Source organism: Suncus etruscus, chromosome X, assembly GCF_024139225.1.
Source record: "Suncus etruscus isolate mSunEtr1 chromosome X, mSunEtr1.pri.cur, whole genome shotgun sequence".
In the NCBI taxonomy this organism is placed as follows: Eukaryota; Metazoa; Chordata; class Mammalia; order Eulipotyphla; family Soricidae; genus Suncus; species Suncus etruscus.
Window position 1 is genome coordinate 71,351,497 of NC_064868.1, and position 72,089 is coordinate 71,423,585.

Below are 72,089 nucleotides of genomic sequence, written 5' to 3' on the forward strand. Positions count from 1 at the left end.
AGAGGATTCCTGTTTAATCCTGAGCACTGCATATGGTTCTTTGAGCATAGCGCTAGAAATAAACCCTAAGCACCACTAGTTACTCACAAATCTAATCAATTAGTCAATCAAATTTTTAGAGGGGGATAGAACTGCTTGTCGGGCACTTTTTATGCATGCTGACCTGTGTTCAAGTCTGACACTCTATATGGTCCTCTGAGCCTAATAGGAGTGATCCCTGAATGAAAAACCAGGAGTAAGCTATGAGCACCATAGGGTTTGACCAAACAAGAAAATTGTTTGTGGGGGGGGGCAACTGGCATGAAACTCTGAATGATACTTATTATCTAGGTCATGTGTTTGCTATCTAACAGTGGATAGTCACAGGAATTTTATATGCATGCATGCTCTGGATCTTGAAAGATCTGTTTCAGAGAAATTTTATGTATAGTGATTTGATGATTTAAAGAAAAAAACGTTATGACGAATGAGAAGATGAGCAAGAATAGAGACAATAGTTTCCAAAACATGATCAAGGAAAAAATAACTGTGGTTACTATGATGTTGAGAATAAAGCTGAGAATAAAAACATTGAACATCCTTTGAAAAAATCTGGTTCATATCTAAAAAAAAGACTGAAGAGCTGAAACTCAAGTGGAAGAAAAGATTTTGGGAGAATTAGCTAAATCCATTTCTTCCTGCTAAGACCCATTTATCTGTCATTAGAACCACCAAAGCCCTGAGATGAAACTAGACCTTTTTTTGGTTTTGTTTTTAATCCACACTTGGTGGCGCTCAGGGGTTACTCCTAGCTCTGTGCTCAGAAATCACTCCTGATAGGCGGGGAACCATAAGGGATGCCAGGGTCCGGGGTCAGTTGCATTTCAAGGCAAACGGCCTACCATTGTGCTATCGCTCCAGCCCAGACTTGCTGATTTCTCTCCTAAAGGACCAAGTCCAGGCAAAAGAAGACACCACTCCAAAAATTGAAAACTGTAGATTAATTCACTATTCATACAATCACCAACTTTCATGTTTGAAATAAAAAATGTTTTTATTTGGATGTACTGAGGAAGTAGAGAGAGAATAAGAAAGTAATGAGTAACTTATGAGAGAATTCAGGTTTCTTCAACTGCAAAATTGAGAACTGAGAACTATTTTCAATTGTGTACTACAAAATGAGAACATAAAAGGAAATTCCCAGCAAAATTCAGTTCATTTGAGACAAAAATCCTCTGATACATATTTTAAACGTTACTAATTCTGCCTAATGTTGCAAAGGCAGTACAATTGATGACTCCTACTTCTTTTTGACCATTCATCATCCAAAGAACTCAAAAGAAAATTATACATTATTGATACAGTGATCTCAATAATATTGACAATTTGAAATGTAGGAAATATTTGACTTCTATTCAGTTTGTAAAATTATAAAGCCATTTTAATTCATTTATTTAATTTTTGTCTTGGTCCACACCTGTCTGTGTTTAGGAACTATTACTGGTTCTGAACTCTTAATGGACTTAGTGAGGAGGCTTATGGGATGTGGGGATCAAACCTGGGTCGGTCATGTGCAAAGTAAGAATGCTACCTGCTGTACAATCTCTTAGATCAAATACAATGAGGTCATTTTCATTGCTGACTCTGACAGTGTATGAGCACAAACACCTTTATAATACTGCAGGTATATTCCAGAAGAAAATAGTTTGGTTATGAATTAAGTAAAAGGGACTATTACTTCAAAATACTTGGTCTTTATAGATAGACCAGATTTAGTTAATATTTATCAATGATATGTATTCTTTCAAGTCTTCATTACAAAAATAACTGGATACTAAACACCTTCCTTCTTTTTTCTTTAAGCTGTATTCAGTGAACATTACTGTATTTTTGTTTTCTGGTATTAGAAAAAATTTGATACTGCCTTCAGTTAATACAACACTATAGTATTACTGATAATTGTGTACAGTAAATATTATGAATTACTGTGATATAAAAGACAAACTGAAAAATGTTGAAAGTCACTGGAGTATATAAGTTGCAGTGTAGTTATGTTCAGTTGAATGGCATATCATTTATGTTTTATAAAAATAAATAAGAGCAAATCAAATATTAATAATTTTAGTAGATTTTTGGACCATTTTGAAATTTAAAATTTATTTTACTTTATTTTTATATTTATTTTAAAGCACCATGATTTACTAAGTTATTTATAGGTGAGTTTTAGACATACAATGTTCCAGAACTGATCCCACCACCAGTGCCAGCTTCCTTTCACAGATGTTCCCATGTGACCTGCCTTCATCCCCAGCTGGCTATCTTGGCAGGAACATTTTAAGATTTGGTTGTTAAATTTTGGTTCTCATTAATTCAGTATGTTGATTATGTGGCTTGGATATTTGTCTCTATTCTTCCTTAACACTACAGATGTACCTAAATACCCTTGACCCCAATTGCTTCTCATCTGTCTCTCTTACTTTACTCTAATCGAGTTGCTTCATTTTTCTCCCCTCTATATTCTCCCCAGAGATGTAATTTAGGCCTACCCCTTTAAAACATTGCATTCTCTCATTCAGGTTATTCTATATGCCAAGGAAGGTGAGGTGAGATCATCATGTGTTTGTCATTCTTCTTTCTTACTTCACTCAACATGATATCTTCTAATTCTATCCATGTTGCAGCAAAATTCATGTTTAAGCATTCCTTATTGTTGCATAGTATTACATTGTGAATATGTGGCATATCTTCATGATCCACTTATCTGTCATTGAACAGATTCCAAATATGTTATTGTACTGAGTGCTGCAATTAATAATGTGCATATGTCCATTTGAATGAATGCTTTTGTCATAGGGATAAATATACAAAATAGCACTGATGAGTTGGTCATATGGCAAATTAATACTGAGCATACTTAAAAACCTCCATGTTGTTTTCCATAGCAGTAGCACATGATAATATGTCCACCAGCATTGAATTAAAATTCATTTTTCATTATATATATACACCATGTATTCTTAATCCACTCATTTGTTCTTGAGAACTTGCATTGTTTCTTATTATTTTGGATTAAGCAGCAATGCAGTCAAAGTCAGGTGCCTTTTCTACACTGTGTTTTTAGGGCCTCTAGGTTAAAATTCCAGGAAACAAAGATTCAGCAGTAGTGGTGAGACCCGGAAGGATGCTGGGAGTGACCCAAAAAGACAGCCCTACCTGCATTTGGTGGAAGGGATTAAGGTGTGTGGTTTTCTATTCCCTCCCCGACACCAACTTGGCTGGCCCCAAAGGGCAAATGAACCGTGATGGCATTGGAATCCAAAAGGAAGCTGAGGGATTGTTGGGAAGGAGGCCCCATTTGAGGTTGGTGGAGGGGATTAGGAGGGAAATCTCCTTGTCTCACCCAGACACAGCCTGACTGTCCACAGAGACCAAAGATTCAGCAATGTCCAAGTTTCTAGTTTTTTGAGGAAAGTCCATATTGTTTTCCAAAGGGATGGACCAGTCTATACTCATACCAGCTGTAAGTAAGAGTCCCCCTTTCCCTGCTTCCAAGTTAGCAATGGCTGTTCTTGTTCTTCTTGAGGTTTGCCAGTCTCTATGGTGTTATGTAATTTTGTTGTTGTCTTCATTTGCATTTCCCTGATGATTAGTGATGTGGAGCATTTTCTCATGACTTTTGACCACTGTATTTTTTCATTTCTTCTTCCAAATTTTTTATGGGGTTAGATATTTTTCTTATTAATCTCTATGAGTGCCTTATATATTTTAGAAAGTAACTCCTTATCAGTCCAGTTTTGTGTGAATAATTTCTTCCATTCTGTGGGTAGTCCTTATATCTTGGTCACTTTTTCCTCTGAGGTACAGAAAATGTTTAAGTTAATGTAGTCCCATTTGCTTATCTTTGCTTCTACTTGCTTGGTCAGTGTGTTTTATCCTTGAAGATACTTTTAAAGATTTCTCCCTCCCATCTTCTTTTCCCAAGAACTTCTTTATCTATTTATTGATATTTATTATCTCATGAATTTCAGGGGGCATTTGATCAATTACTTTGAAAAAATGTCATAGGCTCCATTTTAATGTTGATTTCTCAATCTATCAGCAGGAGATGTGTTTCCATTTGTTATTTATTTTTTATTTAAACACCATGGTTACAAGTTTGTCCACAATTCAATTTATTTCCACAGATAAAGTTGTTCATGTTTGAGTTGCCGTAATAGAATATACAATAACTGTCACCAGTGCACATTTCCTTTCACCAATGTCACTAGTTTCCCTTTCACCTTCCTTGATGCACTCTTCTATCACACCAACCCTCTCCCATTTGCATCCGGAGTAGGAATTTTACTTCACTCCTTCTTTTCTTTTTTGACATTGTGGTTTGCACTACTATTAATGAAGGGGTACCATGTATGTCACTTTATCCCATTTCAGCACACAGATCTTGAACGTTTAAAGCAAATAGTTCTAATTATCACTTTCATAGTAGACCCTTCTCTACCCTAACTGCACTAAACATTCTGTGGCAAGCTTCCTCCTCTGGACTGGTCCTCCTAATCCTTATCTCTATTGTCTCTGAATATCATCTCCCCACACTGTCTTTTATTTTCTTATATCCCAGAGACGAGTGAGATCATTATATGTTTATCCTTATCCTTCAGACTCCTTTCACTCAACATAATAATCTCTAAGATCATCTCTATATGAACAAATTTCATGACTTTATTATTTGTGTTGATATACCATAGTTTCTATAGCTACTATCTGTTGTCCGGCACCTGGGTTGCTTCCTGTGAGATCTAGAACTTGCTCAAGGATCTGACACCACTGGCATTATCTTTTACATCTGGTGTCCAAGTATGGGGCTTGGCTAAAGCAGCACTTCAGACTGGTGAGTTCCCTGCATTTTAGAGGTGAAATAGGCCATGTGTCCATCAACAGAACAGTCTCTCCACAGCTGTTCTATCTAAAGACACTCTCTTCCGGTCGTCCCTGGGTTGCAGCGGAAGTCTCTCCCCAGCTTTAAGGACACTGCCCCTCTACAGTTGTCCTAGGATTTCAACTAATTTCCTATATGAGGGAGTCTCCACAAGCGCCCTTGTCCAGACTGCACAATTGGGTGGTGAGTATTCCTCTGCCCATTTTTAAAACTCATATTCAGAACTATTCCTAAAACCTGTGATCTGCTCTGAGAGAAAATCGTGAGGAATTGAGCAAAGGGGAGCAGCCAATTGAAGTTATCTGGCTGGGGCAACTCTACAATGAAATTGGAAGGGTACCCCGTATGCATTCTTTTCCAGTTACTAAGGACTTTGCAGATTCTCATCCTTTCCTGTCCCCCACCCCCACCCCGCTTAATATCGAAATGGGAGACTCTCCATCTAGGAGGAAACAGGGCTCCATGGTTTATGTGAGGTTCTCAAGTCTAGGTGACTTAAAATTTTATCCATACAAGGGGGCATATTTTGGCAAGCTGCCCAAGAAATTGCTCCCTGGTTGGAGCCAAAAATAGGTCTTTGAGAGAGACATCTGATCACAAATTCAGTTTCTGGCTAAAAGGGACCACATTAAAGATAAAAAGACCCTCCAGTTAAATTTTTTCACCATCATCTCTGTCCCACAACATTGCCTTTCTATTTTGACCCAGTTCATAACCTGTCTCTGAATCAGAGGGTCCCAGCACAAACCCCAATCCAGCCTTCTCCTGGCATCACTCCCAGTGCCCCCTCCTCATACTCTTCTCAGTTATCTCTTGTGGTGCCTCCCCACCCTCAGCAACTCCTTCTTTGCCACCTGGACCACCCTCTCCCTTCTCTGAGCTTCTTTCTTATTGATTTAATTGGAGATCCCCCTTTAATCCAAGCCTTACCTTGCCTCTCTTTACTATACCTGGAAGATTCCCTTAAAGGGCCCTCAACTTGCTGACCTCTCTTCTCACTTGGCTTCCCACAATAACTAGAAGACTTTCATAGCAATAAAATTTCTTCTCTCCAGGTTGTCAGGGCAACCTAAAAGAAAGCCAATCCCACCCTTAAAGCATACTATACACTTATCAGGAAATTCCAACCATCTGAGAACACACTGGTAATAGATTAAAAGAAATAAAGGGTCATTTTAAAACTCAAACTTAGTTAAAAGTTCCCATGAAAGCAGCTACCTATGACTCTAGTACTTTCTAAGAATGAAGACTTGTATAAAAAATACTGCAAATTGCTGGAATTAGCTTTTTCAGACTATATTGTTCATTAGTCTGCCATTTCAGGGAAATGCATGGTATTGTTAAGGAAACTTAATTCTACATCAATTTTGTCACTAGATATCAAACTTAATGGTGCCTTAAGATAGCTAACCCTATAAGTGTGAAATTCTTAGTGGTTCATGGTAATTTTAGTGAATGTTTTCCAAATATAATGACACTTGATTACCAATATACTAAAGGTATTGGAAATCTTATAGATGATTTAATGTAATGTTTTTATTCAAGAAGGTCTTACAGGCCTTTAATACATACTATAGAGTACAATTTTGTCCTGCTAGGTGTAAGAAAGCTTAGCAACTTGTTTTCAAATTTATAGAGGGCGGTTCCAAATCTCCCTTCCAAGACCAGAGGCTCTAGTTTCTAGGTTTCAGACTTGGGATGCTGGTATGTCCTGGGTCGAGGGGGGAATTAGTTAAATAAAGGAGTATAGATGTGTGTTGTATGCAAGAAAGTGAAACCAGTTGGTTGAAATTTGGTTTGTTATAAGTTTGTCTTTACATTATATCTGCTGAAATGTTCTAATGTTTTTTTGTTTAGATAATGGAACTTAGATGCTTAGATGCTGTAGACTCATGTTATAGTGCTATTAGAAAATTGGACCTTTGAAAATTATAGGAAAACAAGGCTTTCTAAATGAAACTAAAAGAATCTAGAAATCATTATCTGTCTAAAATGTACATGGCTTCAAATCACCAGGAAAGTTTCATGATAAAATCCAGATTAATCAACAACCTATTTCTTTTAAAACACAAAGGAAATGGAGAAAAGGACAGGTGAAGGTTTAGCGTAGACAGTATGCTTGTATTTTTACAGGAAAAGATGCCCAACCATACAAATGAGATACAAGAAAGTGATTGAAATGGCATCACTGTTCATCAGAAGACTAATAAAGTAATTTGCCCACAAGTAGGAAAAGAATTGATTCAAAGTAATACTGGTAAAGACAAACCAGTTTATTTCTGTCTGTGATTGTCATTTTGTTGTTATTGTTTTTATTTTATTTTATTGAAGTGATTGTGATTTAAAAGTCTTTCATAGTTGTATTTCAGACATACAATGGATCAGGGCCAATGCCACCATCAGTGTCTACCTCCTTCCAGCAGTGTTCCCCAAAAGCATACCATACTACAACCCTTCCCCTTCCCCCAGTCTGCCAGTATAAGAGGCTCATTTTAAGTTTAGGTTGTCAAAATTTGGGTCTCTTGATTCAGTTGATGTTGCCTTTGTCTTGGATATTCTGTCTATTTTTATCACCACATATGCACCTGAGACCACTTGACTTGGCCCCTGGAACACATCCTTTCTTATTTATTTTTCTCCCCTCCACTAAATTTCTTTCCTTCTCGATATACTCTGGGGCCAAGGGTGTTTAAGACAACTCCCATTTAAACCATTGCATTTATTCATATATTTATTCTAAATACAACTTAAGTGAAATCACTCTGTATGTATTCTTTTTCTTATGTCTTCCTTCATTTAACATAGTATCTTCCAGTTCCATCCATAGTGCAGCAAATTGCATGAATGCATCAAACCTTACAGATGTGTAGTATTTCATTGTAGGTATGTACCACAGCTTCATGATACACTCATCTGCATCTTTTTTTTTTTGGTTTTTTTGGGTCTCATCCGGCAGTGCTCAGGTGTTACTCCTGGCTCCATGCTCAGAAGTCGCTCCTCGCAAGCACGGGGGACCATATGGGACGCCAGGATTCGAACCGATGACCTTCTGCATGAAAGGCAAACGCCTTACCTCCATGCTATCTCTCCAGCACCAGTTTGGCTTTATCTTTTTAAACTAGGATTCTTTGATTTTCTTCTCTTGTCTGATTTCTATTGCTGGGAATTCTACTACTATGTTGACTAAGATTGAAGTCAAAGGATACCCTTGCTTAGTGCCTGACCTTAGTGGAAATGCCTTCAGTTTTTCATCATTAAGGACAATGCTGGCTATGGGCTTTTTTATATATAGCTGTTCCTATCTTGATGGAGGTTCTTTACACACCATTTTTCCCTGTGGGCTGTAATCATGAATGGGTGTTCGTTCTCGTCAAATGATTTCTATGCATTGATTGATATGATCATGTGATTTTTTATCCTTCCTTTTACTGATGTCATGTATGATACTGAATGATTTGAGAATATTGAACCATCCTTGCATCCCTGGGATGAAAACCACATAGTCATAATGTTTTCGATGTGTTGTTGGATTCGGTTTGCAAAGATTTTGTTAAGGATTTTTATATCAGTATTCATTGGTAACATTGGTCTGTAGTTTTCTTTCTTGGTAGTATCTCTGTCAGCTTGGGAATGAGCACACTGTTTTCTTTATAGAAGGTATTAGGGAGTATTCCTGTCTCTTGGATATTTTAAAAGCATCTAAGGATAAGTGGTAATAACTCTTCTCTTAATGTTTGATAAAACTGACCCACAGAGCATCTGGTCCTGTTTTTCTATTCTTGGGGAGATTCTTACTTACTATTTTAATTTATTACTAAAGATTGGCCTGTTTTTGGCTTTCAACTTCCTTCTCATTCAGTTTTGGGAGATTATATGTTTCCAGAAATATGCCCATTTCTTCTAGGTTCTCTAACTTAACAGAGTACAGTGCTCATAATAAGATCTCATGATATCTTGGCTTTCTGGGGGTTCTTAGTCTCTTATTTCTGATCTGATTTTTTTAATCACTTTTTTCTTTTTTCCTGTGAGTCTTGCCAATGGTTTGTTGTTCTTGTTTATTATTTCAAAAAACTGCTCCTGTTTTTTTTATCAATTATTTGTATTGTTTTTCTTGTTTATTTTTAATTTTTGCTGATTTTATGTTTTTTATGTATTTTTTTTCTGCTTGTGATTGGGCTCCTTCTTTCTTGGTTTTCCAGATATTTATGGTGTGCTTTAGATTGGTGATTTTGTCTTTTTTCCCCATGCAGTCCTATGTAGCTATGAGTTCCCCCTAATTACTGCTTTTGCTGTATCCCAAAATTTTTGTAATTTGTATCTTCATTATCATTAGTCTTAAGGAATCTCTTTATTTTTGCCTAATTTTCTATTGGATCGACCTGTTGTTAAGCAGCATTTTGTTTAGTCTTTAAATATTAGATTTTCTTCACATCTTCTTTTACAATCAATCTTGATATTTATGGCATTGTCATCCTATAGGGTTCTTGATATAATTCTTATTTTTGTGAATTTTTGTAAGTTAGATGTGTTCTAAAATGTGGTCTGCCATAATGAATGTTCAGTGTGCACTTGAGAAGAATGTGTATTCACCTTCTGAATATAAAATACATTGAATATATTCATCAGTCCTAGCTCTTATAGTTTCTCATTTCGGGCTTGTTGTCTTTGCTAATGTTCTGACTAGTAGATCTGTCCAGTGGTGAGAGTGGCATTTTTAAATTTCCCATTACTATCACATTTACATGATATTACATATCCACATGTTTCTCTAGGCTAAGCAAAAACCTTACATATTTCTGACTTTACATCTGGTGCAGATATGTTGATTAGAATTATTACTTCTTGGTCTATTGCTTCCTGATCAATAACTAGTGTCCATCCTTGTCTCTGACTACTTTCTTGAGTTTGAATTTAGTTTGATCTTATGGCTATCCAATCCTATTATTTTGTTTTATAGTTGCTTACATAATCATTTTTTCATCCTTTTACTCTGAGCCTTTGTGTATCCTTTTTTTAAAAAAAATTTTATTTAAACACCTTGATTACATACATGATTGTGTTTGGGTTTCACTCATGTAAAGAACACCACCCATCACCAGTGCAACATTCCCATCACCAATGTCCCAAGTCTCCCTCCTCCCCACCCGACCCCCGCCTGTACTCTAAACAGGCTCTCCATTTCCCTCATACATTCTCATTATTAGGACAGTTCAAAATGTAGTTATTTCTCTAACTAAACTCATCACTCTTTATGGTGAGCTTCCTGAGGTGAGCTGGAACTTCCAGCTCTTTTCTCTTTTGTGTCTGAAAATTATTATTGCAAGAATGTCTTTCATTTTTCTTAAAACCCATAGATGAGTGAGACCATTCTGCGTTTTTTTTCTCTCTCTCTCTCTCTCTCTCTGACTTATTTCACTCAGCATAATAGATTCCATGTACATCCATGTATAGGAAAATTTCATGACTTCATCTCTCCTGACAGCTGCATAATATTCCATTGTGGATATGTACCACAGTTTCTTTAGCCGTTCGTCTGTTGAAGGGCATCTTGGTTGTTTCCATAGTCTTGCTATGGTAAATAGTGCTGCAATGAATATAGGTGTAAAGAAGGGGTGCCTTTGTGTATCCTGAGATATTAAGTATGCTTCCTGCAGGCAGCAGATGACTTTTTTCATGATCCAACCTGATATTTTGTGCCTATTGATGGAAAGAGTTTAGTCCATTGACATTTAAGAAAACTACTGACAGAAAGGGTGTTTTTGTGCCATTATATTGCATAGTGTTGTTGCTGTTACAATTGGGTATTTGGTTTATATAACTGATCTTTGAGTAGTTCATTTAGAATTTGTTTAGTGTGAATGCTTTAAGTTGTTTTTTTTTTTTGGTTTGAGAAGGTTTTTACCCAGATATTCAAGTACTGACGTAGCATTTTGGTTGTGAGTTGTATATGTCAAATATAGGCTTGATCACATACCTTCCTCTTTTTTAGTTTATTCATCTTTATTTTTTATAATATATTTTTAAGCACCATGGTTACAAACATGCTTGTAGTTGGGTTTCAGTCATAAAAAGTATACTCCCTTTACCAGTGCAAACTTCCCATATTCAATTCAGTTTGTGCATTTTCTAAGATAAAGATGGGCTAGGTTCACTCTGCCTAGAAATATATGATATAAATTAAAATGTCTTTGTGCAGATGCATTAGTGTATGCATAGTTTGGGAAGAGGAGGGTTGATATGAATGACCAAAAAGTCTCTATTGGAGGTGGAGTGATAGCACAGTGGTTAAGGTACTTGCCTTGCATGTAGAAGACTTATTTTGATCCCCAGCATCCCACATGGTTCTCTGAGCACTGCCAGGAATGATTCCTGAGTGCAGAGCCAGGAATAGCTCCTGACCACATGGTGTGACATCCCTCAAAAAAAAAGTCCTTCTTTCAGAAGAATAACCTGAGATAGGGCAGGAAACAGAATGGATGTCAGGATCGATGGTGGACTGAATAGCTTAGGGGAAGTCTTTGGTGGTGGCACTGGCTGCCATGAGGGTCCTGGTTCACAGGTTGATATGAAGAACCCAAAATTCCCTATCTCAGAAGACACACCCAAGATAGGATGGGAGACAGAATGGATGTCAGAATAGGCTGTGGACTGAGGAAGCAGTTTGGTTAAGACTTTGGTGGTGGCACTGGCTGCCATGAGGGTCCTGATTGATATGAGGGACCCAAAAGTCCCTCTCTCAGAACAAACCTAAGGTGGGGTGGGAGACAGAATGCAATTGTAATTTTGAATGTGTTGTTAAGTTATGCAAACAAGTTAATACAGGTAGTGGAATATACTACTTATGGCATTTATTAATGCAGTTGTATGAACGTCCAATACAAGGAAGCCAAGAGGTCCAGATAAATCATCTAAAACTTGAATGTAAACTCAAATTATGTACCCCAAATACTGGCTTCTAAGAATTGCATTTAAGGGCTGAGGCCAGAAATATAATACTGTTTCATACACAGTCTAAAATGTGTATAGATTAATTTGAAGTGGTAAATTGGTAAATTTAGTATGGAATATATAGTATAAAGAACCATAAGATCTTATATAAAGAAAGATACTAAAACACCAGATAAAATTAAAATGAGAGTTATAAATTTGAGGTGGGAAAGCAGAGTATGGGTCCAGGGTTGTATAGTGGTCAGTATGCTCCCACCCATACTAAACTCCTAGACCCACAATGTCCCAAAAGATCACTGGGTTCTGGCCTGGAAACCTCCAATTGCCACCAGATGAATCTAAAACTGCCCAGAATCTGTGGCAAAGCCAGGGTGTTCTCCAGAACTGTAGGACCCCAAAAGCACTACATCTTTAGGCCCAGGGGTTGAACTCATGCCTGCATGCCTGGGTTAGCATAAAACCCTTTATGGGGCCCCAAACTCCTAAACACATTTTGGGGTCTTCCCCAAAATAAATATTTACATTGGGAATCATATGCTCTTTTTGTGGGCTCCCTGAAAACTGTCATGAACTTACTCTAATCTTTTAGGGGGTCTTGTTTGTTGCCACATACATGTAAAAATCACTTTATTTTTTCCTTTCACCTTTTCTGAGTTAATTAGCACAAGTACCCTTAATTAGGTCTATATAACCAACTACTTTGTAAAATTTGACCCTCTATTTCAGTTATATATTAATAATTTAAATATTAATAGATATGTTAATTTACTTGTTTGAATTCTGTCTGATAATTTACGCTAGATAATATGTATTTTTCTGAGTGTTATTTTCAAAACAAGCTGCAATAAAAATACAAATATAGTTTTTACATATATTTCACAAATAATAGTTTAAATGATACCTCTTCAAATGTGTTTTCTAGCCTTTCACATAGCCTAAAGCCTCGATGGCAAGCCTATGGCACACGGGGCATGAGAAGGCCTTGCAGCTGGCACGTGGAAGGTCTGCAATTAAGATATGTGACACATGTCTCATAGATTTTAGATACTAAAATCTAGTTTTTTGGTTTTTTTTCAGGAAGTATCAGCTTTATTCATACCCTAACACGACATGTGTGGCCTATATAATAACCTTTCAAGCATTCAGCGATTCTTAGCTAGCCCTGCATCTTAACTCCTTTCAGCCATCTTTCATTTGACCTCCATGCTGACCAAAGACAAAAAGGCAAAAGCCTAAAATCTAGTTATTAAGGTTTAATTGACATGCTGGCACTTTTGAAGGAATTATTTGCTTTTGTGCGGTAGTTTGGGCTTGCAGGCTCAAAAAGGTTAGCCATTACTGGGCCCTAAAGCATTATTTAATACTTTTTCTATTAAATTTCATGTTACTATTTTACCACTTAACTCCAAAAATAATGAAACCTGCATATATAATTAAATATTTTGACTTATATACCTTCTTCTAAGTGCTCTAAGACAGAGGTTGGGAGCTAAGAAAAATGTGCCAGTCGTGCTTCCAAATTTCTAACCCTTCTTTCTAAAGGAAGTCATAGATGTAGTCAACACCACATCTTAATTTTCTACTTCTATAAGCACTCTCCATACTACCTAATTTAAATTATTTCAATGCTCAAAATTTGCTTTAAAATAGTGGCAAATTGTGGCCGATAGTGTAGCGGTAGGGCATTTGCCTTGCACGTGGCTGACCCAGGACGGACCTCAATTTGATCCCGGGTGTCCCATATGGTCCCCCAAGCCAGGAGCAATTTCTGAGCCCACAGCCAGGATTAACCCCTGAGAGTCACCAGTGTGGCCCAAAAACAAAACAAAACAAAACAAAACAAAAAAAAACAAACGAAAAAGAGAAGTGGCAATTTTAAGAAAGCTCTGACTGGTCTATTTATTTTGAAAAGTCCATATCAATTTTGTAAATTACTGAGTATTAAAATATACTTTTTAATATACCCAAATTTAAAGACACAATGAACTCTTGGAAAATAAATGATCAACTTTAAAAATGCTTACAGTGCAATTGACCTTGTCTTGCATTTTTTGTTAAAAAAGTTGCAGTTTTTACATGCCCAGAAAAAGAAAATGACCATTTTTTTGCCAGTTGTTATTCTATTTGCTCTTCTTTTTCTGTTCCCTCTGCTTTCACTTTTTTTTTCCAGACAAATGTGTTTAAACAAGAGGAGAAGTGATATTGTAAAATCTAATGCTCTTATACCAAAAGTCTCATGGAAGAAGTTAGAGAATCATTTAATTTCATTTTAGATTACTGATTCAACAGTCAATTAAAATGTACTTCAGCTCATAATTTTAATTTTATTCAAATTACAAAGAAAATCACTAATAAATGCCTTGTCTAATTGCAGATACATAACCATTTACACTGATTGATTGATTGATTGATTGATGGCATTAACACATCAAGAGTGTACTATGACCTACATTTTCTGTTCCTGATTATTCAATGTTGTATTCTGATGGTATGCAGACACATAAGGTCACACAGCAATTTGATGGTACAATTGAGAATACTAGTATTTGTATTCCCAGATTATTATACTCTCTACAATACCTTGTTTATTCCTAAGTGGTGACTTGAGGTACTTAGTGTAAATAATAGAACACCAGAGTAAAAAATAATTAATAAAGATGCTGAAGAAATGAAATTAATAGAGCTTTAAGTGTGATCTCTCCTAATTTGCCAACTATCATCTCTCTCTTTCCATTTCCAATTTAAGTTCTCATTTGATAAAAATGATTTATGTAGACAAAATGAAGAAATTAAAACACTTTAATATAATATTTACATTTCCAGAATATAGAATGATTTGGTATCAGCACTTGAAAACTTTTCCAAAACTATATATCCTCTAAGCGTATAGAATGTTTAATTTCACATCTACAGAAGCAGGAAATACAAAAATATACTGAAAATTAGATTTAACAACAACAAAGGCAATTTTTCTTTCACATTTTCTTGGGAAAAACATAGAACACCCCCCACAAAAATACAACAGAATACAAAAAGAACAATACCTATAAAACTAAACAAATCCAAATAAAAATAGCTTTTGTAATAAATGCTAAACATTAAATTTAAATCAAATCATGTAACAGGAAAGTAGTTCATTACCAAAGCAATTTTATGAATACAATTATGAGAAATTACATCATCTATAGAAAATGTATTTTTTCATTGTTAAAAAGAAAATGAAGAAGAGTAATGAGAAAAATATCGAAAACTTTTAATTCATTTGACTTAGAAGTTATTAAAGTGTCCACTTAGTAAAATTCAAGTAACATGAAATAGAAGAAATTAAAGTCTTCAAAATTTTGATGGAAACAAAAATTTTATGTTCGTATGTTCTCTTTTTTCTTTACTTTTTTATTTTTTCTCAGAGATAAGGCTAAGTCATATTTGCTTCTTCATTCAGTACACTTTCAATTTTCACCAAAAAATTTTCCTGAAATTTCAAGTGGTGTACCTTGCTCTCTCTCCATAAGAAGCTCGTGATTTTGTTTAAATTTATTAATCGATCGCAGATTTATCTGAATAATGCTTTTCTCCAACAGATATTCTTTTCTCATGTTTCTGTGTGTTATTTCTTCAACAAACTCAACCTATCACAGTTATACTTTTCCTCAACAGGTATCCTTTTCTCATGTTTTTGATGTGTTAATTTAGGTTTCTTAGAAGGTACATTTAGGGTTGTTTGTTTCTTCTTTCAATTTAATTTCAATTTTTACACCACCCAGTCTTCACTAAAATAACTTTTCTTTTTTTCATTGATGTTCCTGGTTTTGTCTGATTCCATATTTTATTTCTTCATTTCTTCATCTTTTGAATCTAAAGTTAATCCAAGAATAGATACATCCCAAAGCATCTCCTCTTCTGTCTTTTTCTCAATGGATTTCTTTTTCTCTTTCCTGTGCTTACCTTCCTCTTTTTCAGAGGGTACACTGTGTTTTCTTTTCTTTTTTCGATGCTTAGATTTTCCTGAATGGATTTTATCTCCCTCCTTTTTAATTTTTTCGATGCTCTTGATTTGGTGCTGAACCATATTGTTACCATTATTACTCTTTTTTCTTTTATACTTGGATTGTTCCTTCTCTGACCATTCTTTAACTTCTTCCTCATATTTTCTCTTCTGATATTTCTGTTCATGGCCTGCTTGATAATCACTGGAACTTATTTCTGAGGACATATTCTTGTAAACTTCATTTTCTACAATGTAGGAGCCAGAGTTGTTTCCTGGCTGACAAAGGCTAAGAGGTACCATTCTTTCTGAGAAATGGTTTCTGGTAGGTTGATGGTAACTCAAGTGGTCTAGTCTTCTATGTCTTGGGTCATGAGCTAGTAAGCACTGAGGAGGTAATTGCTTCTCCACTTTTTCTGAACTATTGCATGATCCTGGAAATGACTGTGAAGTCTCAAAAGGGAGCATTTGCTCAACCCTTTGAGTATTATATCTAGAATAAATTTCTCTTTTATTATGGGTTGCAATTGTGCTTTCATTTATCCTTTCGAAACAAGTCTTTGGCTCTAGTTCTCTGGCTTTCTGCACTTGGATATAGTCTTTGTGTTCATCTTGGAAAGAGTCAGATGACTTTTTTAAATGAGTTGGTTGCCAGTATGGTAACTGGCTTTCCACTGGTAAAATATTGTATGGTTGTGGGTGAGTTTGAGAAGTACCAAATGAAGATCTTCGTTCAATTTTTTGTCTTTGACTGGAATCAATTTCTCCATAACTTTGCGTTTCTACAGAGTTCTCTTCTTTCTTTCTGAAGCAAATATTTGGATCTAGTCCTCTGGCTTTCTGCACTTTGATGTAATCTTCAAGTTCATCTTGAAAAGAGTCATATTTCTTCTTTGAATTTTCTGGTAAGTAATTAGATGATTTGTTTTCCACTATTTGTGAAGTAGTGTATGGTCTTGTATACGTGTGAAAAGCCTGAGATGGAAAACTTTGTCCATACATTCTATATCTGGATCTGAAATCAACCCCTTCTCTGTATCTATGGGTTTCCAAAGAATTTTCTTCCATGCTTCTAAAAATCCTGCGCTTTAGTCTTCTGGCTTCCTGCATTTTGATGTAATTTGAACGGTTATCCTGGTAATTGTTTTGCATCTTCTTGCAATTCTTAACTAGATTGATAGCAATAGATTCTCTGTATAGAACAAAGCAGAAAGTTATAGTAAATAGGTTGTTTTATTCTAAATATTTTCTTTGCTTTAAAAAGGATTAATAAAAGTTATGATACTTCAAAATAACCCAGTAATCATTATTTTTGTGCTTAAAATCAACAGAAGGGATAGTCAGATACTTCCTCGGCACAACATTACTTGTTACATGCACATAAAATTTTCAGGCTTGGATGAACTGGAAGAAAAGTATAAAGAGGAAAAAGAAAACATATACAATACAGAGGTTATACTTTAATTGTAACATTTGTTAGGATGTTTGGTAAAGAAATTATGATATTTAATGTGAGGAAATGGTCTGAATGGAAGGTCACATTGTTTTGAAGTTTGATCAGTCAATTCCTTATGACAATATCTCTTTCTATATACAACTATTAATTCTGTGATCACATGATTTTCTAAAATCTCAAAAATGATTAAATTTGGTAAATCACCTTAGTTCCTCAACTCTGAATACTCAACTCTGAATAATGACTTTTATTAGCATAAAATACCAAACAGAAATACCATCCATTTATTTTTAAAAGCACAAAACAAATATATAATAGTTAAATGCCTCTCTATCTTGTTGCCTGACTTATCTAGTACCCAGTTTTCCTCACAATTATTGTCTTCAAATAATAGAATGCAGGGGATTGAGTGATAGCATAGTGGTAGGGCATTTGCCTTGCAGGCAGCAGATCCAAGACAGACCTGGTTTGATCCCCAGCATCCAATATGGTCCCCCTAGCCAGGAGCAATTTCTGAGCACGTAGCCAGGAGTAACCCCTGAGCATCACCAGGTGTAGCTCAAAAAAAATAGAATGCAATAGATCTAACATTTATTAAGTTACCAGACCAGAGACTTTACAAATAATATAGTTTATTATAACTACTTTATATTAAAGTTGTCCAAGTTATATATTCTGTTTGAAAGATGGATCTGGTATTCTAATTCAAGTTTGCTCAACAGTAAAATCTTTATTTTTTTTAACAACTATTCCTCATTGGAAAGATCACAACTGGATCACTTAATCCTTAGAACTAAGCCAATCTTCCAGGGAATACTCAAATTTGAAAGGTTATCTTGAGGATGCTGCCATGTCAGTAATGGTATCAAGCAACCAGTTCTGTTAGTATATGACCAGAGAACTCTCCAAGTGGTGCTATCAGTATATGTGTTACAAGGCCACCAGTTATATCCAGAGTTAAGTCATAGGGGAGTGAATGCCTAGAAAGTTTGTAAAATATAAGCAAGGCTATTTGATAGAAGCCCTGCTTTTAGGAATCATAGTAGCAGTTTAGCAAAAAATACTTACTTAATCTGATGTTCCATTCCTTGAAAATGGTATCGGAATGTTTCTAAAGATGTAAAGGTGATACTACAAATATGACAAACGTAGTTTCTCATAATTAATGCTGAAAAAACAGTTTAAATAAAAATATAAATATGGGTATACTTATCATACATAGCTGGACAAGCAGTGTTTATCCAATTTGTCTTATCTACTTTGTCACTTTCCTAATTGAAAGACAAATCTCCAAGAGGTCAACATGACTTGGTCACAGTTACAGAGATAGTGAGTAATCTGATTATTTAAGCACTGTTGTTATTTCTCCACCCTTGACCTATTTTATAAATTCAGTCTCCTTGAAATTTCAAAGTTAATGATAATTGGGTTTCAGGTCAGGCATAGAAAATTTAAATACCAATTCCTTCACCAGTGTCCACTTCCCTCCACCAATGCCCCACCAGACCCATTGTCTTCTATCCAGAGAGGCATTTTTAGTATTAGTTTAAAATCAAAGAAATTATTTGTTTATTGTTGCTCATGGAAGTGTAGCAGGAACCTCAAATGTAGCATGTTTATCTAAACTTTGCACTTAACCTTTGCCACTTAACTTTGCCACTTATTTTTTATGCCTCTAATTCTTTTTTCACTCAGCCAAGATTTAAAATATACCGAAAATTAAAGGAAAAAATATTTACTTACCTGTAAATAATTTAGTGCAGTAGTTTATCAAAAGCTGGTTTAATAGACAGGTTTTTAGAAAAAGCAGAAAGTTTGACTGAGCCCTACTCTGAGTATAAAACAAACAAAAAAGCCGAAAGCAAAATTCTAAAGCAATACCACTACTAACCACTCAAAGGTGTTAAGAAATAGAGAATAGGTATATTAGTTGCTTCTGATTTATTTACTTGCATAGAATTTGAAGCAGGGGATACTTTGTAAGATTTTATTTTTACTTTCATAATTGTTTGGGGGCCACATCCAGTGGTGCTCAGTGATTTCTCCTGGCTCTGTGCCCAGGAATCACTCCTGTTAGGACTTGGGGACCATATGTTTTGGTTGAAAGCAAACTAATCAATGCCAAAATTTAAATATAAAAATACAAAGCCAGAAGGGTGGTAATATATTTATGACTGCAGTCTTTAGGGAAAAGCAAGACAATTTGTTATATTTTGAGTCAAAGAGCAATTCATCTAAATTAAATTAAATTATTACCTGTGTCTTAGCATTAACCAAGCCAAAATTATTCCTTAAAACAGGAGACTACTATAAATACAGTAATACCACCACCAATCTCTTCCCCCAAGCTGTTCCCTTAGCGAACCACCCATCCTGACACCCGGCCTTTCTGCCATTCCATTTAAGGTGTGTCTTCCAAGGGAGGAACCTTTTGTTCCCTGATATCAACCAGGACCAAAATGACTGCCAATGCCATCACCAATCTCTTCCCTCATGCTGTTCCCTCACCCCACCACCCATCCTGACACCCAACCCATCTGACACCCAATTTCAGGTGCATCATACAAGGGTGGAAACTTTAGTCCTTGATATCATGAGGGACCCTCCAGGATGCTAATAACTGCCAATATCTTCCCCCAAGCTATTCTATCAGCCCACCACCCATCCTGACACTTAGCCTGTTTGCCATCCCTTATCAGATAACTTTCTTAGATAACAGGGAACCTGAGGAATCCAGGTACAACTACGTAAATGACTTTGAACAAATTTGTGAATCTATATTTATCTCTTTATATACTTTATATACAAGCAAATAAATATTAACAAGAACTGTACGAGTCACTATATAAAATACTGAAAATAATGTTGTAAAATAAAATATAATCCCTTGCCTCAAGGGATTTAACTTAGTTAATTCTATAGTTAATACATTAGGTAATTAATAGTACACTTCTAATAACTGAAGGAAGAAAAATACCAAGAGCTAGAAAAGTGAAGAAAATTGTGTACATGATATTACTAAATATGTTAAATTTTAGAAAAGAAGATAGGGTTGTTTCAAACAGACAAATTCAGGTACAGCAGAGATGGAATTGAGGATTGCATGGTGAATTCAAATAAAGTGTTAAATAAACATTGAGAACCTGTGTGATAAAAATATTATAGTAGATTTCTTGGGGAACAAAAGGAATTAAACATGTTAATTAAAATGAACCCTGGTTCAATCCCTGGCATCTCATGTTTTCCTGAGCAGTGCCAGAGTGAATTCTGAGTACAGAGCCAAGAGTTGCCACTAAGAAATGCCAGGTATGAACTCCCCCCCCCCCCACAAAAATGTAACTGAAGAGGGAAGGTGTTCATAAGTCCAATGGAGAAAGTTATATACATGAAAAGAGGAGTTTAATTTTGTTTAGTAAAATGTAAGAGTGGTGTGCTTATGGGGCCCTGGCTGCTAAAAGAAGCTGAAGGATTAGTACAGTAAGGAGGTCAGACGAAGTTTGACTAGAGGTAATAATCTAGCTAAATTTGGAAATAATGAAAAATAAGTTAACTTGATTTAAAAAATTGAAAGAATCATTGCAAGTTGAGACAATTGAGTGAATAAAGCACATGAATGCATACAGGAACTCCCCGATCTGGAGTTGTAAAAAAAAAACATATAAGAGTAAAAACTAGAAGATGAATAAGGCTGACAGGATAAGAAACATATATTTTCAAATATACAGTGGAACACTATGCAGCTCTAAGAAAGAGAAAAATCATGCAATTTGCAGCAACAATGTTGAAATTAGAGGATATCACATGAGTGATGTCAGAAGGAAAGAGACAAATAGTGATCTCTCTCATACGTAGGATTTACACAGAAGGTAGCAACAAAGGTGCAAGGGCAACATAATGGGGAATCTATCCATACAACTGAGTTGGGGGAACAAAAATGAGGGGAGTCGGGGTTGTGAAGGGAGAAAGATGGGTATACTAGTGATAGGTGTTATATTGGAATTATGTTTGTGAGAGACTATTGCTAGTATTGTAAACAATATTTTCTAAAAATAAAAATAATTTTATTCATTAGGGCATAATAGTTAAGATAAAACAATAAAGTTTTAACATTTTATCTAAAATAATTTGCTTTTGATTCCATACTAGATACTATTCATTCTTCTACTCATATCTAGATTAATGGAATAACTTAAAGAAGTATGATAGCGGGGCCGGGCGGTGGCGCTAGAGGTAAGGTGTCTGCCTTGCCAGCGCTAGCCTAGGACGGACTGTGGTTCGATCCCCCGGTGTCCCATATGGCCCCCCAAGCCAGGAGCGACTTCTGAGCGCATAGCCAGGAGTAACCCCTGAGAGTCACTGGGTGTGGCCCAAAAACAAAAACAAACAAACAAAAGAAGTATGATAGCAATATATACTCTGAAAATTATAAGTCACTTAATAAATCAACATAATAGGATATGGATCAAAAGGAATATATTCCATGTTTGTGAATTGGAAGGATTAATATTAATATTAATAACTATCCTGAGTATTATATAGGATCAGTGCAATTCCCATTAAAATCCTGATGACATGTGTCAAAGATTTAAAACAATCATTAACAAAATTTTTATGAAAGCATAAACTTCCATAATAGCCAAAGGCACTCTAAGAAAAAGAAGTTGGGAGTTATCACATTTATGACATTTTATAGGTTGTTTATTTATTATGGTTTTAGGGCCAGAAGCAATTTCTGAGCGCATAGTCAGGAGTAACCCCTGAACGTACTGGGTGTGGCCCAAAACAACAACAACATGATAATACAAATCAAAACAACATTGAGGCATCATATACCTGTGAGAGTGACATACATAAAAATCCTGGAAGTAATCAGTGTTGTTGGAGATGTAGTTTACAGAAAGGAATTCTCATTCATTGCTTGTAGGAACACTGCTTCAGTGTCTAATTAATACAGTTTTGATATATCTCAAAGAAAAAGTAACCCAGAAAACACCTAAGAATAGAGCTTTTATATTAACTCAGCAACTCATTTTCTTGATTATCTGTCTCCAAAATGAAAAGGACAAATCCAAAAAGCTGTAAGGACATCTAAATACATTATAGTGTATGGTACAATAATAGAGACAAAGAAATAACTAAAATGTCCAACAACAGATGAATGGAAGGAAACTCTGGTGTGTGTGTGTGTCTCTGTGTGTGTGTGTGTGTGTAATGGGATACTATGCAACTGTGAAAAATGAAATCAGAGTTTCCTGAAAACTGGATGGAACTGGAGGACATGCTGATGAACAAAATTAAGCAGAGGGGAAAAGACAAGCATCAAGTTTGTGTTTTTTAAGGAAACGAGACCAGAGAATCGATATATCAATTGATAACAATCTCTTGGTACTGGAATATAAACTTAGAACCCTAAATTAGGGAGGAGGCATAGGTGGAGAGGATAAGACACAAAGGCACGAGTGTTGGGGTATTGGACATTTTGGCAATTGTAAGATAAGGTGACTGCTCACATTTAAACCATAATTGTCAACACAATTGTAAAAACATTTTTCTTAAATGTAATTTATTTTTAAATCTGGAAAAACTTAGTGACTAATTGAGTGTAGAAGAGAAAGGAAAATGAATCCTCTAGAGAAGCACTGTGATAGAGGAGATTCTGACAACAATCAAAATAATAGTTTCTCAATTGGTGGCTGGTGATCCTGTTAACTAAAATTGAAACTTCAGGAAAAAAATACTGTTTTAGCAGGTGAGAAATTAAGCAATAATGAACATTAGTTGACATGTATCTCTGAGTCTGAGATATCTCTAATATTTCCATAAAAAAGTATCCAATAGGACGTCAAAGTGATAGCACAGTGAGTAGGGCATTTGCCTTTCATGCAGCTGACCCTGGTTGGATATTTGGCATCCATCTAATCCCCCAAGCCTTCCAGGAGTGATTTCTGAGTGCACAGCCAGTAGTGCTTGCCAGGTATGAACTAAAACAAACAGACAGAGAAAAAAGTATCCAATAGGCTGTTAGATACAGGAATTTAAAAAGCAGACAATCAGGGCCTGGAGAGATAAATAGTTCATTGTTTATGAAATTTGTCTTGCATGTGGTTAACCTGGGTTTGATCCCCAGCACCTCAGAGGTTTGTCAGTGCATTGTGAGAAGCAGTCCCGGGTCACAGAATCAGAAGTGAGTTCTGAGCACTGCCGGGTGTGGTCTATCCCACCCCACGCCCAAAAAGAAAGCATAAGATATATTACAGTTATTTTAAAGAAATCAAAGGATGAGGGTAAATTAACAATAATAATAATATCTGAAAGAAATCTCCTGAGGTAATATACCAGTAAACACAGCAATAATAACATATTTAATTGATCTTAAAGTGAGGCAATTTTTACACTAAGATGGTGTGTGTGTGTGTTGTGTGTGTGTGTGTGTGAACCTTGGAAAGGTCATGGAGAAAATGAAGAAGGGGGGAGAGGTTTTTTTTGGGGGGGGGGTTTACACCCGGCAGCGCTCAGGGGTTCCTCCTGGCTCTATGCTCAGAATATCTCCTGGCAGGCTCAGGGGACCATACGGGATGCTGGGATTCGAACCACTGTCCTTCTGCATGCAAGGCAAATGCCCTACCTCCATGCTGTCTCTTTGGCCCCCAAGGGAGAGAGTTTTAAGGGTGAAAAGGAGAAAGTGGTATAAAATGAGAGAAGAAAATAAGAGATTTTAGTAAAAAAAATGATTAGTGAATTATTAGTGTAGCCACTGAATTTTTAAGTCCCTAAGTCGTTGTGAGTAGTTTCAGTGGAGTAGTGGCATGCTGGCATAGAAAGGGCTAGGGGAATGCGTGTACAAATATGACAATACATTCAGGACCAAGTGACTGAAAATAGTAAAAGCATCGATGTAACAATTGAGTAATAAAAATATACTTGGGCTTCTTCCCCTCTGGAGAAGCCTGTGTTCTCTCTTGAACACACCTCTCTCTTTTTCCCCTCGCATATTTCTAAATTTTGCTTCATGAAACTTCTACTTCACTAAAAATCTACTTGGCTAAAAAGGGAAAAAAAAAGTTTAGTTTTAGCTCACTTGAGTCACCATTTAATTGAATCACACTATTATAAAGTTGTTCATCATTGAGAACCAGTCATACAAAGTTCCAATACCAATTCCTCACCACGACACATTTCCCATCACCAATGTCCTGTTTCCCTCCTTCCCTTCCTAGCCCCCCAGCCCCACCTGTCTCTATGGCATACCTTTTTTCCTTCTCTTTCTTTTCTTCATTTTATTACTTCCTTTTTTTCTTCATTTTATTTTTATTTTTGGCTATACTCAGCAGTGCTCAGGGGTTACTCCTGGCTCTGCACTCAGGATTCACTCCTGGAGGGCTTGGGGGACCCTATGGCATACTGGGGATTGAACCTGGGTGGCTGCAAGAAAGGAGATTACCCTGGCTGTGGGGAGATGTGGACAACATGGGCTTGGGCACTATGAACCCATGCAATACATGTGCGATGATACTTTAATTCAGTAATGGTAAATAGATGGCAAATGCTTGTTATTTTGTATAGTTAAGAGATATCATGGTAAGACAACTATTCATTGCATATTTATGATTGCCAATTAAATGTATGTAGTTATAAATTTTACATTTCCATAATTCCAACTATTTTAGAGATCTTGGCTTTATTTTGTGACCAAATTGAGGAATCTGAAGAAGTAAAGGTAAAAATTTAAAAGATTCTGTTTCTTACAGACCAGACTAATTCTATCCTTTAGATAGATAGGCAGAAACAAAAAGAAAACAAACATAAACAATAGAGTAAATTTAAAAATATTTTGGTATAATTTATTAAGGAAACAATACATGGATGAATAATGGATGGATGAGACCTACACTATGATTTGAAATCAATGTTGGTTAATTTTCTCCGACAGGTATACTTTATTCCTAAAATATAGGCAGTGAGAAGATAGTAAATAATTTATACCAAGGAATTAACCATAGTTTTCTCTAAATATATTTTTTTCCAAGTACTAGGTAGTTTCTCCAAGGTGTGCTCTGAAAACTCACCCTAACAGTGAAACTTTTGGGTAAAATTTCATATATGCAGGTGACATATTTCAGGAAAGAGGAAGAGGACTGTTATAAAATTATTTGTATCTTTGAGATTAAGCATAAAAAGTAGTCAATAACTACTAATCACTGAAATTAGTGATTTTTTCTTTATATTGATATGAAAAATGAATTGAACTTTCTTAATATAAAGAGATTATACAATGTATATTTTGTTCACAGCTAAGAGACAGGAAAGCTGTACTATAACATTAGGTCTTTACACACACATGAAAGAATGTTTTAGAACATACTAAAAGCAAAACTGAGGTATGATGTGAGGAAGAATAAATAAGGAACTAAGGTTTAATGTTCTATGATTTAGTTAGAAACTATACAGCTCACTATTCTTATTATTTATTTATAACAATACAGCAAATCAATTTAACCAAAAACCTGAAAAGTAGAGGTCATAACACAATTTAAAATTCAGCTAGCAATAATAATTCTCTCATTAAATGACAAATTACAGGAAAACGATTTGGGGAGAAGAGGAGTCGAGTTACTGCTGTGAAGTGAAGACGTCCACAATTAAACAATGTCAGAGTTGGAAAAATTATAAACATTGCATTAAAGCTAAAGAGGTGAATGCAATCTCACCTTTGTGTTGCCAGTATCCTGGTGGAGCTACGTGGTTATGCCGCTCCATTAATAATTTTGGTTTTTTGGCACTGGCCTTCCTCAAATAGTGAGACTGTGCAACAATTAGGGAACTGAATTGTGCTTCCCTGAGCAACTTCACACCTATGTATTTGAAATGGACACAATCATGTTAGAAAGTTTCAATAAATCAAAGTTTAGAATCATCATATAATAGGTTACTCACCTGAAAATTTCTTTTTTTCTCACCTGAAAATTTCTAATAAACATCTTCACTTTCTTACCAAGTCCTTAACACTATGTATTGATTTTCTACATAGAGATGAAGTTAATTCATAATTCAGTCTGCATGCTATTCCATATACTACTCATTAAGTTTCCTACGAAAGCAGTTAGTTACATTGGGGCCGGAGAGATAGCACAGCGGTAGGGCTTCTTTGACTTGTACACGGCTGACCCAGGACAGACTTGGGCTCGATTCCCGGCATCCCATATGGTCCCCCGAGCCTGCTACACCAGGTGGCGCTCAGGGGTTACTCCTGGCTCTGTGCTCAGAAATCACTCCTGACAGCCTCGGAGGATCATATGGGATGCTGGGAATCTAAGCACCATCAGTCCTGGGTCGGCTGAGTGCAAGGCAAATGCCCTATCACTCTATCTCTCTGGCCCCAATGTAACTGGTTTCGTAGGAAACTTAAATATATAAGGGTTATTAACTCTAAGAATTGTTATAAGGTAGGACATGTAGTTAAAATGTTAAGTGTAGGGGCTGGAGAGATATCATGGAGGTAAGGCGTTTGGTGGTTCAAATCCCGGCATCCCATATGGTCCCTCGAGCCTGTCAGGAGCGATTTCTGAGCACAGAGCCTGAAGTAACCCCTGAGCGCTTCTGGGTGTGACCCCCCCCCAATAAAATAAAATGTTAAGTGTAAAGTGTTAAAATGCATGTCCTGCCTACATAAAACCAGTGTACAATCTCAGTACCCCCCAAAAGAGTATTCTAAAACATTTCTTCAAAGATGTTGGATGAGTATACAACTCCATTTGCAGCACGTATGGATGCTTCTATTAGCTTAACATTTTTTTTAAAAAAAATATTAGTGTTTTAATATTTATTTATTTTCTTTTTTGTTTTCTGGGCCACACTCAGCAGTGCTCAAGAGTTACTCATGTTCAGAAATCACTTCTGGCAGACGCGGGGGACCATAGTGATGCTGGGGATCAAACACTGGTTAGCAATGTGCTATCACTCAGGAACATTTTTTGTTTTGTTTTTGGGCCACACCCAGTGACGCTCGGGGGTTACATCTGGCTATGCGCTCAGAAATTGCTCCTGGCTTGGGGGGACCATATAGGACACAAGGGGATTGAACTGCAGCAGACGTCTTACCAGATGCACCACTGCTCCAGCCCCACACTCCGGCACTTTTAAGATTTAATTTTGTCCATTATGATAGGTGTGCTAATGTAGCATGATCACTTAATTTGTATTTCCTGTATGATCACCAGAGATGCCAACTATCTCTTAATAGCTCCTCATATCATTTTCCTTTATTTCTATTTGTAACTGCTCTAATATTCAACCTGTTATGTATTCAAGACACTACCATTTTGTTTTATGATATTATAAACTTCTAAATCCATGCATTGTCTTTGAAGTTATAATTTTTGTCATATCAATTTTCTCTGCAGAATATAATTTATTTTATTTTTAAGATAAATTACTTTATTTAAATACTTTGTATCACATAGCTGCTCTTTATATATTTGTCCAAGGTCAATGCCACTAACAATGTAAAATTCCCTCCAGGAATGTCCCTAGACTCCCCACCTACTCCCCCATTCCTTAGCCTTGGCAGGCACAAAGTAATATATTTTATATCACTTGTTTACAGGTAAGTGGAAATAAAATCATTTTTTAAAAAGTACGGTAATAAGAAAACTTGTGATAATCAATGTATCTTGCAATGAGGTCATTAAGTCATTATCAGAAAGTTTTCTAAACGATTTGTTGATAATTGGTTCTCTGTTGTTTTTAATTTTTTAAATAATTTAATTGAATCACCATGAGATACTTACAAACTTGTTCATTATTGGATTTCAATAATATGATGTACAATACCCATCTCTTCACCCCCGGCATATTTCCTACTAATGTTCCCTCTCTCTCCTCTCTCCTCTCTCCTCTTTCTCTCCTCTCTTCTTTCTCCCTCTTCTCTCTTTCTCTCTCCTCTCACACTTTCTCCCTTTCTCCCTCTCTCTTTATCTCTCTTCCTTTTTTATTTTCTCTTTAGACACTAGTTTGCAATATGGTTACTGAAGAGAGGTATCATATATATATTACTTTACCTTCTTTTGCCGCCCAGTTCTAGTCGAGTGATCATTTCCAATTATCATTGTCATAGTGATTTTTTCTCTTCCCTATTTCATTGCTATTTGTAGTAAGCGTCCTAGCGTGGACTGATCTTCCTGGCTGTCGTCTCTAGTGTCTCTGGATTTTAATACCATACTATCTTTTTTTTTTTTTTTTTGGTTTTTGGGCCACACCCAGCGGTGCTCAGGGGTTACTCCTGGCTGTCTGCTCAGAAATAGCTCCTGGCAGGCACAGGGGACCATATGGGACACCGGGATTCGAAGCAACCACCTTTGGTCGTGGATCGGCTGCTTGCAAGCCAAGCGCCGCTGTGCTATCTCTCCGGGCCCATCCATACTATCTTTTTATGCATGATTTATTTCAAATATATATAAGAGGTAAATTATTATGGATAGTAAAAGATATAAAACATGCAATAGTATCAAAAACAAACATATATATATATACATGTCACAATTAAATGACAAATAGTATTAAGACATCTTGTTATTTATATAAAATGTCCCCTCCCTCCACATGTGAAAATCAATACTAAATGAATGAAATACTTTAATGTAATAAACAAAACTTTTCGAAGTATTAGAAGATAGAAAGAAATTATATGACAAAAGTTCAGGGAATGCATTTTTTTTTCTTGTGTTCAAATTATACTTCTGGCTCTGTGCTTAGGGATCACTCCTGGCATTTCTTGGCGAAATGGTGCCAGGAATTCAGCCCATGCGAGTTGTATTCAAGCCAGCACCTTACTCATTTCGTGATCACAAAGCATTCAAGAATTTTTTTAAATATGTAAGTATAAATATAAAGGCAAATATTAATAAATAAATCAATTAAAAATAAAAATTTCAGTCCAGTTGTATTTTCACATGTAAAATTAATACTATGCTGATATACTCTGACAATATTGACAGTGCTGTATACTAAAAGGAAAATATTTCCTTTAAATTAGACTTGGGGCATAGAGAGATAGTACAGTGGGTAAGTTGCTAGCCTTGCAAGTGGCCCATACAGATTCAATCCCTGGCTTCCCATATGATTCTCTGAACACTACCAGGAGTGATTCCTGAGTGCAGAACCCAAAGTAGCTCCTGAGTACTGCAAGTTGTGGCCCAAACCACACCCCCAAAATAAATTAGAGTATTTACACAAAAATACTTCAAAATATATGGAAAATCATATGCTTTTTGATTTGATCATTTAATAAGTTTTAGCATCAATTTTATTATTAGAATATTTTAAGCATGCTACATTATATAAAACAATTTTATAAACAATAAAATATAGAAAGAAAATGTTATAGTGAAAATATAAAAATGTCTTAAACATGGTATAATATAAAAATAAGATACAAATTATTGTTTTGTGTTAAAATGTGTGTTTAAAGAACACATACTGGAATCATGTAAGCAAAATTATGACAGTCAACAAGTAACAAAATTACATTTGATTTTTATTTTTCATGTTTTTGTATGTTTCATGTTCTACATTGATTAGTACTTAATAATCCCATAGGAAGGTTATTTAAATTTAATTTCGTCATTCCAGTTTCTTTTTTTTGTGGTTTTTGGGTCACACCCGGCAGTACTCAGGGGTTACTCCTGGCTCCAGGCTCAGAAATTGCTCCTGGCAGGCACGGGGGACCACATGGGACGCCGGGATTTGAACCGATGACCTTCTGCATGAAAGGCAAACGCCTTCCCTCCATGCTATCTCTCTGGCCCCCATCATTCCAGTTTCAATGATCAAAACCTCCTTTGATTGTTTCTCTTGTTAGCGCTAAATCTCGAGGGTGAGATGTCTATGAATGTACTCAGTTTTTGGATGTTTACTTTGTGAATAGTACAGTGACTATGACTACCATTTTGCCAATAGTACAGTGACTATGACTACCATTTTGCCAATAGTACAGTGACTATGACTACCATTTTTCAAAGTCAAGAAACGTACTCAGAGATAAAGCAGTTTTGCTCAGTTTAAATAACAATGGTGAAGTAGATTTGAATGTAGGTCTTCTCATCCATACTCAATTTATAGTAATTAAATGTCATTCACAGGGGCTAAAATACAGTTTCCAGAGACTAGCAGTGAAATAAATGAGAAGTTGTTTATAAAAATATAATTGACATTATATATTTAAATTAATGTTCTTATAAACCACAGAATCTCAATAAAAATTTAAATTACTTCCATATAGAACTTTTGAACTTAGATTCCAGATATGAAAGAAATTCCGTGACTCATAATATGATGTAGAAATGGGAATGACAAATAATAGAAAAGAGCACTGCCCATCAAAAGAAATTATGTTTAGCTTAGTCATGTCAGCAATTAACTCGTTGCTCGGAATCTCAATATTTCTAATCATAGAATAATTGAATTAACAATATGAAACATTAACTTACTCAGCGTCCTATACTTTGGTGTTGAAAAATATGTGGCTAAAATATGTGTAAAATTTATTAATTCTGTTTTTATAGCTTGAATTTACTGTAAAGAAATAATCTAGCATTCTGTGATATTCCTTAATTGATGTTAATATTATTCTGCTCCAGAAAATTCTCCCTTATATTTACTACAAGATCACAAAGGATATAGTGGGTTGATTAAAATGAAGGTATATAGAATGGTGTGAGGCATCTAAAACAAGTTTTGTTGCCAAGAAGATAGATCAAAGGGCTGTACCATATGCTTAATGTGCTGAAGGGAAGGTTTCGATCCTCAACACTATTGGAAAGACCCAAACCAATGCACTGGAATTAGTCCCTGAGCAAGCAAGGTGTAGGGAAAAGGGAGGGGAAGGGAGGGAGAAAAGGAGGAAGAATTGGGTAAGGAGAAGAGGAAGGAAATAGAATGGAAGAGAAACAAAGGAAGGAAAGTGTGGGGAGAAAGGGAAGGAAGGAGGGAAGGAACGAATAAAGGAAGGGAGGGAGGTTGAGAAAGAGGGAGATGAAGGGAGGGAGGAAGGAAGAAAAGCCTTTGAGCCCAAAAGACTGAGTTTAAACCCAAACTTAATTGTAAACTTAATGGTAAATTATTGCCCCTTTCCTCACCAGTCTTCTTTTTATGTTAATGATTTTGGGTCACAACCAGTGATTCTAAGGGTTATACTAATAGCTATGCACACAGAATTTATTCCTGGAAGTGTTCACAGTTCCAGGGGCTGAATGGGATGCCTGGGATCAAACCCAAGTTGATTGTATTCAAGGCAAGTGCCCTACTAGCTGTACTACTTACTGTCCAAGACCCTCTGAATTAGTCTTTTTATCAAAAAGAAATAGTACCATCTATTTCAAAAAAGTCTAAGAAAATAATAATAACATAATTTTTACTGCTACATTTAAAAGCAACTTTAGAAACAAATCTCATTTTAACCTACCTTATAATATAAAATCCTTTGTGATTCAAACTGTAGTACCACTCTGCATCATTATAAAATTTATTTGTATAAAGTTCAGCTTTTTCTTGTTCATTCCAAGAAATGTCTATGAATAAAATAGACTATATGTAATAATAGTAAATATATGGATATATCATTTTCATGCATCAACAATGTTATTTCACATACATTAAATCTGAATACATATCAGGTTACAGTAATATATTTTTAATGAGTAGTTAACAAAACTGAGTCTAACATAGCACATATTCTGTTTTTCTCCCTAGACAAAGCATACATCATTTTTATAATAATAATTTTTATTTTGACCAACGTGGATTACATATATTTCACAGTAATATTTTAGGTACATAATGACATTGAATCATGGGCATTCCCATAACCAGTGTTTCCTCCCTCCATCTCTGTTCCCAGCATGCACCCCATATCCCTCTCCCTTACACCCCAGGCTGCTAGTATAAGTGGTTCCCTTTGTGTCTAGCTTGTTGTAGATTGGGTATCGATTCTGCTGTGGTGGGCTTCGGATTTCGTGTTTAAATCTGATCTTTTGTTATTACTACTTAGTGATCATACAACTGTTTGGTCTTGGTATCCTCCATTATTTCCCCCTCAATTTGTGAGGCAGAACAAGATGATTCAAGTTATGCAATTCTGTTTGAAGGAAAGAAAAAAATAAAATGGGGCAAAAATCAAACAAGCAAAAAATGGGCAGAGTCCTTCTAGAGGCTATAAATATCAATTTGAGAGAAGAAAGGGAAAAAGGAAGAGAAATACAATACAAAAAGAAAAATTAAACAAAATTCCAAAAAGCACCACAGCAATAAAGCACCACACAATAATCATGGTCCTGAAATCAAAACAAAACAAAGCACAAAAAATGGAGAAAAAACCCAACAACAATAACAAAACCAAAAAAATTATTTTGTGCTGCTTCTTTTTTTCTGCATAGGCACAGTAAATATTGCAGAGATTAGAAAGGGAATACCTTTGGCCTAAGCGATGGGTTTCTCCACCCTTGAAGTATACTGTCATGGGAATAACTACAGACTTCACACATGTTCATTTACTCTCCCCTAAGTCCTTTTCTGGTGTATAGAAACCTTCTCCTCCATCATGGATGATAAAATCAGATCTCTGTATCTAGAGATCTTGGTATCTGCAAAGGTCAAAGGATAGAGCCTAGGATGGAGTCTTTCTTTACTGATCTAGAAGTTCTGTTCCATCACTGTTGTTTTAATCAGTCTTCTGTAGTTGGTGCTCTTGTTTTTTTGCACTGATACTAGGATGAAGCCTAGGATAGTCTTTCATTATGTTTCCAGAAGACCTGCTCAGTTGCAGTTGTCCCAGTCAGACCTCTGTTTTGAACCATTATGATAAAATAGAAAAGGGTCATTGCACAGCCTATTGTAAAAATATGGCAAGAAAGCATTGGTTTAAATTTGATGATCAAGAGGCTGGTGAGGTGGCGTTAGAGGTAAGGTGTCTGCCTTGCAAGTGCTAGCCAAGGAAGGACCATGGTTCAATCCCCTGGCGTCCCATATGGTCCCCCCAAGCCAGGGGCAATTTCTGAGCGCTTAGCCAGGAGTAACCCCTGCTCATCAAAAGGGTGTGGTCCCAAAAACCAAAAAAAAAATTGATGATCAAGAAATTTCCGAAAAAAGCTAACTCGTCTATAAAATCTTTAGGTGCTTATTGTCTTTTTTATACTTTAAAGAAACCTGCTGGTATGAATATAGCTGTTTAAATTAGCAGATGTTTAACTTGATACTCTTTAGAGATGTCTATAACAATGTTCTACTGTCTTTGACAACAAAAAAATAGCTGCAGGGCCGGCAAGGTGGCGCTAGAGGTAAGGTGTTTGCCTTGCAAGCACTAGCCAAGGAAAGTTCGCGACCGTGGTTCGATCCCTTGGCGTCCCATATGGTCCCCCCAAGCCAGGGGCAATTTCTGAGCACTTAGCCAGGAGTAACCCCTGAGCATCAAATGGGTGTGGCCCTAAAAACAAAAAAAAAAGAAAAAGAAAAAATAGCTGCAAGATTGAACCCTCATTATAGTGCTCATTATTAGAATGTTTCAGTGTCTTAATTTCTATTCTCTTTACAATAATCTGTAATGCTTATGTCAACAGTGATCTGTGGAGATATAGTTTGGTTATCCTAGTTTCACATTACAGTGATATTTTCCATTGGACTCCTAATACAATGCTCATTATGATGTCCTAACAAATATTTTAAATTAATTCATTTTTCATTTGTTTTTACCTGCTTACATATTCTAATGTCTCTCTACATAGAGTTCTTTGGATAAAGCACCTAAATGCCATAGACTCTTTTTACAGTGCTCATCACCCTATATACCTTAGTATTCTATTCTTAAATATTGATTGTTTTAAGAATGTTCTATGCATGTTCTAAACCATGAAGTCCATTTTCAGCAAAGTTCCCCTCCATCAATGTCGATTACTTGAAGGAACTAAAAATCTTTTTCACCTGGCATGACAGCTTTATAGTTTGAAGCACTTTGACCCATTCTACCTGGGTCAATGTTTCCTATAGATTGATCCTTTTGTCCGTTTATGTGTGAGTGTGTGTATGTGGTGGCCACCTCTATGTTTACTGTTTTAATGTATACATGTATTATAATTAATGTCTGTTCATATTGTATTTAGCCATTCCTTATTCCCGGGAAGAAGATGATGCCACTGCTGCAGTCGCACTGGTGCTTATGGTGCCGCGCCAGTGTAAGTTTGAAGGATCAATATAAATTAGTGGGGCTATAGCAGCACCATTGTCGTGTGAACTGTTCATGGTCCTCTCCAGTGGCTCATCCTGCATGAAGGTCTTCTGCTCTGGATCGTTTTGGAGCCTGGGGCTCTTGTTTATATATGACTATAAAAACGACTGAATGGGATTCATCAAACTTAAAGGCATTCTGCACAGAGAAAGAATTTACCATCAAAATAAAAAGGCAGGGAAATGGAAGTGAGTGGTGAGGAAGGTTGAAAGTAATGGAGGCAAGAAACATTTCACAGAGCAATGTGAAGATGAATGTCAGAGAAATAGATCTCAGAGAAGATACTATTACAATTAACAAAATTTCAGCAAGAAGACCTTTATAGAATCAATCTAATCTTTTGAGTCACAAATTAACTTTGTTTTATTATCCTCTCAAATTATTATAAAAATTATAAAATTTCTAGCCCAGCAGAGATAAAATGAACTTTCCATACTAAAAAAAATTTCAGGGCCTAGTTGCTCCACTAAATTGACAAATTTCAAGACAGTATAAAAGGATCAGCCATTTCCATTTCTAGCAAGTACAAACAATTCTGAGAATATTTAAAAACAGTTATGAGACTATTGCTAATGACCCCTCATAAAATGAACTAATGGAAGAGCTACATTTGATGTTGAGACATACTTGGTTTACTGTAACCCAGTATGCCATTTATGAAAAAAGACGGGATGCTTATTGATAGTCATCTGTTTACTTTAAGTTGATGAATACAACATTCAAGGAACTGACACCTAATAATATTGAAAATCAGTCTCAATCAATAAAAATAAATAAAATTACTAGCAACTGAAAACAGTCTATTGAATGAAAGAATACATAAGAAAACCATACATGTGGCAAATATTTAATATAAAAGTACATTAAAAAGTGATAAAATTCAACAAGAACCTAATTAAAATGGACAGAAGTGGAGCTGGAGAGATAGTACAAGAGATACAGCACCCCCCTTGCAGCTGTTCAACCTGAAATCAATCCACTATTCCAGGATTGATCCCTGAGCATAGGGCAGGGAGTATGCTCTGAACATTGTTGTCTGTGGCTGAAAAAAAATGAGCTGATGGTCAACAGGCACATAAAGGATGTCCACCATCTCTTATTAGGAAAAGCAAATTCAAACAATGAGGTTCACATTTATAAGAGTAGTTCTTATCAAAGGACAAGAAAGAAGAAGTACTACAGAAATTTTGAAAAAAGGGAACATTGCTGGATGGAAAGCAAATTAGTATAGTCTCATGAAAAGTAGCATGTGAACCCACAAAAATAAGAAGCAAAAATAAAGTTTATACATCTGATTGTCCCACTTTTTGGTCTTTACCCAAAAAATACACACTAATTCAAATAGATCTCAGCACACCTATATTCATTGCAAATTTTTATAACATGTAAGAGTTAAAAAAAACTAATTGTTCACTGACAGATTATTAAAGTTTAATCAACAAATCATGTGATATAGTTTTAAACTATAATAAATTAGGCATCCAAAACATTCTGCTTTTATATTTGAGTTGTATTTTCTTTTTTTTTTTTTTTTTGGTTTTTGGGCCACACCCGGCGGTGCTCAGGGGTTACCCCTGGCTGTCTGCTCAGAAATAGCTCCTGGCAGGCACGGGGGACCATATGGGACACCGGGATTCAAACCAACCACCTTTGGTCCTGGATCGGCTGCTTGCAGGGCAAACACCACTGTGCTATCTCTCCGGGCCCCTGAGTTGTATTTTCTTAACTACTACAATGTTTTATGCTAAGGTTTTTTCATTGGTTAGTGATAAAATACTATAGAACAAGACATAATATTCCAGTTCCCAGCACTAATAAAATTTGAATATGCATCATAAATAAAATATGTACAGATATAAATTTGATTTAAAAGTAGTTAAGTTTGATAAGTCAACTAAAAAAGGTGTTGAGAAAATAAACATCCTCCTTAAATGTTTTGTTTTTTTTTTGGTTTTTGGGTCACATCTGGCGGTGCTCAGGGGTTACCCCTGGCTGTCTGCTCAGAAATAGCTCCTAGCAGGCACGGGGGACCATATGGGACACCAGGATTCGAAACCAACCACCTTTGGTCCTGGATCGGCTTCTTGCAAGGCAAACGCCACTGTGCTATCTCTCCGGGCCCACCTTAAGTGTTTTAATTCATTAAAAACAGTGTGAACTTCATCTGCTAAAAGTTTATTTCAACATTTATGTTGGTTTTATTCAAGCAAATTTACTTTTAGTATGATCAAAAGTGTATACTTCACAAATCTGAACATTTAATATGTGGATAACTATAGAACTAGGTAGCAAGAACCATACTGAGTGAAATCAGAGGTGAGGGGAAGAGAGAGAATTATGTTGGTCATATGTGACATAGAAACTTAGGAAAGAACAAATGGTCAAAGGACTCAGAATTGGACTCAGTCTAATTAGTCTGAGATGATATGAGGGAAAAGAGAATAAATGGGAATGGTCCTTGAAATACTGGCATATAGAAGCAAGCATACAAGTGGAGGGTAGAATATTGGAAAAATATGTGCATAACTGTAGCATTAACCTTATTGTAAGTCACAGTACCTTGATAAAAATGAGAATAAAATAAAATAATAACTAACAACATGTTAGAAATGACTTTTAAGAAATTAAAAATGGGGGCCCGGAGAGATAGCATAGCGGCGTTTGCCTTGCAAGCTATTTCTGAGCAGACAGCCAGGAGTAACCCCTGAGCACCGCCGGGTGTGACCCAAAAAAAAAACAACAAAAAAACAAACAAAAAAAAGAAATTAAAAATGGATTACCAAAAGATTAATGCTGAGGAAATTTAGAATTCATAAACAATCTTTAGTTTAATGAGAACATATATTTGTAGAAATAAAATTTAAATACAATGTCTCCAATTAATACAATAGTAAACCCTAGGAATTATTGTTGACATTTTAAAACAAGGTGTAATTATATAAACTGACTCTAAAGCTAGAATAGTAAAGTTTTTAATTAAAATGTATTTCAGGACTTTCCTTGTTTTGACATAAGCTACTATATACGATCTGAGATATTGGTAAAATCTTGAACTTCCCTTAGCATACTTAATAATAAGTAAACATACTTCTGTGACAATATAATTTATTAAAGATGACCATTTTTAAGATGATAAAATCAAACTTTTAATTTAAGGGTTGAATAATTCATATAATTGTATGCTTATCCCTCTTCTAAATCAATGTTTTTGGTTTTTTGGGGGCACCACACCAGGCGGTGCTCAGGGGTTACTCCTGGCTCTGTGCTCCGAAATTGCTCCTGGCAGACTGAGGGGACCATATGGGATGCTGGGAATAGAACCCAGGTCTGTCCTGGGTTGGCTGCATGCAAGGCAATCGCCCTACCACTATGCTATCTCTCCAGCTCCCCTAAATCAATTTTAATTCCACATTATCTCAATTATTTTTGTTTTGTTTGTTTGTTTTCTTGGGTCACACATGGTGGTGCTCAGGGGTTATTCCTGGCTCTGTGCTCAGAAATCACTCCTGGCAGGCTCAGGGGACCATTTGGGATGCTAGGGTTCGAACCACCATCCATCTGGGTTAGCTTCATGCAAAGCAAATGCCCTACCGCTGTGCTATCTCTCCAGCCCCCATATTATCCCAATTCTTTTTTTTTTACTTTTTTTTTTGTTTTGTTTTTGGGCCACACCCCGCGGCGGTGGCACTCAGGGGTTACTCCTGGCTATCTGCTCAGAAATAGCTCCTGGCAGGCACAGGGGACCATATGGGACGCCGGGATTCGAACCAACCACCTTTGGTCCTGGATCGGCTGCTTGCAAGGCAAATGCCACTGTGCTATCTCTCCGGGCCCATATTATCCCAATTCTATGGTCAAATCTGACATTGACAATGAAGTTGGTAAAAACAAAGTTGAACTTACTAAGAATTGAGGATTTTAATCCACCTGCTTATTATTGGTGCCCTAAATAATTTTCATGAAGACAAGGAGTTATGGGGTCACTTGTAATTTTTCCTTTAAAATGACATTGCCTCAACATATTTCTTTTAATTCCTTTCCTCAAACAAGTCTTGGTCTTTTTTATTTTATCAAAATCTCAGCCACTCTTCTCTCTAGTAAATAGTTTCATATGAATCTTAGTCTATAGGATTATTCTGTATTTATCTATTTTTTCATTCCTTTTAAATGAACTTAAATCCTAATTCAGGTCCTCAATGCCAATAAGCACAACTTAGCTTTATTGATATTTATTTGGGGGTAAATTTCAGTTTTTTAGAAGAATATTTGTTAAAATTAACCCTTATTTAAGGTTTTCCATCATAACAGATTTCTTCTTTAGTCTTAAAGGTAGGTGGTCTTTCCCATACTTGAAGGTTAGAAAATTGGGATTCCATAAAATAAAAATAACTTGTCACGTGTTATTGGGTGGATCTTTACATAAAACTCTGCTGTTGATCTTATTGTTATTTGGGGGCCATACTCAACTGTGCTCAGTACTTACTTCGGATCTGTGCTCAGAGATCACTCTTGGGCTTTAGATTGCCTTGTGTGCTGTTAAGAAATATTATACTGTGTTACAATCTGGGGACTTGAGGGACGAAGTAATTGTACATGGTTTCTGTCTTATTTATCTTAATGTTCTTTGGCTGAAATTTCAAAGTTAAGATATCAGCAAGGGGACTTCTGAGAATTATGTTATGGGTGATTGTCCTTCCACTGTAACTTTACCTTGTCCTCTTTCTTTGCATCTTTGTTCTCATAATTAAAAATAAAAAATTAAAAAAAAGATTGAGCCTGAGAGACCTGGGTGCAAGAAAAGCACTCTACTTGCTGTACTATCACTCAAGCCCAGCATAAAATTTTGTATGCATCCTCCTGACTATTTTCATTACAAATACATAACTGTCACACACATTGCAAATAACAAAATAAATAATCTCTAACTTTGAGGAATTGGCAAATTTAGAAAGTAAGATAAGAGATATACAAAAGAACTATGGTTCAGAAAATACAAAATTTCATAACTGTAATCAGATATAAAGTGTGGTTTATTCCTGCTAAAAAGTTTTTTTTCTGTTTTTTTTTTTGGGGGGGCACACCCGGTAACGCTCAGGGGTTACTCCTGGTTATGCGCTCAGAAGTTGCTCCTGGCTTGGGGGACCATATGGGACGCCGGGGGATCGAACCGTCGTCCGTCCAAGGCTAGTGCAGGCAAGGCAGGCACTTTACCTCTAGCGCCACCGCCCGGCACCCTGCTAAAAAGTTTATAAAAAGTAAAGGTTGATCATTACTGCTATAGTTTTAGAAGAAAAATCTTTCATGGGGACGTATTTGTATGACTGTGCCACTGCACGAGATCATGCATTTTTGTTTCATACATAAACATAACTGAAATATTTTCCTAGATTAGGTCTCAAACTTCAGTGTACACCAAAGCCACCTGAAAAAAAGTTAAAGGAAATTAGTGGACACCTCTTCCAGGATATCTGATTCAGTAATCTTGAATTGGGGCCTGAAAATATGGTGGGTTTTTTTTTTTTGCTTGTTTTGTTTTGTTTTTTAATTTTTGGGCCATACCCGGCAGCGCCACTCCAAGGTTACTCCTGACTCTGCACTCAGAAATCACTCCTGGCATGCTTGGAGGGGGACTTTAGGCATGATACCGGGAATGAACCCGGGTCTGTTCAGGGTTGGTCATGTGCAAGGCAAATGCCCTACTGCTGTGCTATTTCTCTGGCCTCGTGAGAACAGGTTTTTGTAATTCCATAGTAGGAATGGTGATCTAGGAGCTACTCTTGAAAAACATTTTCCTAGAGTGTAGTGTTCCTGGAAGTCATAGTACATATAATCCTTCTGAAACAGAAATTCTTCCATTGTTTTCATTCCTTAGTTCTCTTTGTAAATTGATCCCACTTCAATCACACAGCACTTTTTACTAGTTTTCCTAAATCTCTGCCATTCATAATGTGCAAACTAAATACAATCAATCTTAAATGGAGTCACAATAAGAACAAATAAAATGATAATCACTTCACTTTTTAAATACGGTGGTAAAGCATAAACTTGACTCAATGATTTTAAGTACACAATTCAGTCTAATTTTGAATACTTCCTTTTTATTCAAAGAGCCTAAGATATATTCATTTTAGTCGTCACATCATACTCATACTAACTTTTGAATAAAATAAAAGCTTCTATTTTACCTTGAGCTGGTTAAACTTTGTCCTCTATTCTGGACCTAAATATTATCCATTACACTTATAATTGTCCCATTTAAATTCTATCTTCTATCTTGGCTAATTAGTTGAGGAGTTAAACTTGTTTATTTGTTAATTTGATCATCCCGTGACAGATACTTTGTTTCTGAAAACTATTTTGCCATGCATTCTAAGAGCTTAGTGTGTGAATATTTGTGAAAGTTTCAGGTATGAAAAAGTCAAGATGCATTAAGATTCATATAGGAGTGGGCATACTTAGCCAACAGTTTCATATTCTAATACATAATATACAGGCTCAGAAACTAACAAATAATCACTAACTTCTATCCATATATACCAACACTGCTAAATTCTGATAGTTAAATATTAATTCTAAGCATTTCCAAATATTCTACCTACATTCTATTTAGAATAGTGGTTTTCAACTGCTTGTCTATGAATAGGTATCAGTCTGCAAAAATGTCCTGTCAAATATGAGATTCAGTTACGTGAGTACCATTTAACACATGGTACAGCTTGAATATTCAGCAGTGGTATTATAAATATTGGCATATCTTCTTATTATAAACAATGATTTTAATGTCTGCCTTAGTAGTCTACAGTTGTAAAAAATATTGTATACCACTGATTTAGGATTAGAATAAACAATGGAACAATCCTGATGGTACAGGAATATGACTAAACATTTATTTGGGGGGCACACTTGGTGATTAGGGATTACTTCTGACCCTGCATGTAGGAGTTAGTGCTGTTGGTACTTGGGGACCATACGGAATGCTGGAGATTGAACCCTGGTCTGCTGTGTGCAAATCAAGATAGTAACCACTGTACTATCTATTCAGCCCAATGATGAGTCATATTTAAAACTATTTTCCTAATTATTTTCTATAACTTTCTATCATGTACTATAATTGAGTTATTTTACAGTATTATTTCCATTGTATATTTTGAGCACTGATCATAGATCATGGCACACACTGAAAAGTATTCAATCAATGATTATTTTTGTTTTGGGGGTGCCTATACTGAGTGGTGCTCAGGGCTTACTCCTGGGTCAGAGTTCAGGGATCATTCCTGGAGGGCTCTGGGGACTATATAGAATTTCAGGCATTGAACATGGTTGGCCCATGCAAGGCAAATAACCCAATTGTTGTCCTATTACTCCAGGCCCCTCGATGATTAAGGGAAGACTGTTAACTCAGTTTTCTTAAGGTGGACCTGACAGAAGGATATGGAGAAATGGAAAACCTTGTTATATCATTGTTATGCAATGTGACTATCAACTATAGTCATTATGGATAGAACAGAGGGCAATGTATTATGTTTGCCTTGCATGCTCTGTTCCTGGGTTAGATCCCTACTATTATAGTCCACCAGCCCTACCAGGAGTGATTCCTGAGCACAGAACCAGGAATAACAATTGCACACTGCCAAGCATGGCCCCCAAAATAAAATAAAAAACTCATGAACTATATAAAATCAAGACTATCTTTTCATCTAAAACATAATCCAGCTAATTATTTTTGACAAAAAGAAGAGGTAAATAAACAAGGGGGGTAATTTTGTTTGGCTTTGTACTATGATTATATTGTACCATATGATTATACCAGGTGCAAATTTATTGTTGTTATTAAACAGTTTTTAAAAAATTCAATAAATACAAAGTGGCTACAAAAAGTCAAAATTCTCTGAACAAAAATTTAAGATGTTTTTCTGTCTTCTCATATGTATGTTTATGTAGTTGCCTTCTCATATGCATGTTTACTTAGCATACTTTTTTTGAGGGGGTTGGAGTTGACCTGGCCATGTTTAGTGCTTAGAGATCACTCCAGGCTGCTCACCTGACATACCTTTTTTGTTCCTTTGTTTACAAACTCAATTTCCATTGGTAACCTTGGGGGAAATATCTATTCTTCCCTGTTTTGCAATTGTTAATTTTTCTGTTTGGCAGATTCTAATCAGTACTGATACTAACAGATCAGATACTAAATATACTTACACTTTATCTGTAATGATACTAACAGACACTACGTAACAGATTATCAGGATTGTTAACTACCATAAATAAAGCAAGTTCTTTATTAAACCATGTTTAATATTTCAATTGAAAGTGGACTTATAATAACTGAAGTCTTGACCATTGTTTGTCACCATTTACAGCAACTTAAATCTAACTAGGACTTCAAAAGCAAAGAATCACGATAGCATACCAGAAAACAATATTTTATCTTGTATCCACTGTGTATCTGGAACCATTTACACCATTATATAAAATATCATTCAAACCAAATAGTATTCTGTACATCATAAAATATTTTCTATATGCTAGGTGAAATTTTGCTGGGAGCTAAACATTGATGCAGAATATTGACCTAAAATTAAATGATAAAATGTCTCCTATGTGAAATTATCTTTGGTTATCATGTCTAAGAAAATTGTCTTAAGTTTACAACACACATTTAATATTAAAGTACTATCTGGTTATGACTATTAGTGTTTCCTTCCTCAATTATTGTCTGGTTTTGACTATTGATCAACATTCCTTATGCCTTATGAATTACTTTTTCTTATGATTTACTGCACAGCCATAGAAAAAACATTAACAAACTCAATGTAGAACTTCAAAATCCTAGATCATATTTATTTTGTTTTTATTTTTGGTCACACTTTTCGATGTTCAGGTGTTACTCCTAGTTCATATTTTAAATGCAAAAGCAACTTCATATTTTGGCTAGTCCAAAAACTTATTTCAAAACTGTCAAAACCCAAATGCAAGAAGCTTGTGATCTGTTTATTCACAAAACACTGGGGTTTATTACAGGGATTTAGGTGCTTGCCTTGCTGGAAACTGACTCTGGTTCTACCCCAGCACAATGTATAGTCTCCTGAGTCCCCCAGGAGTTATTCCCGATTTGAGAGCCAGGAGTAAGGCCTGAGCACCATGGGGTGTAGTGTAAAAACCAAAACAAACAACAAAAACAACAACAAAAAACACAGCACAGCCTAGCTATTCTACAACAGGATGTAGCTAGACAGAGACACTCATCCCCTGGCGAACTACAAGTGCAGCCAGCACCTGGAGACCAGCACTTCTACCAATGTGTGTGGCTAGGTCCCATGATAGAAGGCAGCTAGACTGAGACCAGTGGAAAGAGAGGCTTCTAGTCAATGGACCCCAGCACAGTACGTAAAAATCACCACACAGTAAAGGTGAAAATGGAGAAACAACACAGAACTCCATTTAGAGATTGAACATGACATTCCTTCAGAGTACCAGCCACCTATTTAGCCTTTATGAAAGAATTTTAGAGAAGAAATGTGGAGGATGTTCAAAGAACACTTTATGACATTGACACTAAAGGTATCTTCAACGAGGAAATACCTCTGTCCAACCAAGTGGAACAAAGATAAACAAATGGGATTACATTAAACAGTGAAGCTTCTGCACTTCAAAGGAAACAGTGATTAGGATACAAAAGCTACCCACAGATTTGAATTAGAGAGATGAAAATCAAAGCAATGAGTTATCATCTCACTACACAGAGACTGTCATAAACGCAAAGAGCAAGAACAACCAGTGCTAGGGTAGATGCTGTGAAAAAGGGATTTTCATTCAGTGCTGGTGGGAATTCTGTCTCTTCCAGCTTTTCTGGAAAACAAAATGGATATTCCTTGAAAAAACTGGAAATTGAGCTTTAATATAATCTGGCAATACCACTTCTAGGATATACCTTAGGAACACAAAAATGCAACAACAAAATGCTCCCTGAATTCCTACGGTCATTGCAGCACTATTTACAATAGCAGAATTGGTAAACAACTCAGATGCCTAACAACAGATGAGAGGCTAAAGAAACTGTGGTACAACCACACAAAGGAATACTATGCAGCCATTAGGAAAATGAAGCTATTAAGTTTGCTTATACATGGATGGACTATAGAGAGTATAATGCTGAGTGAAATGATTCAGAGGAAAAGAGAAAGAAATAGAGTAGTCTCACTCATCTGTGGAATATAAGAAAAATAAAAGACTGTATGGTATAATATCCAGAGACAACGGAGATGAGGATCAGAAGGACTACTCCATGGTAGGAAGCTGGCCACAAAGACCTATGAGTACAGTTAGAGTAAAGAAGGCTCTACTACGACAATGATAGTTGGAACTGATCACTCTGGAAAATAACTGGGTGCTGAAATGGATAAAGTGGCATGCATGGCACCCCTTCATCAACAACAGTGCAAACATCAGGGTCAAAAGGAAAAAGAGAAAGAGTACAGAGAGAGAAGCAAAATGTCTACTCCAGAGACATGTGAAGGTGGGGGTGGGTTCGGAAATGAGGGACACTGGTGGTGGGAAAGTTGCACTGGTGACAAGTGGAGTACATTCTATGACTTAGACCCAACTATGAACAATTTTGTAAGCATGTGTTTGATAAAGTAATTATATTTAAAAAAGAATAAGTAATAAACAAACACAAAATATAGAGGTTTAGCTCTGTTCTAGTAACTGGACTAGGCTAATTATATAATACTCTATGCTGGGGTTCTTCTCATTTGACCCATAGAAATAGCAAAGATAGGGTAATGCTGCATTTTTATCAATTTTATATATGTAAACAATGAATCCTTGCATATATACAAAGAGACTACAATTAAACAAGTGATAGAATTAGGTAAAAAGCTATTTTCCAGAAAGTGCAAGCCCAGAATATCAACCTGGTACCCCAGCCTCTTTAGCTGTGTTGCTACACTCCAACTAAGCTTCTGGGCCAGAATGTAGCAAGTTCTGACATCTGTATGCCCTCTGATTCCTGGTGTGCCACTCTGTGGCACAGAAGACCAAAACTACCCCCGGAAGACCAAACTGAGTGATCTTGCATACCAATGTGGACCTTAGGATCTTTAACTGTGACACAACCTTACTGCCAATCTCCTGAGTTAGAAAGTCACCAGTTCTGACGTTTTTCTGTTCTATGCTCCCCAAACTGCATGGATGATCTAGCATTCTTACAATGACAGTCCAATAAATATCTCCTATTTCTGGGGAAATGGGTAATAGCACTTCTGTCTCTCAAAGAGTATACAGCCTCAAAATTCAGTTAACCCAACAGAATAACTAGTCATCAAATTTCTTAGCATACTAAAATAGCCATGCATCGTAAAGAATATAACCTGAAATGCAGATGTATTATTAGTAACCATTTGGTAAAAACAATTCAATAGATCACTTCTCAAATCATGGGGAAACTGAAACTCCACCAATAAAATCCCCAAATGAAAAGAACAATGGGAAACTAAGGAGCTCAACTGCACTGAGAAAGTAAGATAATCTGCCATCCTGTCAAAATGCTTTAGCCTGATTGATGAGGATCTAAAATCAACATTTAATGCATGGGCAACAGAAATCAGGAAGCACTAACCAGTGAAATTAAGCAATCAATACAAGAAAAATCCAACCAACTCAAAGAATAACGCTTTCAGAAGATGAGAGAATTCATTCAAATGGAATTGGAAGGAGCTAAAGAACACATTAGCAATCCATGCTAGCAGAATTGCACAAGGAAACAGCCCTATAAATGAACTTGAAGACAAATTACAAGCCTGCATTGATAAGGAATGCTCTGGCATGGACCTACTCAAAAGAGACTTCCCTTAATACCCAGAAGACTTAACAACAACAAGGACCTGCTTTCAGGACAGGGCTTTCTTCATTGCCCTCTAATTGTGAGGTGAAACTAGAGGACGCTCTGCATCATCCTGACTTCGGTGTAAAATATGCATAGATTCCAGGATCTTTAACTACGAAGGCCTGACACCAACAACAGCGACTGTGTGAAAAATAAAAGTGTATTAGCATTACAGACAATAACTTGTGTTGGACAACCTACTATGCCTGGAGCCTAGAGTTGGTCTTATGCCAGAAAACTTCAGGGGTAAGGTCTCCTTGTATTTATGCCAAGGCTTTTCCTTTCCATGTCTCTCATGTTTCACTGGGCTTATGCAGACAACAATTTCCACTCTAACATCGTTTTTGCTGTGCTCCTTTGACTCTTATCCTTAAAAAAAGAGAGAGAAGAAAATAATAACTTTGTCTTTCTTTCTGAAACAAATGTATTGTGATTAATTTTGTCAACAACTAATATAATAGTATTAAATTTCAGATCAGGAAGTCTCAAGGTCTATCACTTAAACTTTTGAGGTTAACTTAAATTAATATGCATGTGCATGGAACTGTAAAAAAATGCTATGCTTTCAACGTTAAAGGAGTTGCATAAATTTTGTAGCTTTAGATTGCTAAGAAATGTTATAATGTACCAAAATCTGGGGACTTGAGGGACAAAGTAATTGTGCATGTGTTTTGTTTTATTTTTCTCAATGTTTTTTGGATGAAAGTTCAAAATTAAGGTGTCAGCAAGGGAATTTCTTCTGAGAATTCTGTTTATAAATGACTGTCTTCCGACTGTAACTTCGCCGTGTCCTCTTTCTTTGCATTTTTTGTCTTCATAAAATAAAAAAAAATTAAAAATAGAAAAAAGAGAGATATAAGAAGGGAAGAAAATTTAAGGCACCAAATGAACAATGGCATGACAAATATTCTCTGAATTAGAGAAATAACAGGTGATGAAAAAGGAAGCAGAAAAAATAATAAATATAATCACAGAACACTTTCCCATTCTCTGGAAAGAGGCAGCTGCACAAATCCAAGAGGCTAAGAAAGCACCAAGCAAAGAAAATTCAAACAGAATAACACCAAGACACAATATTCAAAATGGAAAACACCAAAGATGAGAGTAGGGCTTCTTACAGTGGTAAGAAAAAAACCTTAAATATAATGAAAGTACAAAAGTACATCAGATCTGCCATAAAAAGCCTCAATCAAGAAAAGAGTGGAAGGACATATACAATTTACTGAAAGAAGTATTTAGTCTAGCTTTCACTACCAAGAAAATCATTTATAAGGGAGGGATAAAAACACTCAAGAAAAAAAACTGGCAACATCCTTTATAACCAAACCAAGTCTAAATGAACTAATAAGAGGCAACTTATATAAATCAAATAACCAATGGTAGAAGAAACAACCCTACAGAGTATAATGGCATGACAGCCCTTTCTATCAATAGTTTTCATGAATGTTTTGGCCTAAACTCTCCCATCAAAAGGCACAGAGTAAAGGGATCAGGAAATAAACTCATCCATTTGCTGCTTGTAGAAAACACATTTAAATTTAAGGATAGACACAAGAGTAAAAGGAAGGAAAATAATTATACAAGCCACCAGAAAATGAAAAAAGCTGAAATAGCCATACTTCAGCAAACAACGTCAGGAAATTAATTAGAGACAAGGATACTATTGACCACAGAAACAAGAAACCTAGAAGTACCAACTGTAATCAAAATATACTCACCAAAAAATGGGTCAGAAAAGTTTGTAAGGCTTTTGCTCACAAACTTAGAGAAACACATGGATGGAAATGTGATAGTAGGGGGAAGTTTCAAAATGCCACACTCACCTCTGGATAGATCCAGTAGTACTATATCAGTAAGGACATAACAGCACTAAATAAGAAACTAGAAAATCTGCACTAATGATTTAATACAGGGATATCAGTCCTCCAAAGATGAATACACATCTTTCTTGAGTGCACACGGAACATTTTCTAGGATGAATGATATTTTAGGAGATAAGTCAAATAAACAAAAATTCACAAACTAAGAATCATAGTAAGCATCCTATTAGATCACGATGGCACAGAGGTAAGAGACTGATTATAAAAAATGTGGAGAAGCTCTTACAACTGGAGACTGAACAACATGCTGCTTAAAACAGCTGGATTAAAGAGAAAATCAAGGAAGAAATAAAGATATTCTTGAGACTACTGATTGTGAAGAAACAAATTATCAACATTGATGAAACATAGGAAAAGCAGAAATTAGAAGAAAACTTATAGTGATATAGGCCTAAATAAGAAAGAAGAAAAAGATAAAATCAGTGACCAAATTGCACACCATAAATATCAAGAAAATGAACAACAAAGGAATCCAAACACTAGAAGAAAAGGAATAATAACAAACAAATAAGAAATCAATAACACAGAGGCCGGAAAGATAGCATGGAGGTAGGGCATTTGCCTTGAATGCAGAAGCACAGTGGTTAGAATCCCAGTAACCCATACAGTTCCCCAAACCTGCCAGGAGCTATTTCTGAATGTATAGCCAGAAGTAACCCCTGAGTACTGCTGGGTGTGACCCAAAAACCAAAAAAAAAAAAAAAATCAATGATACTGAAAAGAATACAAAGAATCAATAAAATAATTTATTTCATTGGTGCTTTTTTTCTTTAAAGAATAAACTAGAGGGGTCAGAGGGATAGCACAGCAGTAGGGTTTTTGCCTTCCAAGTGGTTGACCCAGGATGGACCTGAGTTCTATCCCTGGTGTCCCATATGGTCCCCAAGCTAGGAGCGATTTCTGAGCACATAGCCAGGAGTAACCCTTGAGCATAACTGGGCGTGGCCCAGAAACCAAAACCAAAACAAAACAAGCAAAAACCCCAAAAGAATAAACTAGATTTACAAACTATTGGCAAGACTCAAAAGTAAAAAAGAGAAAGTGCTCAAATAAATTGGATCAGAAATGAAAGTGGAAAAATTACAATATAATCCAGAAATCCAAGACATCCTGAGAGTTTATCATGAACAACTTTACTCTGTGAAGACAAAGAACATAGAAGAAAAGGATATTAGGAAACATAATCTCTAAAACTGAATAAGGAGGAAACTAATAGCCTAAATAGGCCAATCACAAGCAAAAAAATTGAAACAGTAATTAAGAATCTGTGTAAGAATAAAATTTCAGACCTACATGGGTATACAGATGAGTTTTATTAAACATCCAGATAATTACCGCCATTGATCCGTCAATTATTCCAAAATATCAAAGAGATGGGAACACTCCCTTCTATGAAGTTAACGTTACACTGATACCCAAAGCTGACAGAGAAAATACCAAGAAAGAAAATCACAGACTAGTATCACTGATGAACACTGATTCAAAAATCCTCAAAGTCTTAGAATACTGAATCCAATCAATAGCATATCAAAAATTATATCTCATGATCCAGTGAGTTTTATCCTAGGGATGCAAGGATCATTTAATATATGCAAAGCAATATACAGCACTTCAGTAAAAGGAAAGAGAAATCATATGAGTAGAACAACTGATGCAGAGAAAGTTTTTGATAATATCTAATACCCATTCATGATAAAAGCCGTCAGAATGATAGGGATGGAAGGAACCTTGCTCAAGATAGCAACAGCCATCTACAAAAGCAGACAGTCAATATTTTTCTTAATGCTGAAAAGCTAAAAGCATTCCCACTGAGGTCAGACACAAGGCAAGGATATTCACTGTGCCGACTCCATCATAACAGTCCTAACAACAGCAATCAGGCAAGAGAAGAAAATCAGAGGGATTCAAATTGGAAAAGGAGATGTCAACTAATCTCTATTTGCAATTGATATGATATACACTGAAGACCCTAAAGAGTCCACAAAAACATCCAAGAAACAATAAACCAATACAGAAAAGTGACCAGCTACAAAATCAATACACAAAAATTGGTTGCAGTCATTTAAATGTATAATTAGAGAAGAAAGAGATCAAAGAATCTATCTCTTTTAAAATAGTATCAAAAACTGCCACGTACCTACCTAGCAATCAACTTAACAAAAGAGGTGAGAGGCCTACCTATACCACCAAAACTTAAAACACTTATGAACGAAATTGAAGGATACCTTGAAAAATAAGATGGGGAGGTGTTTCATTACCTAACTTGAATCTGTACTACATAAAGCCATAGTGATCAAAACAGCATAGTACCACTTTGGACCAATGGGTCAGAAAAGAATATCCTATGACAAATCCCCAAGTATATGGTCAATTTATTTTTGTTTTGTTTTGTTGTTGCTTTTGGATCATATTTGGCAGCGCTCAGGGGTTTCTTCTGGCTCTACACTCAGAAATTACTCCTGGGGGAGGGGGAAGCACAGTTTCTGAGTGCAGAGCCAGGAGTAACCCCTGAACACTGATGGGTGTGGCCTAAAAACAAACAAACAAAACAAAAAACCAAAACAAAAAACAACAAAGCCCTCCTGGCAGGCTTGAGGGACCATATGGGATGCCAGGGATCAAACCTGGGCTAGTCCCAGATCAGCCACATGCAAGGTAAATGCCCTACCCACTGTGCTATAGCTATGGCCCCAGTCAATTAAGTTTTAACAAGGAAGCTGAGAATATGAAAAAGAATAAAGACAGGTTCTTCAACAAATGGTGTTGAAACAATTGAATAAGTACATGTAAGAAATTAAAGCTAGATCAATATTTCCAAAAAAGTCAACTCAAAATGTATCAAAGACCTTGACATCAGATTGGAATCTATAATGTACATTGAGGAAAACAGGCAGAACACTCCAAGACCAAGAATGCAAAAGAGTTTTCAATAATATGATACCAATGAAAAGGACTAAAGAAGCAAATCTAATAAATGAGACTACATGCAACTAAATAGTTTCTGTATGGCAAAAGAAATATGAACTAACACTAAGGCAGCTAATTGAGTGGGAGATAAACATATCAGATATATTGTTAATATCTATGATATACAAATTACTCACACAGATGAAGCCCACACAAATTAAAAACCCCATAAAATGGGGATAGGAAATGAATCTATCTGAGGAAAATCAGCACATGCATGAAAATATTTTCTATTATATTTAGGGAAATCCAAATCAAGACACATAACAGAAATAACAGGCACAATCTGTGTCAGTGAACAATGGATCCTCATCAACAGCTGTTGGGAATCATTTCTGTTTCAACCTCTATGGAACAGTATTCAGTAAACTCAGAACCAAGCTGCCATACACCTAACCATTTCATTTTGGGTATCTATACCCACGACAGACAAACTTTCATTTGAAAAGATGTATGCACACCGCTATTAATGACAGCACTCAGTACAATAAGAGTTGGAATCAACATATATGTCCAACAAGAAATGAGAAAATCAAGAAGATGTGCTACATATATACGGTGGAATGCTACATATCTTTAAGGGGTGATTCAACCATGTAATTGTCAGCAACATGGATGAAAGTGGAAGATATTATGTTAAATAAAGTAAGCAGATGAAGGATAACTACAGGATGTTATCACTTATATGTTGATTTAGAATATATACTTGAAGGAATGCAGTGGTCTAAATGGCGGTTATCTAGAATTCTCTTGGCCCCAGGCTAGAGTGAACAGAAGGAAAGAAATTGAGGGGAGGTGGAGAAAGACAAATGTGAAAAAAGGGTCTCAGGTGCACTGGTAGTATTAAGAAATGGCAGAACTATATATGCAAACCATGGAGTCACCAACAATGATGTCTTGAAACAAATTTTATCCACCATACTTAAAAAGATGCCTTTTATAATTGGAGGCTGGGGTGGGTTTGGGGTTGGGGAGAGGTCTGGGAACATTGGTGAGGGAATGTTAACACTTGTTGGAATGCTGCTGAAATATTGTAAAAAGTTAACTATATATAATTTTGTAAATCAAAATGTTTTAAATAAAAATTAATAAACCACTTTCCCTAATGAGGCACAAGATGTAAATCTTTGAGACAAAGGCTTTGAGAATTTTACTGAATTTGGATTTTAACCTTCATTAAAATGCTTTCCCTCTTGCTGAATGTTTATTAAAAATGAAACAAAATATGCACATTTAATTATTTTCACCCCAGATAAGCCCACAAATCCAGGCTTATCTATGACACTCATTTTTCAAATGTGACCATTAGTATAAGTCAGTACATTTTAAAAGTATCACAGTACAGATAATTTTTAATTTCGTTATTTGGTAATTGGCATTGCTGTACCTATTAAAATATGTGAGTTTTTCTTCATCTTATACTGTGTTGAGATTTTTTTCAAAGTGAAAAGTATGATAGCCAGGGGTTTATCATTTATGAATGTTGGAATAGGGGTGGGGAAGGCATCATGGGTCTGGCACATAAACATACAGACTGGTGCCACACTACGTGCCCCCACCCCCACCCCCAGCTCTGGTAAGGGAATGGGGCAGCATTGCCTAGTATCATCCTTATTCAGTTGTACTGTATTCTTGGTTCCTAACATTGAACCCAACCCCGATACCTGAGTATGGAAGTATTCCTGTGAGCTGTTGAACACTGCTTAAGAGAAACCCCAAATTGTTAGAATAGGATCATTTTATGGGGTCATTTTAACAGGGCATCCTCCAGTGGAAAAATAACTTTTCCCACTCTCTCTTGGGATGAGAAACCTTTCGCTTTGGAAACAGGTAAGCATATAAAATAACACAGATAAACTAGAGATTCCAAAATTCATGACGTCAAATACTTTACTGACATCTTCCACAGTGGAATCGATTTCAACTATATCAGAAGCATTTCCAAAACTGCTTTAAAATACATTTAATGGCAAAATTTACAGTTTTTTTGTATTAGTAGGCTGTCTGGAAGTATATAAAATTTTGTGTAATCTAAACACCACTGAAATAGTCAAACATATATTTGTGTTAGGAGTAATATATTTTTGGAAGGCAACACTTAAAAAAAACTAAAACCACTTTTAAAATAGGACCAATAACCTTGTTTTACAAGGTCAGCCCTTCCAGCAAGAAAAAAAAATTTTTTTTCAAAGTGATTCCTGAACGGTGTGTTTCTGCTACACCATTTACTCTGAACAGTCCCCTACACCAGACACTGATTCTAAAATCCAACAGATCCTAATGGAAAGCTCGCATATACGCTCTCACGCCATCAAATGCCTAGTCTTTTCTCTCCTTAAATGCAGGAAGGCGGGTCTCTCCACTGCAGGGTGCTGAATTTCACCAAAGGAGATTTCCTCCTTATTATTTCGTTGGCTCTTCCCTATTTGATCTTTGTTCTCCTTTTCTTTTTCTTTCCCCATCAGTCCCCCTTCCGATTGAAAGATCATCCAACTCAACAGTTTGTCAGCTGGCCTCATCTGTTTTAGCAAACCACGCCATCCCTTTCTAGACATACTAAAGGCATCCTGGCTGAAAATCATGGGCTCGTTCTTTCCCTTCCAATTGCTGTCCTGGGAGTACCTGCAGCTCGTTTTCCTGGGGTCCCCCGTCCTTCTCGTCGGAGAGAGAAGTAGGGAAGCCCCTATGTGCGCAGTTCCTTCTAGCACACTCGTGGGCAATCAAGAAAACGGGGCGGGACAAGCGTGACCTTTATTGCGCCACAGCAGGTGGGAGGTGGGCCCACGGCAGACCCCGCCCAGCCCATCTCCGACCCGCTAGAGAGGCAGCCCGGGGACGGGAACTCACCTTCTGGGAGGCCAGAGCAGGTGTCTACTTTGCAACTACTGTCCCCCCTCCCTGCCGCCGCCATAGTGGAGCCGCCAAAGCCCAAACGGCTGCAGTGGTCGCCTCCGCCGTCGCCGCCGCCGCGAAGGCAGTGGAGGAGGAGAAAGTGGAGGTGGAGAAGGAGGAAGGGGGGGCCCGGGGGAAGAGGAGGCTCTAGCTTCCTGGGAGGAAGATTCTGCCGCCCGCTGGGAGACTGTTCAGCGCCCCCCAAGGCAGACAATTGCACCGCGCTTCCATCCCCTTAAGCGCCCTGGGCTCTGCCCCCCTCTCTTTTTTAGCCGGGGGGGCCCCTTCGCCCCTCTAGGCTTTGCACCAGCTGAAGCCGCTTTCTCTCACCTTCTCTCAACCAATGGGGATGCTTTAGAAGCAGCGGGGTCGGGGGGCGGCTTTCTGATGTAGGAAATGGTCATTGAATGTCAGAGGAAAGACATCCTGGCATACACCATATGTATATTTATTGGTTGTTGAAATCCATTTTGACAGGGCTCTATCAGATGATTGAATGACGCCTAATCAAAGTAAAATCAGATGGGGGAGTGATGGGAAATAAAATGATTAAGTGCAAAAAGAGTTGGAAAAGACTAAACCATATGTCCGTTGATTTTATCCAGTAAACCTTGGGGAGCCAGTCATACATGGCACGCATAGGGTAATGGATGATAGGGATTGACATCAGAGAAAAGAGCAGTTGAGCAGATACATGGTCGTAACATGGTGGTAAAAATTTGAAATAGGGTAATGGAAGAAATTAAAAGAAGAAAATATCCAACAGAAACTTTTATAGAAGTCAGGAAACATAATCCATCAAAAGGCAAATGGATGGTATATGGTACAGTACTGAAAGTGAAGTGAATAATATATATATATATATATATATATATATATATATATATATACACACACATATATATGGTTCCCTGAGCACAGATCCAGGAGGACACTGAGAATCTCAGGCGTGGCTCCAAAACAAAACCAAAATGTGCAAAAAATGTCCGGGAGCTGGTTCAGGGTTGTTTCCAAACCCTATTGGATGATCAGAACACAGGGTATAACCCTGGTGGCCACTAGCCGCTCCAGGTAGCCCTTCCTTCTTAGGACCTGACAATGCATTTTGGGTATCCAGTCCTTTGGGACCCCTGAGCAAAGACTTGGGAAGCCACTAGCTCCACTAAATACAATTAAATAACACATATAAATCAAGACACTGGCTCTTTGGGAGGAAAAATGGAGAAATATGATAATATTTAAATTACGAGTAATAGTCTATGTCTCAGGTGGAGCACTAGAGTTACACTATTCTATTATAACTCTGATGGGCAAAACAGTTGATAAACAGTATTTAATGGGCTCATGACAAAACTGTTTTGATCAAGAATTCTGTCTTTCTTTGGGGGGGTGCTTTTGGGCCACATCCGGTGGTACTAAGGGATCATTCATTCATTGAAGAGTTCAGGAAAACTTTTGGGGTGCTGATAATTCAACCAGGGTCTGCCTTGTGCAGACAACTGTACTATTCTACTCATTAGTGTTCTCTGACTGGGGGTTATAAAAACCAAAAGGAGAAGATGTTTTCTAGATATGTTGAAGGAGGTGGTATATGAATGCTTTTCCAGGCACATTTTTTATGGGTGGTGTTCAAGGCTTACTCCTGTCTCTGCAGGAATCACTTTTGTCTGGACTGGGGGAGGAGGAGAAGGTAGGGAAACCATATATTGAACCCCAGGAGGCTTTAAGGCTCTCCAGCCCCTTCCAGAGATGGTAAGACCTTTAAAGTGCTTCTAGATTAGCTCTTGCAAGAGGAGACATCCCAGAGTTTCACGTGCTTTTTCACGCCTGGGAACAAATAGACTCCAGCAAGACCAGAACTCTGTCCACTTCTCCAGCACTTTGTGTCCTTTGCCTGGGGCCAGAAACGCCTTCGCATAGCCGCAGGAGGTGGTTTTGTTTCTGAGCCATGCCTGAGATTCTCAGTGCTTCCTCCTGGATCTGTGCTCAGGAATTACTTCCTAGCAGTGCTCAGGGAACCATATATGTGTGTGTATATATATATATATATATATATATATATATATGTATATGTACATATATATGTTCTCTAGATTATTCACTTCACTTTCAGTACTGTACCATATACCATCCATTTGCATTTTGATAGATTGTTTCCTGACTTCTATAAAAGTTTCTGTTGGATATTTTCTTCTTTTAATCTCTTCCATTGCCCTATTTCAAATTTTTATTACCATGTTACAACCATGTATCTGCTCAATTGCTCTTTTCTCTGATGTCAATTCCTATCATCCATTACCCTATGAGTTCCATGTATGACTGGCTCCCCAAGGCTTACTGGATAAAATCAAAGGACATATGGTTTAGTATTTTCCAACTCTTTTTGCTCTTAATCATTTTATTACCAACCACTTCCCCATCTTATTTAACTTTGATTAAGCATAATTAAATCATCTTATAGAGTCCTGTAAAAATGGATTTCAACAACCAATAAATATACATATGTGTATGCAAGTATGTCTTTCCTCTGACATTCAATGACCATTTCCTACATCAGATATCTAAATAATGAAATCTCGTAGACCTTTGAAACCCAAATACTACAGTATATCCACAAGTTATTCATTTAGTCCCTGCTTAGACTTAATTATACTCTCTTCTGGGATAAACCTATAGTTTCTCAATATTTAAATTGTGTCTTACTTCTCAATATACCTGGACCCTCCTGAAGATAAAACTTAGTTTTGGGACTCATGCTCCAAAACTATATTGTCTTGAAACAAAAAAAGCCAAGAGCCTAAGTTTCTAAGTTTGGTTCACAAATATATTTAGTGTATTTTTTAAACCAGTGGGAATGGGCTTTATTAGTAAAGTGACTTAAGCATTAGAGATGGCGACCTCCACTTCCACACTCAGCTCAATACTGATGGACATGATCTGCTTCATGAACTCCAATGGGCTGTGCAGCTCTATGAGGCACTTAGGGATCAATCTAGAAGTCCCAGCTCTTGGAGCATTAACCGCATGGCATCTTCTGGTGATGATCCTCAGTATCTTGCTGGGCATCTGCACCAGCCCATTATTTTCAGGTTTTTGTACTTGGTGCCCAGAATCAGGTTGGCACACACCTTCAGAGATTTCAAATTTTGATTGCTGAGAGTGATCAGAATGTGGTGGATTACTACCTGTGGCTCCACAGATATCTTCCAGGTGAGTGAGGCCTCATAACCAACTTGTCCCTCCATGAAATACAACAGTAGTGAGTCATGGAAAAGAGGAAGTCCAGAGAAGCTACGGCCACAGCTTCAACAAAAAAGAGCATATTTATTTCACTCAGCATAATGATCTTCATATACATCCATGTACAAAACAAATTTCATGACTTCACTTTTCCTAACAGCTGCAAAGTATTCCATTGTGTAGAAGTACCACAGATTCCTTAGCCATTCATTTTGGGTTGATTCCAGATTCTGGCTATCAGGAATAGTGCTGCAATGAATGAATGAATAGGAATGCAGGGGTCTTTTTTGGGTAGTGTTTTTTGGGTTTCTAGAGTATATCCCTAAGAGTGGTATTGTTGGGTCATATAGCAATAGATAACTTATAAATACACATCAGGGAAGCTCAACTTCTACTGTTTTGAGAAATATTCATATTGTTTTTCCAAATAGCTGGACCAGGAGATATTCCCATCAGCAGTCAATGACTGTCCCTTTCCTGCATCCATGCCAGCATTTGATGTTCTTTTTTTGGGGGGAGGGGCATACTAGTTTAACGCTCAGGGGTTCCTCCTGGCTATGTGCTCAGAAATTGCCCCTGACTTGTGGGGACCATATGGGATGCCTGGGGATCAAACTGAGGTCCATCCTAGGCTAGTGCTTGCAAGGCAGATACCTTACCTCTAGAGCCACCTCTCTAGCATCACACTTAATGTTCTTGGTTTTCTTTTTTGATGATTGCCGGTTATTGTGTTATGAGATGATACCTCATTGTTTTTATTTGCATTTCCCTGATAATGAATTATGTAGAGCATTTTTATCATGTGCTGTTTTGGCCAGCAGTATTTCTTCTTTGAGAAAATATCTGTTCATTTCTTCTGCCCCTTTTGGATTGGGTTAGATGTTTATTTCTTGTTAAGTTTTGCCCTTATCTTATGTGTACTGGGTGAATAGTTTTTTCTATTTCCTTTGTATCCTGATCACTGTTTTCATTGAAGAACAGAAGCTTCTCAGTTTAATGTAGTCCCATTTGTTTATATTTGCTTCCACTTGCTTGAAGAGAGGTATTTCCTTCTTGAATATGCCTTAGTTTCAATGTCATGGAATGTTCTTCTATGTTTTCCTCTATGTACTTTATAGTTTTAGGTCTGATATCAAGGTCTTTAATCCATGTTGATGTCACCTTTTTATGTGTTGTTAAAGAGAAGTTTGAGTTCACTTTTTTGCAGGTAGTTGATCAGTTTTCCCAATACCCTTTGTTAAAAAAAGCCTTCTTGTTCCACTTTGCATTTCCTGACCCTTTATCAGGAATTAATTGCTTATATACCTGGGATTCTGTCTGACTATGATAAAGATAGTTTGAACTGATCCCTCTGGACAAGAACTGGGTACTGAAAGGGGATAAAGTGATATGCTTGGTATTCTTTCATTAACAATACAACCATAGTGTTAAAAAGGAAACAAAGAAGTAAAATGCCTGCCCCAGAGGCAGATGGGAGGGGGCATGGGTTGGAGGTAAACTGGGGATATTGGTGGTAGAAAAAGTGCAGTGGTAAATGATGGTATACATTCTATGACAGAAACTCAATCATGCATGATTTCATAACCATGATGCCTAAGTAAAGTAATTATAAAATAGAAGCATTTTTTTTGGTTTTTGGGCCACATCCAGTGATGCTCAGGGGTTACTCCTGGCTATGTGCTCAGAAATCGCCCCTGGCTGAGGGATTGAACAGAGTTCCTTTCTGGGTCAGCCACGTGCACAGCAAATGCCCTTCCGCTGTGCTATTGCTCAGTGTCAAGCATATTTATTTTTAACCTCATAATTATTTGTTTGCTTTCTTGTCAACATTTGAACAGTACAGTTAACAAAATATTCTTTAAAAACATTTGAAGATTTTAGAGTATGGTTGTGCATTTCTGAGTGGCAATCTGAATCTGGAGAGTAAATTTAGATACGTGTAATGATGAACAATTAGGAACAAATTTTTATGTTGTTTATGTCATTAAGTAATTCACTAAAGATTATCTTGACTCATTTTGTGGTTTCTGTGACTGCCCTTCTGTAGTAATGTTGCTTTGAATCATCAAATAAATCTTCGTTATGTCATTTACAAGAAATATTACATGAAATAACTAGCATAATAAACTAAACATTTGGAAAAGTGTGTAATTTGACTCCTTTAAATAAAGGGAAGTGTGCTTCAAAAATAGTTTCTCAAATATAAATCATAGCTCACTTGCTTAACAACCATTTAATCATATTATCAGAGAAATATGCTCAAGATTTTCAAGACTACTCAAGATTTCACGCAAGATTTTCATCAGTAGAGAAACAACACCAGGTATTTCAGACAGATTATTTAACATTTTAAATCTTAAAAGTAAACCTTAAAAATAACTTTAAATGGCCATAGCTAAGTACAGTGGATACATATGCCTGACATGTAGCTGACCTGAGTTTGATCCTTGGCATCTCATATGGTCCTGAGCCAGACCGTAGTGTTTTCTGAGCACAGGGCTAGGAATAATGCCTGAGTACCACGGGGTATGGCCCAATAACCAATAAACCAACCAAACAAAAAAGTTTAAAAGTAAAAAAAGAGTAATGAAATTCAGATGATTTTTTTGTTCTCTGGTAATGGAAACCTTTCTATTTTCTTTTGTTTCTACCTATGCTTCAAATGTTAGAAGCCTAAGAATTACAATGAGAATTCTTGACCAAAACCATTCTGGGGGCTGGGGTCATAGCACAGCAGGTAGGGCATTTGCCTTGCATGCAGCCAAACTGAACTCAATCTCAGGCATCTCATATGGTTTTTTGAGCCTGCCAGGAGTAATTTCTGAGCACAACACCAGGCGTAACCCCTGAGCAAAAAAATAAGGAGGAGGAGGAGGGAGAAGATGAAGAAGAAGAAGAAGAAGAAGAAGAAGAAGAAGAAGAAGAAGAAGAGGAAGAGGAAGAGGAAGAGGAAGAGGAAGAGGAAGAGGAGGAGGAGGAGGAGGAAGAAGAAGAAGAGGAGGAGGAGGAGAAGGAGGAGGAGGAGGAGGAAGATGAAGAAGAAGAAGAGGAGGAGCAGGAGGAGGAGGAGGAGGAGGAGGAGGAGGAAGAAGAAGAAGAAGAAGAAGAAGAAGAAGAAGAAGAAGAAGAAGAAGAAGAAGAAGAAGAAGAAGAAGAAATATTCTGATCATGATGTAGGTTGCATAAATAGTTTATAATTTGGGGGGGGTTGGGCCACAAACAGCAGTACTCAAGGGTCACTCCTGGCTCTGTGCTCAGAAATCACTACTGTCCAGCTCAGGACCATATGGAATGCCAGGAATCGAACCACAAATGCCTACTGCTGTGCTATCGCTCTGGCAACAAATAGTGTATTTATATTGCTTTGCTTTGTTGTTTTGGGGCCACACCAGGCAGTGCTCAGGTTAATTCCTGGCTCTGAGCTTTTAAGCTTAGGGATAACTCCTAGAACTATATGGAGTGCCAGGGATTGAACCCAAGTTGGCTTTGTGCAAGGCAAGTTCTCTACTTGCTGTATCTCCCCAGCTGCTATATTGCTAGTTTAAGATAGGATATTTTAAAATCATGGAGTCCAATGGATATATAATAATTTTGTGGTCTTTACCCAGTCTTCATGTTTTGTAACCAAATACTGCAAGGCACGAAAGATTTGGCTTCAGTATGGCAATGACATTTTTCTGTTATTGGACTATAGTGGTCAAATATTTAAATAATCTTAGAGTTATTTATTTCTCCTTTAGCACCATTGGAAAATTTGTCTGCTGTTCAATTAAACAGTAAAACAAGAGGAAGGAGAATATGTAAAATAAAAACAATAAACATTTTCTCCCCATTCTCAATCATTATTTGTTGGCTCCCACGATACAAAAAATGCAATTAAATTGTAATAATACAATATATATACACATATATATAGATGAACATAAATCACTTGAATTATGTTCAAACACATAAATATGGTAAATTATATATGGAAATATATATACAATATACTCTAATAGCTTGTGCAATTCAAGTATAAGATTAAAATATGTAATATTTCATGTGTTTCTCCATTTTAAATGGTGATAATTTAAGATTACAAGATTATCCTGCTGTTGAAAAGTAGAGCATTTTTATTAAACCATTAGTAAATTAAAATGATCTAAAGCAAAGAAGCAATTGCCACTGATTTATATGGAAAAAAATTTAAGTGACTCAGATCCAATACATAACCTATGAATTATTACAAATAACTCATAAAACCTAAAATGAGACTAACCCATAATAAAAGCAGAAATGATATGATAAAACTGCAGACTGTACAAAATAGTTGCTGGAGAAGTAGTCTGCCAATGTCATTCCCACTTTTCAGGATTTGTACTGTTTCTAAAACAGCAGCTGCCCAACAGTCAACAGCAGATTTGCCTTTGATTTAGCAGTGAATATTCTTGTAGAATTTATTTTAGCTGATAAAAACAGGTTTTATTTAAAAAGAATGAAGTGGTGTAACACAAAGCTCTGAAAAGATCCTTACTCAATTGTACAAGTTATCTGAATAGTTTATTACTGTGTCCAAAAGAGTAGCTATTCCTTGGGGAGTAAATGAAATCTGGGAGGGTTCAGTGGGAAAATACGAAGAAATGTGGGCCCAGAGATATTTTAATGATATACAGTGTATTCTTTGAACATAGGACGCCAGTGTTCTATCTCCAACAAGCAGGGAATAGTTACTGAGTTCTCTGGGTGTATCTCTAAACCCCAAACAAATTACGCAGAACTAATATTAATTTTTAAATTTATTTTTTGGTTTTTCGGGCCACACCCGTTTGATGCTCAGAGGTTACTGCTGGCTAAGCCCCTGGCTTGGGGGGACCATAGGGGACGCCGGGGGATTGAACCATGGTCCTTCCTTGGCTAGCGCTTGCAAGGCAGACACCTTACCTCTAGTGCCACCTCGCTGGCCCCTGAACTAATATTAATTTTTAACATAGAATTTCAGTGGGTGTCTCTGATAAGAGCTAAAATGGTAAAGCTATGTGTGACTTGGTCCTAGGGACCTATGAAGTCACTGGGCAGCATGTCTTTTTAACCCAAATACACAGAGAAAACAATTGCAGCCCTTCCATCCCACTAAATCTAAGTGTTTCTGGTTTAAAGTATTGTCTCAAATACTCCCATGATTACCATCTATGTGAACAGAACTATTAGATATTTACTCATCTAAATTCTGAAATATCATTTGAAGGGCACAGAGTTTGTTAGATTACCAGATTATAAAGTGTAACAATTTGCTGAAATATAAAGAAATATCAGATCTCAGACATTGACAAATCTGAAGTGCAAATCACAGCACCCATAAATCTTTAAGAAAAATGAGGAAACAAATGAATTCACACTCCTTGGATAGATAGGAAAATTAGTCTCACTAAATCATTGAGCTTAAAGAAAGCCTCAAGCCTCATTGATAAGTAATTTAAATCCATTCAATTGGCATTAAAATAAGGTTATCATTGGAAGAACAATTCAACCAACTGAAAGACTACTGCCCTGGGGTTTCAAAGACTCCATACAAATGGAAATTAAGGATTTAAGAATACAAAAGCAAGTCGCAGGAAGAATATTCAACATGCAAAGGACCATATCACTGATAATGATGACAAAATACTAACCATCACCAAGTATGAAGTGATAAAATGGAGAAATAAACTAATAGAAGATATTGTATGATTTGTGATAGATGTTAGCAAAAGAAATAATCTTACTCATAGGGATGGATAGGAAAAGGGGAAAGGGGAAACATGCCTAGCAAAGGAAATTACTACCAACAATTTTTTCTAATCTTTGTAGAGAGGCACCTGCACAGATTTAAGAGGTCCATAGAGAATCAACAAAATAGTCTTAAACAAAGAGCCAAGACACATAATAATCAAAAGGTAAACTCTAAAGGCAATGATTAAAGTAACAAAAGAGAAGGAAACCCTTAAATATAAGGGAAATCACATAAGAATAGTAACAGACCTTCCACATGTAATACTTGTAACTCAGAGTTGGTTACCCTACAAAGCTATCACTTATACTTGATGCTGTTCAAGTCACCACATCATAAAAGCTTCTAGAAACTATAGATTTGTTTAGGAAATATCAGGCTACATTATTAATAAAGCAAAAATTGATGGTTTTTCTATATACAAATCATGAAAGAGAAGAAATATATACTAAAAATTCAGTTCAGAGTTGTGACTCAGAAAATCAAGTACCTCAGATTCAATTAAAGAGGTGAAAAGCCTTAACAAAGAAAATTACAAAATTGTTTTTAGAAACAAAAGAGGACACAAGCAAATGGATATTCTGCTCAAGAATTGGGGTATAACATCATTAAAGTGGCAATACCAAAGCATTGTACAGTTTTAATGCAATCTCTGTAAGGATATCCATGACATTTTTCCATAAATAGGTCAAAATACTGATGAAATTTATATGGAAAAATAAATAAACCTCCATGAATGTCTAATGCAATTCTTGGCAAAGAGAAGATGGGAGACATCACTTTCACCAACTTCAAACTGTATTATAAATCAATAGTTATTAAAACAGGGTGTTACTGAAAGAAAGTCAGACTCTGAAAACAATAAAATTTACTTCAAATTATGAGACTGATTCTCAGGTAAATGAGTAAATAATCTTTGATAATGGGGCAAGAAATACAAAGTGGAGCAAGAAAAGCCTCCTCAACAATGGTTTAGGAAAAACTAGCCAGCTCCATGCAAAAAAAGTGAATTCGGACTTCTATTTAACATCATGCACAAAAATCACATCAAAACAGATGAAAGATCTTGATATCAAGTCTGAAACCATAAGGTTCATAGAGGAAAACATAGGTAGAATACTTGATGACACTGCAGGCATCTTCAAGGATGAACCACCATGACCAAGCAAGTGGAAGCAAATATAAATTTTAAACTAAGAAGCTTTGCCACCTCAAAGTAAATAGTGCATAGGTTATAAAGGTTACCCACAATATGGGAGAAACTATTCACCCCATACTCATCTGATTAGAGGTGACACTCTTAAGTATGCAAGGCATGGGTAGAGATTAACAAGAAAAAAAAATCGAATTCCATCAAACAATGTGGAGAAGAATTAAATAAACATGTCCTCAAAAAAGAAATAAAGAAAACTGAAGACACACAAACATGCTCCACATCATTAATTATAAGGGAGATCCAAACTGAAATAACACTGAGTTATCACCTCACACCACAGAGTCTGGTACACTTAAAAAAGTAAAAGAACAATGAATGCTGGTGTGATTGCAAGAAGAAAGGGACCATCATTCATTGCTCATGAAAATGTCGGCTGGTCCAGCCTTTTTGGAAAACAACATGGATATTCCTCAATAAACTAGAAATTGAACTTCCATATGTTCTACCACTCCTAGGAATATACCCTAGGAGTCAAAAATGCAATGCAGAAAAACCCTCTGCATTCCTATTTTCATTGCATTTCATTTAATTCCCAATAGCCATGATCTGGAAACAATCCAAGTGCCCAAGAACAGATAAGTGGGTAAAGAAATGGTGGTACATGTTCCCCAATGAAGTATTTTTGGTTACTAGGAAAAATAAATTATGAAGTTTTATTATACACAGATGAATATGGTGAGCAAAATGAGTCAAAAGGAGAGGTCTAGATATAGATTTATTGCACTCATTTGTGGAATATAAAATGACTGTATGGTAATAATATCCAGAAAAAATAGAGATTAAGGCCAGTGGACCAATCCATGGTAGGAAGATTTCCAGATATAGTGAGAGAGTGCAGTTAGGGGAGAGGAAGGACCACTATGACACTGATAATTGGAAAAGATAATTCTTGACAAGAACTGGGTGCTAAGAGGAGATAAAGGGATATGTAGTATACCCTTTCATTAACAATATCACAAATCACATTGGCAAAAAAGGAAAAGAGAAAAAAGAAGGAGGGAGAGACAAGAAAAATCGTTGCCCAGATGCAGGCAGAGGGTGCCGGAAGGGAAACTGCAAATATTGGTATAGGGACATGTTCACTGGTGAAGGGTGTTGTATATTGTATGACTGAAGCCTAATCATGAATAAGTTTGTAACTGTGGGAAAAAACAACTAAATTATGAATAATTTTGTAACCAAGGTGTTTAAATAAAGTAATTTAAAAAATCTAGTCACCTCAATAAAACTTCTTGTCCATATGGGTTCACTGGTGGGTCTATCCACCAGTAAACTGTAAATTCATTGTAAAATATTAAGATTTACAGCCTTTACTACTTAAGTTCCTCCAAACTTTGAAGTTATATGAATCTTCCCTAACACCTTCTATCAAGCTAAAATTTCACTAATAACCAAAGCAGATAGATATTTCCAAAAAAGAAAGACTCGGTCTAATATACCTGATGAACATAAATACAAAATTCTTTAACAAAACAATAGCTAACCTATCCAACAACCTGTCAGAAATCAAGTGGGATTCACTCAGGGAAACAATGATAGTTCAATATACACAAATTAATAAAATTAATGCAAGAAAGATAAGAACCAGTGTATCATAATAGTATGACTAGTAGTCAATAAAGACAAAGCTTTTGATAAGTTGCTGCATACATTTCTGGTTAAAAAATTACTTCAACATAATAAAGATTGGAACATTTCTCAAGATCATGAAGCCACAGCCAGTATCGTCTTGATTGATTTCTTTCATTTCTTTTTTATTATAATCTACTTTGTTTGACAATTATTTACATAATTATTTGTAATAAACTTGCTTCTACCTCTTTATATTCTTACCCCAATCTCACCATTAATGTAAACTTTCTTCCATTATTGTCACCAAATACCCACCCAATCTCAAGCCTGTGTCCATGGAAGGTACAAAATAAGATATTTTATATTGTTTACAGCTAATTGGCAAAAAGTCTATTAAAATGTGCACCAAAACATTTATGGAAATTATTGTACCTTGCAATTAGACCATTAGGCAATTGTCAAAGATTTACTAAGCTCTTCGTTATTAGTCAATCTTTCTGTTGTTTTGTTTCTGAACATTAGGTGATTCCAATTTGATGTTAACATCTAAATTAGTGTTTTATTCCTGGGATAACAGTGAGTTGTCATGAAGCTGCATATGCTGTATATGTGGCTGTACAATTCAGGAACTTCAAGCTCTGTGGCTGATATTATGGCATTTGTGTGGCATGGTTTCACTTGCCAGGCCTTGCAGAAATATGAGAAAGTGTGTGGGGAGGGTGGAGTTAGGTGCCTATATTGACTTTGACAAAGTCCTTGTGATATCAGCCCAAATCCATCATACCTAGTTTTTTTTAATCAGTTAGGCATATCAGCAGAGATTATTGGTCAAGAAATGATGTTGGGCCATTGGTGAAGCAGGGCTTGTGTGTGGTGGATGTAGTTGGTGAGGCTTCAGCAAGAAAGAGATGTGGCTGCCTCTTCTATAGAAATTGCCCATTTTTATCTGTGAGGCTTTTGTACGCAGGAGTTTTACAGCTTGGTTTAAATCTCTTTGAGAAGTGTGACTCTATGGTGCTGACTAAATGCAGACATGGTGAGGTATTTGTGGGACATTGTTTTGCACCATTATCATTCTTAATGGTGAAAAGTTGAAAGCATTTTCTCTGAGATCAGACACAAGTTAAGGGTGTCAACTTTCTCTATTTTTATTTAATGCGATATTAGAAGTCCTGGACACAGCAATTGGGCAAGAAAAAAAATCAGAGACCAAAATTGAAAAGAGAATTCAAATTATCACTATTTTCAGATGACATGATAATATATGTAGAAGACTCCAAAGAGTTCCCCAAAAGCTCCTAGAAACAATAACCAATACAGCAAAATATCTGACTAGAAAGCCTGCACAACAAAATTTGCTGTATTCTTATATACAGAACATTATTCAGAAAAGAAAAAGATCAAAAATTCTATCTCATATAAGATAGTATCAAAAACATCAACTATTTAGTAATTTGTCAAAAACATTGACATATCTAAGCCATGGTAACTTTAAGTTACATAAAGAGATACTAGAAAACTTTAGAAAATGGAAAAATATTTCATGCTTCTGAATTGGAAGAATAAATATTTTTAAAAGGTTATACTATCTAATCTATTATAGGGACTCAATGCAATTCCCATTCAAATTCAAATGACATTCTTCAAGGACCTCAACATCTCAATTATAAAGTTTGTGTAGAATTAGAAGAAACCATGATTGGCCAAAGCTATGCTAACAAATATCTCATTTGGAGATACCTATTTTAAAGCTGTGTTATAAATACATGTCAAAACTTGGTGGAATTAATATGGGTTTTGTGATCAAGGAGCTGAGAATATGAAATGAAATAAAGAAAGCCTCTTTAACAAGTGGTGCTAGGGACCTGGTTAACTATATGTAAGAAATTAAAGCGTGACCTATACCCATACACAAAAATCCATTAAAATTGGATCAAATACCTCAACATCTGACTGGAAATTATGAAGTACATTTAGGCCAATCACTCCAATATTTGAGCCTCAATAGTGTCTTCAGTGATCTGATACCATTGCAAAGGTAACAATATAAAAAATAAATGAGATTATGTCAAAGAAGAGTTTCAGCATAAAGAAACTAAAAGACAGTAAACACATTTGGAAAAATATTTGTATTCAACATATCAAATAAAGGCTTGATATTCAGGATATATAAATTACTTATAAAAATAAACAAAAATTAAAAACCCTATATTGAGGAGAGAAAATGTAGGCATCTCTGAGAAAGACCAACAGATGGCCAAATAGGCACGTGCAAAAGTGCTCAGCATCACTTTTCATTAGGAAACTCCAAATTAAGACAATGAGATATCTATCACCTCTCACCAGTTATAATTGCACATATCAAAAATACTAGTAAAAATTGTGTTGGCTGGGATGTGGTGAAAACCAACTCTCATCCACAGCTGGTGGGAATGTTGCCTGATTCAACTACAGTGGAAAATGGTATGGAGAATCCTCAGTAAACAATAGAATTGAGCTGCTATGTGACCCAGCAATTACACGTTTATTTTATCTACTCCCAGACTTTTTTAAAGCATTCATTCTAAAGGACATATACACACAATTATTAGTTGTTGCACTTAGTGTAATACTTAAGATATGGAATCAAGCTAGGTACTCAATGTAAGATGAATGGATTATGAAGCTGTGTGTGTGGTATATATATAGAATGTAATGCTATTCGGACACAAGAAACAATGAAATTATGCAATGTGCTGAAAACTTGTCAGAACTGAAAGATAACATGTTGAATGAAATAAGCAAGAAGAAGAAAGACAAACACAAGATGATCTCATTTATTTGTGGTATATAGAATAACTTTATGCTGAAATATAATGAAGTAAAGGGAAAGATGCTTAGTTGTCCCTTGGCACCAGAGCTTAAAAAGGACAGAAGGTGGGGCCGGAGAGATAGCATGGAGGTAAGGCATTTGCCTTGCATGCAGAAGGATGGTGGTTCGAATTCCGGCATCCCTTGTGGTCCCCTGAGCCTGCCAGGTGTGATTTCTGAATGTAGAGCCAGGAGTAACCCCTGAGCACTGCCGGGTGTGACCCCAAAACCAAAAAAATAAAATAAAATAAAATAAAATAAAATAAAATAAAATAAAATAAAAAAATGGACAGAAGGAAGGAAAACAAGATGGGAAGAAAGATGAAAAGGGGGAAGTAATGGGGAAACAGAGCTCAGAGATTCAGTTATATTGGTGATATGGGAGAATGGTACAGCTAGATATTCAAAGCACAGACTCAACAATACTGAAAACATGAAATCTAATCAGCAATCACCAAACTTTTTAAAGTGCCTGTCAAGGTGGTAGGCAGGTGGAAGGGGTGGAGGGCAATGGAGTATGAGAACTTTGGTAATGGGAGTACACTGGTGATTAAATTGGTGTTGAAATATTATATGCCTAAAACTCAAATATCAATAACTTTGTAAATAATCTTTCTTTAAGTACAATTATTAAAATAAAATAAAAATATTAAAATAAATACAAGATAGCCAACTGAATCGGAGAAATATATGAATTCAGCATATTGATAAAGGTGTGATATACCAAATATAATAACTAGCAAATATCAGCAAAAGAAAAACAAAAAATCATGGGGCCGGAGAGATAGCACAGTGGTAGGGTGTTCGCCTTGCACACAGCCGAACCATGACAGGTGGTGGTTTGAATCCTAGCATTCCATATGGTCCCCAGTGCCTGCCCTGAGCAACTTCTGAGCGAAGAGTAACCCCTGGGAGCCGCTGGGTGTGACCCAAAAGCAATAAATAAATAAATAAATAAATAAATAAATAAATAAATAAATAAATAAATAAATAAAAAACATCAAAAATGGGGAGAGAAAATCAACACTTAACAGAAGAGCATAATTGGCAATAGGAACTTGAAAAATTGCTCATTATCACTCATATCAAGGAAATCCAAATCAAGACAACAATGAGATAATAGCTAACACAGTGAAAATGAGACAATGATCTTTATTGGCAGAGTTGTGTTGTAAAAGGAACTTAATCCTTAATCCTCTGAAGGCAGGGATGTTATCTGGTTTAACCCCTGTGAAAAGTAGTATATGGAGTTATCTTTTTTTGTTTATTTGTTTTGTTTTTGGGCCACACCTGGTGACGCTCAGGGGGCTACTCCTGGCTATGCGCTCAGAAGTCACTCCTGGCTTGGGGGACCATATGGGACGCCGGGGGATAGAACCGCAGTCCGTCCTAGGCTAGCACAGGCAAGGCAGGCACCTTACCTCTAGCGCCACCTCCCGGCCCGGAGTTATCTTTTTTTAGTTTTTGTTTGTTTGTTTGTTTGTTTTGGGTTCATACTTGGTGATGCTCAGGGGTTACTCCTGGCTATGCACTCAGAAATTGCTCCTGGCTCAGGGGACTATAAGGAGATCCAGGAATTGACCCTACGTCCACCCTGGGTCAGCTGCTTGCAAGGCAAATGCCCTACCGCTGTGCTATTCCTCCCACCCAGTATGAAATTTTCTAAAAAAAAAAAAAAGTAGCAATATGGGGCCCGGAGAGATAGCACAGAGGCGTTTGCCTTGCAAGCAGCCGATCCTGGACCAAAAGTGGTTGGTTCGAATCCCGGTGTCCCATATGGTCCCCCGAGCCTGCCAGGAGCTATTTCTAGCAGACAGCCAGGAGTAACCCCTGAGCACCGCCGGGTGTGACCCAAAAACCAAAATAAAGTAGCAATATTCCCCATTAATTCCACATCTTGGTATCTACTTCCATGACACACAAACATTAATTCAAAAGGACAAATGCACAACCATTATTCATTGTAGCACTTAGAAAAATAACTAGGATATGAAATTAACCTAAGTATCCAACAGATGATGGAATGATGTATGCAATACTATGAAATTGCAAGGAATAATAAAATCATGAAATTCACTGCACCTTGGATGGAACTGTAGTAGATAATGCTAAGTAGATTAAGTCAGCGGGAGAAAGACAAATAAATACTAGGTTATTCAATTTATCTGTGGTTTATTAAATAGCCAGACAAGGGATTGTTAAGTATCAAATGTGAGATACGTAGATTACCCTAGTCCCTAGGTTATAGAACTGAGGATAAGGAAAGAAAGAAACCATGGGGGGAAGTAAAAAGAAAAGGATGGGAAATAGCAGGAGCATGGGCCAGGACCTTGGACACCCTGGAGGTATAGAGGTATATTCTATCTATCTATCTATCTATCTATCTATCTATCTATCTATCTATCTATCTATCTATCTATCTATCTATCTATCTATCTATCTATCTATCTATCTCTGTCTGTCTATCTATCTATCTATCTATGAATCACAGGATCAACAAAGTTGAAAGTATGAGATCCAAAAACACATACAACAACCAAACTTAAAAGTATGCCTGTCAAGGAGATAGACTGAAGTATTGGAGGGAAACTCAGTACATTGGTAGAGGGAAGTTGACACTGACGATAGGATTGGTGCCCTAATATTTTATGCCGGAACTCAACTATAAATAACTTTTAAATTATGCAGCTTCTCTAAAAATAGAAAATTAAAAAGATAAAATAAAATACTCTTGTTGGGATGGAGAGGTACTATAGGTGTTAAAATTTTGCCTTGCACGTTGAAAACTCTGCTTTGATTCCCAGAACTGCATGTGGTCCCCCGAGAATTGCCAAAACTAATGCATGAGCACAAAGGGAAGAATAAATACACTGAGTGTGGCCTAAAAAGAAAAAAAATAAAGAGATCAAACCAAAAAAATCCATATTTTTTGTACAATGGGATATTTCGGGCTTACATTGTGTCATTCCTGTTCATCATAATTTCCTTGAGGCTGAGCAGTTTTTGCCAGTCATTCTTGCAAAGCACAGATGGACTTGGAGAACAATGTATTAATACTACTCAATGAATATGTGCCTCTCTAAGATTATTATGTTGAAACCCTAAATTAAAACGGAAGTTCTCAGTGAAGCATTAAGGGAAAGTAGCACTGGGGCATTTCAGCTGGATTAAGGTTTAGGACAGTGCAGATGAAGTGGGAGTTTACTGAGTCATTAATGAGCATTTGAACCGATTATGGGCAGCTGTGTTTGGTGTGAGAC

General features: G+C 36.4%; 1 protein-coding gene and 1 long non-coding RNA gene across 2 annotated transcripts; both read right to left on the reverse strand.

Annotated features, from left to right (window-relative positions):
- Positions 1-15,288: 15,288 nt before the first annotated feature.
- On the reverse strand, positions 15,289-18,464 carry ZMAT1 (zinc finger matrin-type 1). The gene is made up of 2 exons (XM_049766610.1): positions 18,373-18,464; positions 15,289-17,040 (listed from the first exon to the last, which is right to left on the reverse strand). Exons 1-2 carry the CDS (start codon positions 18,462-18,464, stop codon positions 15,690-15,692), a joined length of 1,443 nt encoding a protein of 480 aa, XP_049622567.1. The 3' UTR covers positions 15,289-15,689.
- A 7,554-nt stretch (positions 18,465-26,018) lies between these two features.
- On the reverse strand, positions 26,019-53,990 carry LOC125998615 (uncharacterized). Its single transcript, XR_007492086.1, has 3 exons — positions 53,933-53,990; positions 31,763-31,868; positions 26,019-26,156 (listed from the first exon to the last, which is right to left on the reverse strand). It is a non-coding gene; the product is annotated as an uncharacterized LOC125998615 (long non-coding RNA).
- Between the last annotated feature and the right edge of the window lie 18,099 nt (positions 53,991-72,089).

Coding starts and splice junctions, on each gene's coding strand:
- ZMAT1 (XM_049766610.1), bottom strand. CDS start 18,464: ATGAGAAACTACGTTTGTCATATTTGTAGTATCACCTTTACATCTTTA. Junction 17,041..18,372: donor GGAATGGAACATCAGATTAA/GTAAGTATTTTT, acceptor TGTTCTATACAG/AGAATCTATTGCTATCAATC.